Source organism: Corylus avellana, chromosome 3 (genome assembly GCF_965113065.1).
Source record: "Corylus avellana chromosome 3, dhCorAvel1.hap1.2, whole genome shotgun sequence".
Classification (NCBI taxonomy): domain Eukaryota; kingdom Viridiplantae; phylum Streptophyta; class Magnoliopsida; order Fagales; family Betulaceae; genus Corylus; species Corylus avellana.
In genome coordinates this window covers 11,310,505-11,371,452 of record NC_142492.1, presented here as the reverse complement: position 1 = coordinate 11,371,452, position 60,948 = coordinate 11,310,505, and the positions used below count along the sequence as shown (strand labels likewise).

General features: G+C 36.2%; 6 protein-coding genes across 12 annotated transcripts in view; 4 read left to right on the top strand and 2 right to left on the bottom strand.

Annotated features, from left to right (window-relative positions):
• The first annotated feature begins 3,280 nt into the window (after positions 1 to 3,280).
• On the top strand, positions 3,281 to 7,537 carry LOC132175597 (BTB/POZ domain-containing protein). 4 transcript variants are annotated; one of them, XR_009439449.2, is made up of 3 exons: positions 3,281 to 4,580; positions 5,168 to 6,394; positions 7,253 to 7,536. XR_009439449.2 is itself a non-coding variant. In XM_059587585.2 (3 exons), exons 1-2 carry the CDS (start codon positions 3,588 to 3,590, stop codon positions 6,104 to 6,106), a joined length of 1,932 nt encoding a protein of 643 aa, XP_059443568.2. In that variant the 5' UTR covers positions 3,281 to 3,587; the 3' UTR covers positions 6,107 to 6,134; positions 7,253 to 7,537. The 4 variants fall into 4 exon arrangements, 3 of the variants coding, with proteins under 3 accessions (XP_059443568.2, XP_059443567.2, XP_059443566.2); XM_059587585.2 differs by having other exon boundaries at positions 5,168 to 6,134; positions 7,253 to 7,537; XM_059587584.2 differs by lacking the exon at positions 7,253 to 7,536 and having other exon boundaries at positions 5,168 to 6,134; positions 6,255 to 6,464.
• A 5,764-nt stretch (positions 7,538 to 13,301) lies between these two features.
• Positions 13,302 to 19,996, top strand: LOC132173473 (uncharacterized). 2 transcript variants are annotated; one of them, XM_088514645.1, is made up of 5 exons: positions 13,302 to 13,693; positions 14,967 to 15,037; positions 15,186 to 15,509; positions 15,628 to 18,290; positions 18,391 to 19,996. In XM_088514645.1, exons 2-5 carry the CDS (start codon positions 15,035 to 15,037, stop codon positions 19,664 to 19,666), a joined length of 4,266 nt encoding a protein of 1,421 aa, XP_088370771.1. In that variant the 5' UTR covers positions 13,302 to 13,693; positions 14,967 to 15,034; the 3' UTR covers positions 19,667 to 19,996. The 2 variants fall into 2 exon arrangements, with proteins under 2 accessions (XP_088370771.1, XP_088370770.1); XM_088514644.1 differs by lacking the exons at positions 13,302 to 13,693; positions 14,967 to 15,037 and having other exon boundaries at positions 15,061 to 15,509.
• A 1,395-nt stretch (positions 19,997 to 21,391) lies between these two features.
• Positions 21,392 to 24,028, bottom strand: LOC132175405 (phosphoglycerate mutase-like protein AT74H). 2 transcript variants are annotated; one of them, XM_059587354.2, is made up of 5 exons: positions 23,489 to 24,028; positions 22,913 to 23,032; positions 22,338 to 22,551; positions 21,858 to 21,938; positions 21,392 to 21,742 (listed from the first exon to the last, which is right to left on the bottom strand). In XM_059587354.2, exons 1-5 carry the CDS (start codon positions 23,979 to 23,981, stop codon positions 21,595 to 21,597), a joined length of 1,056 nt encoding a protein of 351 aa, XP_059443337.1. In that variant the 5' UTR covers positions 23,982 to 24,028; the 3' UTR covers positions 21,392 to 21,594. The 2 variants fall into 2 exon arrangements, with proteins under 2 accessions (XP_059443337.1, XP_088370986.1); XM_088514860.1 differs by lacking the exon at positions 21,392 to 21,742 and having other exon boundaries at positions 21,854 to 21,938.
• A 14,581-nt stretch (positions 24,029 to 38,609) lies between these two features.
• BEL1 (POX (plant homeobox) family protein) lies at positions 38,610 to 42,382 on the top strand. 2 transcript variants are annotated; one of them, XM_059588672.2, is made up of 5 exons: positions 38,610 to 38,894; positions 39,051 to 40,015; positions 40,349 to 40,731; positions 41,105 to 41,165; positions 41,478 to 42,382. In XM_059588672.2, exons 2-5 carry the CDS (start codon positions 39,092 to 39,094, stop codon positions 42,147 to 42,149), a joined length of 2,040 nt encoding a protein of 679 aa, XP_059444655.2. In that variant the 5' UTR covers positions 38,610 to 38,894; positions 39,051 to 39,091; the 3' UTR covers positions 42,150 to 42,382. The 2 variants fall into 2 exon arrangements, with proteins under 2 accessions (XP_059444655.2, XP_059444656.2); XM_059588673.2 differs by having other exon boundaries at positions 39,025 to 40,015.
• Positions 42,383 to 46,070: 3,688 nt separating this feature from the next.
• On the top strand, positions 46,071 to 53,046 carry LOC132175006 (mitochondrial import inner membrane translocase subunit TIM44-2). Its single transcript, XM_059586796.2, has 14 exons — positions 46,071 to 46,367; positions 46,553 to 46,659; positions 47,594 to 47,677; positions 47,917 to 47,992; positions 48,416 to 48,460; positions 48,614 to 49,027; positions 49,147 to 49,215; positions 50,206 to 50,270; positions 50,396 to 50,464; positions 50,564 to 50,636; positions 50,787 to 50,891; positions 51,061 to 51,132; positions 51,237 to 51,299; positions 52,746 to 53,046. The coding sequence occupies exons 1-14, from the start codon at positions 46,152 to 46,154 to the stop codon at positions 52,875 to 52,877; spliced, it is 1,590 nt and encodes a 529-aa protein (XP_059442779.1). The 5' UTR covers positions 46,071 to 46,151; the 3' UTR covers positions 52,878 to 53,046.
• Positions 53,047 to 58,951: 5,905 nt separating this feature from the next.
• Positions 58,952 to 60,948, bottom strand: part of LOC132175498 (uncharacterized) — a 3,443-nt gene continuing 1,446 nt past the window's right edge. The window contains exons 2-3 of the mRNA XM_059587471.2: positions 59,651 to 60,193; positions 58,952 to 59,319 (exon numbers count right to left, since the gene is read on the bottom strand). Of these exons, the coding sequence (XP_059443454.1) occupies positions 59,218 to 59,319; positions 59,651 to 60,193 (645 nt within the window). The 3' untranslated portion in view covers positions 58,952 to 59,217. The remainder of the gene's footprint in view (positions 59,320 to 59,650; positions 60,194 to 60,948) is intronic.

The following is a 60,948-nucleotide window of genomic DNA, read 5'->3' as shown; positions in this document are numbered from 1 at the left end:
ATTTTTTAACTTAAACTTTTGAAATAAGTGGTAATTTAATATGGTAATAGAGTCGAGGTCTTGAGTTTAAACTCTACCTCCATCATTTAGGGTCCGTTTGGGAGTGCGTTTTTTAAAAAAATAATTTACGTTTTTAAATCAAATCGCAATTTTGAAGTTTTTGGGATTGTGATTTCAAAAACGCAAATTTTAAAATCGTGAAAAATTCTGAGATTTCTATAAGCTGACTAGAGGTGCTTATTTGAAATAGTGCAAATTTAAACAAAAATCACAATTTCACTTAAAACAATATTATGCGATTTTAAAAAGTAACGATTTAAAAAACACAATTTTTAAAATCGTACTTATTGAAATTGCACTCCCAAACGGGCCCTTAAAGAGAGTTTGAGCCCACACGTAAATATAAATGTTAAAATATTGATTAAATTAACTTATTCTTATCGGCTTAAGCTTTTGAACTAAAAATAATGCTACATGCAAGACCTTTATTCATCATTTTATTCTTTAAAATTGACTTGACTTCTAAAATAAAAAATTAAATGCCTAAAAATACAAGTAACATTTCTCATAAACCTATAGTACTTCCCCTTACAATATTGTAGTGTCTAAAGAAAGTATTCGAAGAAGCTACCGCTGAATTCTGTAATTGGGCTTTGTGTCGGGGGGTTGTCCTCGTACACCTACTAACTGACTAGAATAAATGTTCCAACCAACAAAGTGTCTATGTGGCCCAATTCAGCTGTCACCAAATCTATTCAAATGTGCACCATACTAAAAAATTTCTGTTTTGAGTTTTCTTTGCTCCATTTATTTTAAGATGATTAGAATATTTCGATAATTTTTCTTGTTCTCGGTAACGTATTCAGACAGTTTAAACACTTACTCAGACAGATGAGCTCCATCGAGAGCGTCTCATAATCTCTTACAATCTTTTGCACTTCAAACAAGAGATTGTAGGGAATTTGATCCTTTTAGGATACCTTCCAAGATTTCTGATAATATATGATATAATATGTGTTGTAATTTTGACGGCTCTCGACAGGAAATTTATAAATGCAATAGTAAAGGGCAAGAGATAATGCACATAGATGAAAGGATCTCATTGGATAAGCCACATATTGACCATTTTATGACCCACCCACCCTGCTTGAGATGCTTTTTCTAAATTAAACCCAGAAGAAAGGGACATATGGAGAGAGAGCACATGATGCCCAAAAATGCCAAGGTATCAAAATAAAGTGCAAGGGAAGCAAAACATCACAGCCTGTAATGAAAAAGAGATTAGTCTAAGACCCACTTTGTCCTCCTCCATTAAGTCCAACAAATCGATTTATAGGGTGATTTGAGTGCTCTAACTTTCGCTTTCACTTATGGCACTCCCGGCCCTAATGGTGTTGAGTGCCCTAACTTTCACTTTTACTTAAGGCACTCCTTATCTTTAGGAACATGGTTCTTTCTATTTCAAGTAAAATGAAGAAAAATCATCTCGTAATTCAGATTAGATTTTACAGTATTTAATAGTGTTCATAATGTTCACGTTATTTTAAGCTTTAAATAATATTACTACATAAATAATTTTATACGCCGTTAAATACCGTAAAATTTATTCTCTAACTCCATTTCTCTTTGAACAAGAGAGGACCCTCCTCTGCTTTTAGCAGGGAGACTGAACACATTTACTCATGTCTTAGGCACAAAGAATACCACATGGAAGGGTGCCCATCATGGTGAGATCCTGTCAGTAGCCTACAACATATCAATCAAACATAATGATGATAAGGTCATACCAATCCTTTCAAAGTAGTTTCTTTTAGTTGTGTTCTGTTAAAAAGAATGGTCAACTGGGCTACATGTGAACCTTACAGTAAAACATGTAATATATAATTATGTCGGTGCCCGGTTGGTTTAACGGTTTTAAAACTCATTATTCTAGAAAAAAAAAAAAATTAAAACGCAATTAATAAAAATGTGGGTTTCAAAAATAGAGTTAAACATTTAGTAAAATACGCATATTGAAAAAATAGTGCCCAAAAATGTGAATTTTTTCATATGTTTAAACGGTTATATTTTCACATTTGTAAATGGATCATCTTCTTAAATTTTGTTTAAAAACGCACCAAGCCAAACGCACTCTTGGTAAGAAGCATGATATTCTAGAGATAATGAATAATTTTCCACTGCCCGTATAATTGCTCATTAGACATGGAAAGTAAGCCCCATGATGTTGTAAGATTCAGATCTCTAGTAATTTGGACAATAAATGTAAGATAGTTTTTATGAGGTCTATTAGTTCAAACAATTGAGCGGGTTGTCCGAGACTTGCTTGGACAGATAAACCTCATAAGGATTCTCTCACATTTACTGTCTGAATTACTAGCAATCCAGACAACAAAATTATAAAATTCTCTATTCAATGTCGCATAAGTTTTATCAAACTTGTTATTTCTGCAACAAGTAATATTACTCTTCACACACGTTAGGACAAATCAGTTAAAATATGTTACGACAACAGCAGTAGAATAGGTGCTAAGAGTATCATTTCTCTTATGCAATATGTGTAAACAAAATTAATTGTTGCTTATAGAAGGGGTGAACCAATAGCAATGAGTAAAACCACAGGTAAGGTGGAGTGTTTTGAGGGTTGACACCCAATATTTAGCGTTAACAAGTTCAATCAATCATGGTGCTTGACAAGGAACAATTATAGTTTACAATAGTTGTCAACCAAGTCCAATCAATAGACTACATTGACCCAGGAGGGTGCCAAATGCCAAATGGCTGTCAAAGAGCATGAAAACAAATGTCTCAATTTTTACATTAGATTTAGATTTGAATGATGACAAATAATCCATATTTTTACCAATTAAAACCACCCCATTTGATCATCCAAGAGTCCCTCCTAATCACATGCCTAAAAAGATCCAAAATTCAATAATACATACATACATAAACACACCACAATCCCCACTCATTATGCAGCCAAAAACAAAGAAACCAAACAAGCGCACACTGTGCACTTGTGGGTCTATGCATGAGGGTCACTTAGGTCCCCCCTTCCTATAATTTTTATAGGGACCATCTATCTCAACAAATATGTGAATTGTTCGAAATTTATTAGAGTAGGTAAATCATAAAAGAACGAACACAAATAGGTAAATTGTTCAAAACTTATTAGAGTATGTAAATCATAGAAGAACTCTCTTATATTTACTGTCTACATTATTAATAATTCCAACAACAAAATTAATGAAGTGTCGACCCACCTACTCTTGCCCTTTTCCTATAAGGCTATAAGACAAATACAGAGGCTCACCTAGCAAAGTCACCAAAAGTAAAAGCCAACACACACGGCCACACCTCCTCATCTACACAAGCGAAACAGAGTAAAAGCAGATACTTAGGAGTCATCCCTCACATTGAATGCTTCCTCAGACGCTGTTTGTTGTTCTCGTGTCTTTTTCTTTTCAAATCCAACGCACCCCGTCTCGTTTCCACCGCCATTTTTAATAATCTCTCCCTCTCTGCCACTCTCTGATACCAATGCCATAAACAAAAGGACAACTACACAAAAACAACACCTACATTTCATGGCAGCAACAGCAACAACAACAGCGACAGCAAAAACCACAACAGCGTCAGCTACTGCTCAGCTCAAAGCGCAAACCCACCAACCCACCAAGCCCAAACGCCGCAGGTATCGGGAAACCACCATCTCCTCCTCCGCCGCAGCCACCACAGACTCTCCTGGATATCACCTGACCCGGAAACCGGACCCACCGGCCATTGTCTCGCCCGACCACCATCCCTGGTGCTGCCCAGCATCGAAGACGCCTCCGCCTCCACCTCCTCCACCGTCTCCTCCACATACACGAGGTACCCATAACCGGAGCACGGAACCCAGTAACTCGTCGCCGTCCAATTCGCCGTCGAGCTTCAGGATCCGATTCTCTCCGGGCAGTCAGTCGCCGGTCATGGACTTCACGTCCACTTCGACCACGATGATCAACGGTCACGATTCATTCCCATCGAGCTTCACGAAGTTCAACTCGGCCCTCACTGCCGGGCTGTTGAACCCGATGTCGCCGCCACCCCCACCCGAAAAGTTGACCCGATCCAGCCCGACCCTTTTCGAAATGATGGCCAGCGAGCCCGAAATCCACCAACCCAGAACCCAGATCGCACCCCAAAACGCCGCCCCAATGGTCCCCAAACCACCCCCGGACGGGCAAGCCCTCACAATGCAGCGAATCTCCGAGATCCTATCTAGTTGGAGCCCGGGAAACCAGTTCAACGACCCCACCTCGAGCGACATCAAGCTCACACTGAGCTCCAAAGAGGGTCTCAGTGTGTCAATGAATCTCCACCGTCAGATTCTCGTGGCGCACAGCAGGTTCTTCTCAGTCAAGTTGTCTGAGCGGTGGGCGAAGACGCAGAGAGCAACGGGGTCGCCGTATATAGTGGAGATTGCGGACTGCGACGACGTGGAGGTGTACATCGAGACGTTGAGGTTGATGTATTGTAAGGATCTGAGGAAGAGGCTCATGAAAGAGGATGTTCCCAGAGTTCTTGGCATCTTAAAGGTATTGTTTTTTTTTTTTTTTTTTTTTTTCGAATGGTTTTATGCTATGTTTGATTTATGGGAAGATGTGGGAATAGACGGGTGTGTTAAGAAAATTTAGGAATTGATGCTTGGGACTTGGGAAAGTTAAATCTTTGTGCTTAATTTAGGTGGCTTACTCTTATGCTCTGTTTGATTACTGGGAAACTGTAGGAATAGACGTACGTGATATATATATATATATATATATATATATATATATATATATATATATGGGTTTTAGTAGTTGCTGCTTTGGGGAGTTGAGAAAGATATAATCTTTGCGCTTAATTTATGTGGTTTCCCCCCCAATATTTTTATGCTCTTTTTGATTGCTGAGAAGCTGTAGGAATAGACAGATATGTTAAAACTTAGTGGGTTTTAAGAATTGCTGCTTTTAGGAGTTGAGAAAGCTATAACCTTTGAGCTTATAATTTTAGGTGGGTTTTTCTATTTTTGGACTGGTAGTGAATGAAAAATAGATTCTGTAATTTGGGTACCAAATTTTGATTGAGGGATTATTGGGGTTGCGAGGGTATTGAAATGGTTCATGTTTGTGCTATTATTTAGGTATCAGCAGCGATTGGGTTTGATGCTGGAGTGTTATCTTGCTTGGAGTACTTAGAAGCTGCCCCTTGGGCTGAGGATGAGGAAGAAAAGGTGGCTTCATTGTTGTCTGAGCTCCGTCTTGAAGGTGTTGGGGCTGGGGAAGTTTTGAAAAGGGTTTCGGTTGAGGTTACTAATGGAACTGAGGATGGTAATGACAATGAAGGAGTGCTGCTTAAACTTTTACATGTAGTTCTTGAAGGCAAAGATGAGAAGGCGAGGCGGGAAATGAAGGGATTGGTGTCGAAGATGCTTCGTGAGAACTCGGAGCAGAGTGATCTCCGGAAGGATTCGTTGTACTCGGCTTGTGATGGGTGTTTGCAGTTGCTTTGCCACCATTTTTTGAGGGTAGCAGGGTCGGACTTACAGGATGTGGGTCAGATTGCGCGACAAGCGGATAATTTGCATTGGATTTTGGATATTCTGATAGATAGGCAGATTGCTGAAGATTTTTTGAAAACATGGGCATCTCAATCTGAATTGTCCAGTGCACATTCTAAAGTGGCTGCAGTTCATAGGTTTGAGGTTAGCAGAGTTACTGCACGGCTATTTGTTGGGATTGGGAAGGGGCAACTATTGGCTTCTAAGGATGTGAGGTGCTTGCTATTACGGACATGGCTGGAGCCATTCTATGATGATTTTGGGTGGATGAGAAGGGCATCAAAAGGCCTTGATCGTCACCTAATTGAAGATGGTCTTAGTAACACAATTCTCACTCTGCCTCTAGCTTGGCAGCAGGAAATTTTGCTAGCTTGGTTTAATCGTTTCTTGAACTCTGGAGAAGATTGTCCAAACATACAAAGAGGTTTTGAAGTTTGGTGGAGGAGGGCTTTTTGGAGACGAAATGGCGAGCAGGAAAGGCAACGACCATTAAGAATTACAACTGCCACTGTTGAGAACTAGAAGTCTATAGTTGCACAATGTAGGAAAGGTTGGTGCTCTAACGGCTCTGTTGTCTCCCAATTCCCCTATGTAATGACTTTGGTTATGATCCTTCATTGACGGTTGTATTTTTTCTTTGGCTTCTTCCTTTCTAAACCGGGATGGGCAGTTGTTCATCGAGGAGTTAACTTCCATAGAGGTGTATCCTGTATTTACCTTGACTGGAAGTAGCTGGGTTTAGCCTGGAAGAAGATAAAGACCTCTTGGTGCAAAGTCCTTATCACGTTGAGAAGTAAACTGAGTAAACTGGTGATTTGATGCTTAAAATCTACTTTCTTTTTTCTCTCCCTTACTATTTTATCTGAATTTGTGTTTCCTATCGTCTAGTAGTTTTCATCTTATACATAATCTTATCTCCAATTTGATGATTTCTCTAATTGGAGGATTAACTCTCACAAAGAAAAGAACAAATATATTAGTGAACTCGGAATCAGTTGTTGAATGACACGTGTGGGCTAGCTATTCTTTCACGAGGTAGGTAAGTTATCCTCAAAAGTAGATTGGCTAGGCATGCAATTTGGCTTAGGTCTTGTCCACTCTTCAAGGTTCAAGTAGCCATTTCTCTCCTCGCCAGCACTGAAGAAAGTTTGGAATTATCGGATTGAGTAGATCATATGTACAATGACAGTTTGATTTGATTCATTTAGACATTTGATTTCAATAAAGGCAAATGGTCAAATCATTACATAGTTGCTCACTATTGAAGTCATAATGCAAGAGTATGCATCTTTGAATAATGCAAACCACATCCGTCGACTCATATGATAATGTCCATGCATGTCCAATTTTTGTATGATATATGTTAGCTAATGATCCAAATGCTCTTGTCCCATATGCTTCATTTAGAAAGTTGGTTTACCTTGAGTTCTCAGTTTTTTCTTGTAGAATTACTTTTTATCAAGGTGAATTTTTTTTAACCAAGCATAGTCCTTGTAGTTTGTCTCGTTCTGTATGCCGACATATCTTATACATGTTGAGCTTTTGATTTGTGACATTTGGGCATATTTGATGCCACAATTACTTTTTGTTGCTTGTTATAAGAGTGTTTGGAGTTTAATGTAGTTGGCAGGACTAAGATCTCAACCTATCATTGATTATCTTTTGCAGTTTCAGAGAGATAAAAGATGGGCTTTAGGATGTTGGACGTTACATGCTAAGATGATCACTATGCAAGTATTACTGTTCAGAACAGCATAGATAATTGGTACTTTTGTGGCCTGATAATATTAAATTTAGATGATTGTTCTTTTTATTTAATTTTTTTGACCTAAGTATTCTTAGGAATAACTTATGCAAGGGTTTTCCTGTGGGAATAACTTGCTTCTTCATTGATCTTTGATTCTGTGAACTTAATATGCTAGAGGAGGCTGGGGGATTCCCATTCTACCAAAAAAGTTGATCCTTCTTTTAGCTCTTTAAGCAATACACAACTTGGTGCATTATTTTTCTGTGAGAAGTGGATGCCTTGGGAGATAACTTTGTTGTGGTTCTTATTGCTTTATAAATCCTTTTCTATAAAGCCCAAGCTACACTCTACAGGCATGGGGAAAAATGTTTAGCAAGCCTCTCCACCAACCACTCATAGAAAAGATTTGGAGTCGATTTTAGGGTTTGCAGCTGAAGACAGACCATAAGTCCCTATCTAAAAGTAATAAAAGAAACAAAAGGAATTTTTGGGTGGCCTCTTACTAAGAAATTCTGTGGGACGGGGATTCAAAACGATTACTTGTCGAAATTGCTAGTAATTTGTGCAGCTAAAATGAAAGAGCTTATATAAGACTCATGTCCAAATAAATTTTAGGTTATTCGGCCGTCTATCCGAACATTTAGATTTCATATAGACTCTCACAATAACTACCATGGCAATATGGGCAGCTAATTGTTGTTGATTCCTATGCCTGAACTGGGTCTACATTGCACATGCACAATACATTTAGGGTACCATGTTTAGGTCAACAATGTCTGCTCATTGGTGAAAACTTCCACCGCACAATTAACTTTGTTACTAGATCAGAGGCTATAGATCTCTAAACACCTTTTAAAAGCAGAAGCTTATGGAGAATTGGCTTTACTAAAGATAATTAAGTCATTAGCAAAAAGGAGGTGAGAAATGGAGAATAAATGTTCTCTTGAGGACACCTATGCTCTTAACTTTTAGAAAGAGTCTAGAAAAGATTTACTCTTTTATTATAAAGGGGAAAACGCAAAAAGTGGATCACCTTGACGAATGCCTCTACTAGAAGAAAATTTCTCATAAGGATAGCCATTTAATAAAATCAAAAATGAAGGGAAAGAGATGCATTGCAATATCCACCCTATCATTTAAGGATGGAAGTCAAGCTTCTTGAGAATTCAAAGAAGAAAAGATCATTCCATCTTGTTAAAGGCTCAAGTTTAGCTTCTTTAAGCTTATGTCCCTGTGTTGCTAATACACAAACCCATCTCAAAAAGAGGCTTTTATGAAAATAAAGAAAAGGGTTAACTACATTTATCCCCTTCAAACTGCTATTATTTTTGCAATGTCTTTAATAGGTTGCAATATCCCCCCTCACTTTGTGAGCTAAAACGATGAGGTTCCTCTTTATGCTTATGAATAAGAGAAAAATAAGCACACAAAAAAGCGTTGTAGAGAAGCTATTATTCTTTTGAAAAAAAGCAAAAATAAAAAATGGGGGAAATGAGATACAAAGGAGATCTTTTCCACTTCTAATTCTTAAAAAGAAAAGAACGGATGGATGATTGGGAATGCTTCCAAACACGAAATTTAATGTGGCCCATTTTAATATGATTTGTACATCTTGATATCTTTAATGCAGTTTAATTATGGAAGGAGAGTACCACCTAAAAGAATGGATCATGCTCTTGGCTGATTTTACTAGTGCTTAAATTTCATTTACTAGCTAACTAACAGATCATGATTCCCTGTTATTAGGGATCTCTATTATTATTCCTACTTTTTGTTATTAGGCAAAAGGTAGTGAAAGTGAATCTTCTGCCCGAATAGAGGGTTCACCCAAGTAATGCTACAAGTTACTCTTATGTTACTTTTGTATCCCTACAAGAATAATGTGGTTCTTAAAATCACTATTAAGCTTGTGATTGATCATTATTGGATTTTGATCAAATTGTTATTTTAAAAGCCACCTCATTTTTAGAGGGACACAAGAAGGACTTGTAGAATTACTCGGTTTACCCGCCTAAACAAGTTGCTTAGATAAGAACTTTTTTTACGAGTAATGCTACATAGGGCTGTCAATTTTAACATGACTTGCGAACCCGACACGAACATGATACGAAGTTAACAGATATTGGGTTTGGGCTTATCAGGTTCGGGTCTTAATCAGGTCTATCCAATTAAGACACGATTAAATTTGTGTCTGGCGGGTCGACCCGACAGGTCCATGGGTCGATCCGCTAGACACGTTTAATAAATGGGTCTGGCGGGTCAGTTGGGTTTGGCGGGTCAATCGGGTCTGGCGGGTCAACCGGGTCTGGCAGGTTAGCCGAGTCTCGAGTGACCCGCCAGACCCATTTAATTTTTTTTTTTTTTTTTTTAAAAAAAAAAACTATGTCTAAGTTCTAACTAAGTTAACCCTAACACTTCTTGACTCACTCACGTCTTCACTTCACTGGCCTATTTCTTGTTTTTCCGTTACTTTTTCTAAGTGGGTTTATATATTAAAACATTCTCTTTTAAAACTTTTTACTTTTCTTGGACGGTTAGGATAAATTTGACTAATCCTTTGGCCCAAGAGATCCCTTTATTAAATTATTTTTTTCAAATTTTGATTAATGGTTTTTTTTTTTTTAATGGGTCGGGTCTACCCGATATAACCCGATTATGCTAAACGGGTTAAGCGGGTCGTGTCGGGTTACCCTGATATTTTTCGTGTTATAATCGTGTCAGACCTGCTAACCCGTTTAGCTAAATGGGTTGTGTTCGTGTCTCGGGTAATTGGGTCGCGGGTCTTAACGGGTCCTAATCGTGTCTACATGGCTATTCGTTTTGCCAGCCCTAAATTGCTACAAGTCATTATTGTGTTCCTCCAAGAATGATGTGACTCGTAAAATCACCATTGAACTTGTAATTGATCATTATTAGATTTTGATCAAATAATAATTTTAAAAGCTACCTCATTTTTTAGAGTGACGCAAGAGAGATTTTTAGAATTACTCTCATTCCCTACGATTGTTCTTATCCTCACTTTTTTTAGCAAGAGATTATAAAAATTTTGCCTCTCTCTTTTCGGGGTTAGAAAACCTTTTAGCCTCAATTGGGGCCCAAAAGGTTTGTGTAAGCAGCCAAATTGGAAATTGGGTTATGAAGGTGACCTTATTTAATGTACGCATATGAGGTGCTTCCTAGGTAGAATAGGAATATGTCAAATTGTGTGATTAGCGTGTAAGGGGGGGTATGAACATATCTTTACATAATAAAAATAAGATGTGGTACGAATCAGAAAACATTGATCCCTTGAGGATTTCACAATAAAATTGACCCCTCCCTCATGATATGAGATTTCACCAACTTCCTCAAGGTTGGTAATGAAAATGCTGACTTTTCTTTTCTTTTTTTTTTCTTTTTTTTTAAAAAAATTAAGTGATAATAATTTTATTTTTTTGATAGATTCAACCAAAAAAAGGAACTAACTTTATTTGGAATATTGTATACTTATTTTGTTATTTTATTTTTGTAGGCTCTCTCCCTCTCTCTCTCTCTCTCTATATATAAAGTACAAAAAGAGAGAAGGGGGCCCAACAAACTCCCCATTAAATTCAATGTAGCACTAAAAAGAAAATCTAGCAGTGCAAGTGACCAAATTACCAAATATGAATAGTTATTGCATTTTATATTCTTTTATTTTTAGTGATAAATATTTTTTTTAATAGAATAATCATTCTGCGTGCTAAATGAGCTCTAAAAAAAATTGAATGAGTTAAAGAATTGACTCGGTCCAATATCTTATTAGCCCAAAGGCCAAGAAAGAGCGGCCAGACCGATGAGTTTTGAAGCATTCAAGAAATGAGCGGTTTGAAGGGTCATTTCCAATGGCAGCAAAAGGATCTTGTATGCCGCGACAAGAAAGATTGTATTGAGATCGACTTGACTGGAAATATATATATAAAAGATACGGTTAGTTGATAACCTAAAATTCAAAATTCAAAGAACTTGAAATCATGGGTAATATATTACCAAACAATATATATAAATATGGAATTCTATTTTATTTATTTATTTATTTATTTTTAGAGTCTAGGGTTTACGTTGTTGTGTTCCCCCAAAACCATAAAAGTTTGAAATTTATTTGTGAGGCCAAACAATCATTATATTAACCAATCTAACCCCCCAATGTCAAAGTCAAATTCCTCGGCAAAATAAGCATATAATCTTTGACCCCTGTCAATGTCACAAACAACCCCCAAATAGGTTCTAAAATTTCTACGTTTTCTTCTTCAAAATTAGGTCTTATTACTTGTCATAGGAAGAGATTGAATAGTTTCAAAGCAAGAAGATCGCCTTGTAACAAGCTAAAAGCTTTGTTAATTTAGAACTTTTCCAAATAAAAACACATGACCAAAATACATACAACAATACTAATCTCATGTTTGTTAACTACTTTGTTTTTTGTATGTTGTTTTTGTTTTGCTTTGTTTTGTTTTTTTTTTCTTTTTTTTTTGTTGAAACAAATCGATATGTTGTTTTTGTTGTTCTCAAGTCAAAGACACGATATTAGAAAAAAAAAAAAAAAATTAGAAAAAAAGTCAAAGACACGATAACACTAATTTCATATTGGTTGATGCATGTACTGGCTTAATGGAAAGCCGCTTAAAACAAAATATGTGGAGTTAGTCAGTGTGAAGAGCTAGTAACATTACTCTAATAACATTAACAAATAACTCAAATTATAAAACACAAAACAATCTTTAAAACACGAAAATAGTTTTCACATTTATCTCACAGATAAAACAACAAGCATACCTTTAAATCTCTATCTTATTACTTGTCACCATGTCACTATCTACATAATTTGTCAAAATAATACAATTGCATGGGAATTTTCCAAATCTGTCTTATTAGCAAAAAGATCAATAGTTTCAAAGCAAGAAAAATCAACAAAATGTTACGATTTTAGGTAGAATTTTATTAGTTTTAATTTTAAAAATTCAACAGAAGCATAGGAAGTTTACATCAACAAGGAGAGTGGGGAGTGGCAAAACTCTTAGAATAAGAGATAAGTTCCTCAATAAAATTTTAAAATAAGCGGTGAGAAATAATAAAAATTATTTTTTCAACTATTTTTCAATCATTTTCATATAGTGAATGAATGAATTTACCTTTAAATTTGTATATAATCCATATGCATGCGTGGTTGAAAGATGATTGAGATAATAATGTGTAACATGCATGTGTCTCCGTAGTAGCAGCCAGGGACGGAGGGAGGGGGCATGGTCCCCCCCAATTCCTAAGAACAAAAAAATTTTAAGGTAAAATATATATATATATATATATATATATATATATATATATATATATATATAAGTTATTGGCTCCTAGCAATAAAATTTTTTGGCCTTTGACCCTTGACAATAATAGTTTATGGCTCCGTTCCTAGTAGTAGCAATATCTATAGTAGAAACCTAATGTAATTCGAACTTACTTTAACTTCTTTACACAAAAATTTCACACTCATAGGTAATTTTTAAAACCACCATCAAATATGAGATAGATATTTATTAAATTTTAATCCAATGATAATTTTAAAAACCATCTATGAATGTGAAAAAAATAAAAGTAAAGAAGTGGGAGTAAATGTAGCTTTACTCATGTAATTCATCTACTCTGTTCTTATCGAATTATCCTCCAATTTTCTCACAAGCCTCTTTTTTTTTTTTTCCTAAAAACACAATTAATGCTATTTTTATTTGAATAAAAGAATGGTCCTATCTGCTACGTATATTTTAAATTTGGTTAAATCTGAGCCATTAAATTTCATAGAAATTTAGAGAATCCCGATAGGGTATGGTCAATGAAACACAAATTGAGAAAGGGGGTAATATCGGAGGATTGGGCAAAAAAAGGGAGGGCGATATGGGGATTAAAAAAAGCATAAATACGTGGTGAAGGGGCACTCCACCTTTGCGTTGGTTCATATAACATTATACACGAGAAGAAGAAGAAGAAGAAGAAGAGGGAAGAAGAAAGAAAGAAAGAAAGAAAGGGATTGGGGGAAAGGAAAGGAAAGGAATCAAAAAGAAGGCGCAAGAGGGAAAGGAAAGCCAACTTCCGCGCGGCGTTGGCGTATTGGAAAAGGAAGATATTGTGTGGAAGGAAACAGCAGAGGAAAGATCGCGAAGAAGCGCACAAGGTTTTGGATTCCAAAGAGGGAGAGGAAAGGAGGGGAAAAGAATCGCTGAAAACGATTGTAAGAGAAAGGGTTTTGAGTGCCTTGCTCTCTCTCTCTCTCTCTCTCTCGTTCTCTCATTGTTTTGCGTTTTGGTTTTTGCGAACGAAGGAATCGGCGAAGAGATCTGTGGATTTCAGCGGAGGTAACCGAAACCCTCTATATTGTTCAATTTATTGTGTGTCTTGTGTGTTTTTGTCCTTGTTTCTTGTTTGGATTCTGGGAAAAGTATGGGCTGGAAAACCCTAGCGATTGCGAGGGATGGCGGCGCTCCTGCCGCAGGATCTACCGGGCTAGAGGAAGATGTGGATTGCGAGGTTGGAACAGGTCGAAGATTTGAAGCCGCTCATTGGGGGTTTAGGGTTTGCGTGTAGATCTGTTTTAGGGATTTTTTTGTGGAGTGGACTCTCGCTCGGTGGTTCAACGCAATCGTTTCGTCTCTCGTGCTTTGTTGAAAGCCTTTTTTTCTCCCAAGACTCTGATTGCAAGGAGTAGTTTGTTCCTCTTCTCTTGGTGGAGTCTGATTCGCTGGATTTATATGCGGTCTGGTTGGGAACGATGAGAATCGACGATGATTTGTTGATTGGAGTAGTTTATAGGTATTGTGGGGGTCTGATTGGATCCCATTGATCTGATTAGATCTGTGGCTCAACACGTTGTCTCTGCCGATTACCTTCGATTGCTTTTCATGAAATTTATGTCAACTTGGTTAGCAAGTTTTGATATATCGAGGCCGCGATCCAGGGTTGCTTGATCAAAAGATGGGAGTTTCGGTTTTGGTCCCCTGGATGGTCGGCAAAATTCTATGGGGGGTTTGGATGGAGGTGGCTTTGCTATCTTCTTGAAGCCGTAGTGTTTTGTTTTTCTTTTTCAATTCGTCTAGAAATTTGCGAATTGATGTTAAGAGAGAGCTTTTTGTGTTCGTCACAATGTTCGGCTCTGTCTCCATCTTGTTGGTTGTGAAGGAACTTCTCTTCTAAATTATATGTTCTATCTGAAGCCGTACTATGTCTCTATGTTGCCTGCCTGCTCTTTCTCAAATTCAGCACTTTATGAGGCTTTTTCCGGCCATGTAGTATTGTTGAGGTGTTGCTGCAGGTGAATGGTGATGTACATTCATGGTGTTTGCCTTGCATCTGTGTTAACTGAAATTGTGTATGGTCTTTTCATTGTTCATTCTTTGAACCCTTTGTTCCGAATTGCAAGTGTTGGCTGTGCTCAAAGCCAAATTTTGTATTGAGTGTCTTCTGGCCCTGAAGTCAGCTGTTAAAGGCCAGCCATATAGTGGAGCCTTCTCATCAGTTTATGTACTCATTAGAGAAGCTTTTTATTGGGCTGTTTAAGTATTTTTAATATAAATTTCTACCGTATTTTGGTGCTGGCGCGTGGTGCTGATCTAAGCCTTGGATGTTTCACAGGCTGGTAGTCTGAGAAGCTTCTGGACTTTCTCCATCTCTGATTAGTCAACAATGAGAGGTCCCTTATAATGGTGGGCATTGAGGATTATTTTCGTCATTGCATCATGACACATTGTGGTTCAGATATAAATAGAGAAAATTTATATCGCTATACAATGATTGTGGATGTGTTTAAATGTTATCAACGTACATATGGATGAATCTTGTTTTGATTTGCAGATTTGCTTCTGTTCCTGCACTGGGGTGTCGGCCTCAACTCTTGAGATAAGCAGAAAACAAACCGCAACGGCATGCTGTAAGACCTGTGGTGGAAAGCCTTTGGTTAATGGGAGGGGGTCATCATCCAGTAGCATGCCGGGTGCCGTAGGTCTGGAACTTACCAGTTTTATCAACTCTGATTTGACTTGGACAAAGATTAAGAAAGGTAGTAGGAGTTCATCAAGGCGGGCTAGGAAATCACTGCCAAGAAGCTTGAAAAATATTGCAGAACTGGTCAATAAGGATCCCAAAGCTGTGGACATGCCTGTTTCTGAATCTGAGAAGGTACCTTACATGCTAATTTTTTTCTTTCTCTCTCTCTCTTTTCTTTTAGCAATTTCTTATCAGCAAAAATATCCATGCTATAAGACATGACACTATCTTATCCTGTTCTATTTGGCAGCTCGGAGTGAGTGTTCTTGGGTGCCGCTTCAGTGAAAAGGCAGAACATGTACCAATCAAGAAGAGGAGATTTTTGTTTAGGTCACCATCTCCGCCACCTGCAGTCCCTTCTCCGTCTCCTGAGAAGACTGGATTGCTTTTCAAGTTTAAAAATGATTTGCATCAGGAGTTTCGTACCGAATCATTGGCCAAATCTCAACCTGGCGCAATTAAAGCTGCTGCTTCTACGAACGATTTGGGTCAAATCCTAGATTCTAATCTTCATATTGATGTGAAGAACCTGGTTAGGGAAAATGATAAACTTGATGAAACTGAAGACTTCTCTGGTATCTCAATACTTGCTGCTGCCGCCTGCAGTAACTGTTCTGGAGGAGATGATGGTCATGCTGAGGAGGGTTCGGGAATGGAAGAATCTTTTGTGCATGAGGTTGCTTTTGAGGGTTCAATGAATAATGAATCATGTTCGTTGTTGAAGGGAATTTCCAAGGAAGACCGGAGTTCTGCTGAAATTTCTAAAGGAGGAGCTGGATCATGTATTTCCATCATGCCTGTAGAAGTTGCTGCCTCTTCAAGAACTGCTAATTCCTCAAACTGCCTATCTCATAAAAATACGACGGAGGGTACATGCACACAGGATCTTTCTATGACTACATCAAAGGATCTTTCAAGCAAGAAGGATGAGGGAACAGATAGACTGCAGGAGTCCTCTTCACGTGATGATAGGTTGCACTGGGATTTAAATACAGTAATGGATGCATGGGGGCAACCTTTTGAGCAGTGTTCCGATTCTCAGACCAATGTTGCAGTTGGCATCTCTGAATACGGGAACAGTATTTATAGTGATAGGATGGGGAGCTCAGAAGATCATGAGTTACACAAGCAAATTGAAAGCATTGAAGGTAATGCTGAAAAGGAAACACTATCTAGTTATTCTAGAGATATGGTACATAAGACGCAACAATCAAGCGTAGAAGAACATAAATTGGATGCTTGCACTGATACTGATAGGTCTGTTTGCTTGCAAAAAGGGTTACTTTCTTCTGAGATTGATTATGCTCCAAGTATGGATTCAGTTCAAGGAACAAAATCCTTTCACAGTCAAGAGGGTATTAGCCCTAATTCTGGATCTGTTGACTTGGTTCCAGCAGATAATGCACTTGGACCTCAAAGTTCTGCTAATGTGGATAGAAATGCTTCAGCCCAGTTTGGAACGTCTGGATCTACAGGGAGCAATGAAAGTTCATCCATGCATCAAGCTGGCATCTCGGATATATGTTCAAAGTTCACTCGTCCTAGACCAAACCATGGTACAAGCACATGTGTATCTGAAGGAAACAGCAATGCAGCTTCCGTTGGTGTTACTAGTGTGAAGAGAGTAGATGATTACACTGCTGGTGTTCCAACAGGTGAAGTTATATCCCCTTGTACTCAGGTTGAGAAGCATGAGATTGCTCTTTCTCCCATAGCTTTTTGTAGTAAGGCTGCCTGTGAGAATGGGGATGTTGCAGACGACAATGCTGAGGGTGCTGAAGGAGCTTCCTTTCTTGATAATGGGATTGCCCCTACAAATACAGTTGGCTTGGAGACCAGTCAACCACAAGAATTTGGGCCTTATGATAATGTTGTAAAAAACTCTGCTTGTAAGTTGGATGAAGTGGGTCCTCAAACTTCTCCCATGTGTATAGAGACGCCCACCTCTGGTGTACTGGTTGGAGGTCAACCTGCAGTTGTTGTGGGTATGGCCACGCAGCAAGGCAAAGTTTCTGTTCAAGATAATGCTGAAAGTGGTTCTCAAATGCTGCTCGATGGTGAGGAACCCAAGCCCTTGGAAAAGTGCGTGGCATTGTTTCACTCACCCTCTTGTGATGCATGCCCAGGTTCTTCTGATGAGCTTGTTAATATTTCTGATAAGGTGGCTCCAGAAGAACCTTTGGGAAACAATTATGGCTCTGATATATGTCATGATGATGGCCATTTAGTTGGAATTGAAGATGCGAGTGAACTTGAGATGGATTATGATTCTCAGTATGAAGATGGGGAAGTCAGGGAATCCATTGTGCATACTTGGGAAGATTATCATGGTGAGGATGTAGAGAGTGAACATGTGGATTATGGATCTGACAATACTATCACATTAGGCTGTGAAGGTGATCAAATGATAAAGAATACCCAGGAATCTAGCTTCCAACCTCATCCAAGTGGCTCATTATTGACAGAAGTTATTGTGGCAGGATCTGGAATGGAAAGTGCATTCAGAGGACTCTTAACAGGGAAAGATGCAAACAATGTGGTTGGGACAAGTGATAATGTTGACAATAAACCGAGCGTGGGTACTGGCAAGGTGACCAGAAATAATGAGATTGATGCCAGGGGCGATGATGCGAGGAAAGCAATCCAATCAGCTAGTTTAGATATGAAAATGACTGCATGGGATCAGTTGCTGGAGTGCCAAAAAAATCCTTCAGATATAGAGACTGGAGTCAGAGATGGCATCAGCTGGAAGAAAACTGATGGAGACTGTGTAGGTGAGTTGGATGCAGAGGATACTGAGGCAAGGATTGCTGAGTCGGGAGTGTTTAAGAGGGATTTGCGGTCGCGTATTGAAGGCCGAGCATCACGCAACATACTTTTTGGAAAGGATAAGGTATCTGTGCAGGGAAGCAGGTATTCATCCGTGACTTGTTATTTTCTTATGCGATTGGTACTCAAATTAGATACATAACTGGTATTGATTGATTTTTTGCTAATTATTTTTACTTTTCAGATACAGTGATACTGATGATTCAAATCCTAGATTTGAAAGGGAGTCGGGGTCTTTTCAATCCTTTGGTAGGGGTAGATATTCTCGGCAAAATCACACTAGAGGTCGGGGAGGTGATCGTTGGGTGGATTCTTCAGAAAACCATAGGGGCTTTAAGCGTCACCATTCTCCTAGTTATCATGGTCCAATGACTCTTCGTCACCTTGGGTCCGAAAATAATGCACATCGGTCTTTTAGAAGAAGTGGATCACCGGTTGGAAGGGATGAGGTTTTTGGTGTGCGTGTGGGTGTGGGTGTCGGACCAACTAGAGAGATGAGCCCGTATAGGCGTTTGAATCTTGGCAGGGGAAGGCCCATAAGATATGGTCCTCAAGTTGACGGGAGAGGAACTAGGGGGAGATATCAAGGACCACCGCGTGGCAATTTCCGTGAATCTTCCTTTAACCATTCGCATCCTTCAGCCAGGAGAGAGAGAAGCTTCTCTCCTACAGAAAGAAGAGTGAATACTCATGCGCATCAATCCTGCACAAAATCTCCATCAAGATCTAGAACTCGTTCTCCCATTTGTGGTACTTCAGGTTTCAGACACAGAAGTAAGTCTCCTAATTTCAGATCTGAGGCCGGGATGCAGAGTCTGCGGTCACCTCACCAGCGGCCTGGCTTTTTGGGTGATCATATGGTAGGTTTTAGGCCAATGCGAAGAGTTCGTGATTCCCCACCACCTCATGACCCAAGATGGATTGGAGATAGGAGGGATGAAGTCAGTCATTTCAGGGAGCATGGATACAATCAACGTACTTCAGTTCTAGACAAGAGATTACCTGGGAGATTTGGCCCACGGGATGACAGGTTTGACTTGATGGATGGCCCTCGAAGCTACAGATCTTTGCATCCCGGAAGATTGTCGGAGATGGACGGAGTTGGTAGAGGCAGCCTAAGATATGATGATAGAAGGAAAGATGTTTATAAATACCGATCAAGTAATCTTGTAACCCGTAATGATACAGATGGACCGATCAAGCGCTTTCGTTATGATGTTGAAGACGGTTTTGTGGCTGCACGGAACTCTCGTTATCAGGATGGTGCTGATTTCAATGGCCGATGGGAACCTAAGGATTACAACAGGGGCATTGACAGCCGAGTAGGTGACGTGGCTAGAAGATCTGGAGTAGGAGGCCCATATGAATTCCAACGAGATGGGAAATATGATGGTAAATCAAATTCGTCTGCAATGCGGGAAGTAGAAGAGGATTCATCTCCTAGGAAAAGACCTTCTTGATCTTTGTGCCCCAGAGCCCCCTTTTTGCCTTCACATTGGGTGCATCTGCAAGCGGACAGAAATATACTGACCCTGCTGATTTTTTTTTTCATCTTCAGCAGGAAAGCATCCAAACCCTGCAGTTCTCTTTATATGCCAGTGCTTGTTGGATTTGCATTCACTCTTTTTATTATCTTTTTGAATTGTAGATGAGGTCTAGTTGTTGCTTCTCATTTTTGACTTTCCATATTAAATATATATTGTTTTGTGGCCAATTCTGGGTGATATAGCCTCTTTGGTGGCCATTGAAATATATCATCAAATCAATGAAAAAAGTTCATTTATTTGTCAGTTCTGCCCAAAAGTGAATTTATTTTGAGTTTTCCATGTTAATCTAAGAAGAATCCGTTATGTTTACTATTATTAACATCAAGTCTTGTGCCCATGACCCCGTTGTTACGATGTAGCATCAAAGCTCCAAAGCGCCTGTCCATTTGGGAAGATCTGTGCATATACATTTCTGGTCATGATATTTTAGTGCCTTGTTTTCTCGGGAAAGAGGGATTGAGACTTGTAAATTGCTCATATGGTCGAAATTGTAGGCTGCATATGCTGGTAGTTGTCATTCTCTGGTTTTTGCAGGTTTGGTTGATTTCTGAGAATCTTATGTGAATGCAATTTTGTTGCACAACACTTCTAATAAGACAAAATGCTGGCTGGTGAAGCTATATATGGCAAAATATGGTGCTCCCCTTTCATTTATTGCATAATGAGGTCTTACTTACAGAGCAAGTGGACGATTTTCTTTTCCTTAACAATGTCTGGATAGGGGTTTTGGGGGGTGCCTTTTGTTTTTCCTTTGATATAAAGGTGTAATTCTATTTAGCTTCCTTTGGCAAGGGAAGGGCCAGCACTGTAGCTGGAACGGTACTGTTCCAGCTACAGTGCGAGGCTGACATTTTCAGCTTTTTCAATTTTTTTTTTTTTTTAAGCAAAATATTAAAAAAAAAAAAAAAAAAAAAAAAAAAAAAAAACAGAAAACAGAGGGGAAAGATGGGGTGGCCGGACCACCCCATTTTTGGCCAAGCCACCCCCTGGCCGATCTGGGGGTGGTCGAACCACCCCCGTGGCCAAGGGGGTGGTCCGGCCACCCCGACCACCCCCTTGGCCCAAAAAAAAAAAAAAAAAAAAAAGAATCGGTGCATTTGGGGGTGGCCGGACCACCCCCAAGGGGCTGGGAGTGGTTTCGGCCACCCCATACCGGCCGTATGGGGTGGCCGAAACCACCCCCAGCCCCTTGGGGGTGGTCCGGCCACCCCCAAATGCACCGATCCTTTTTTTTTTTTTTTTTTTTTTTTTGGGCCAAGGGGGTGGCCGGACCACCCCCTTGGCCACGGGGGTGGTTCGACCACCCCCAGATCGGCCAGGGGGTGGCTCCAGCCACCCCCTTGGCCAAAAATGGGGTGGTCCGGCCACCCCATTTTGGCCAAGGGGTGGCTGGAACCACCCCATCTTTCCCCTCTGTTTTCTGTTTTTTTTTTTAATATTTTGCTTAAAAAAAAAAAAAAAATTGAAAAAGCTGAAAATGTCAGCTCCGCACTGTTCCAGCTACAGTGCTGGCCCTCCCCTTGCCAAACGAAGCTTTTGTGTTTTGGTTTCTTTGTTATACTTATTTCATACCCAAAAAAGTCACTTAAAATAAGTCAGTCGATGTGAAAGGTGACATTACTCTTATTAAAATGCTAATCAAAGAAACGAGACCTTAAAATCTTCCGAATTTATTGATCTAACACACTGAATAAGGGGAAAAAGCTAAAAAAGAAAGAAAGAAAGAAGAAGCTAGTTTTGTGGTTTCCACACAAAACCATATTGCAGATTCCCCCCAATTTAGTGATTCAACTGAACACCTAATTGGGCATGTTGATGTAGTTTGTGTGGTAATGATGCTGTTAACCATAATTAGGCTCTTGGCTTGCACTTTCTGGTGCAATTTGTTGATGATCCACATCCTGGCTGCCCTCTTCATCGAAGTGTGTGAAGAAGGAATTCATCATTGGGCAATCGTAGTTTAATTCTCCTGGTTTTGCAAATTTTTGCCTTATCAATACAAAAGCCAACAAACACCAAGGTTAGCCTCAACAGATAAAAAAATAAAACTTGATTTTACCCCCACCCAGGAATTTGGGAATGTAAAAGTAAAAATAGTTTTTACCATTCCTGATCCATCAGCATTTCATCTGTTAATCCAAACCCTCTTAGCTCTTCTTCAGTGTGATGCACTAATAAGCTGTACCTGTAGATAATATAGGACAATTTTTTTCTTCAAATTGTATTAGAAGAAGTTTGTCTAACTTAGTTTATTAAATTGATATCTATCCAAAATGCATGCGACATGTTTATGAGAATCACATCGCGAAAAATGTATCGTTTTGAGTTGGTTTTTAAAAAATTATAGTTTGAAAACGTAGAAAAATCTGCGTTTTCAAATCGCATGCAAATGAGTGCATTTTTGAAAACTAAACTACGATTTTTTTTTTTTTTTTAATTTGTTTTTTAAATATAGATCCTAAATTTGTAGTATGTAAATGTATTTTCAGGATTTTTACTATAATATGTTGTCATGCAGAGGAATTAATTGATTTGAACCTTGAAAAAAAGTTCCCATGGGATTAATGAGAGAAAAAAGGATTACCTTCCACCGTAACCTTTTTCCATAACAACCATTTTTCCATTGCCAAAGTTATTAAGCCTCTCAAACTGCTCCACTGTCCATTTGTACCATCTCATTAGAAACACTCGGAGGGTCAGGCCATGTGAGACTATCACCAAGTTCATGTTCGGGTTTCGTTGCCCCGGAGGCTGAAAGCGTCCGATATCAATATCCGATCTTAGTGTTTCTCTGAATCCTGTTGCATTGATACATATGGGGTTGAACATTTTGCTGTAATTTGAGAGAAAACGATACAAACTTTAGGTATAACTCATTCTTGAAAACCGTTTGCAAGGGAAGGATGCCTAAAACATTTAAAATAGTAACATACTACCACGCTTCCGAATTCGGCGTACACGGCAACCTTCTATATATTCTATAGGTTGTCACTTCCGTAACTCAAACCCGTGACGTAGTGTTTAATTTTGATACCAAATGATACGAACTCACAGGTAAAACTCACTCACCCTTAAAAACAAGGGAATGTGCCTAAAAGCTCAAGTGGAACATTTAAAATCGTAACAGAAAATGATTGCGCAGTAATAAAACTAAACTACCTGTTATTCTGTCATAAACATCAGCTGCAGATTCTCCATTGGGAAAGCGGTAAAAGAAACGACCATAAAGCATGCGCATGGCTTTCTCTAATCGCATCTTCTCTCTGTCCTGAAAATTCCCTTTTATGGAAAGTTGTAAATGAAACCCATTTAAGAGATTTATTCTTTTATGATGAAAACAATTTACAGTTAAATGGGTAAGTAATTATTTGCTTTAATAACCCATTTGGAAACTAAACAAAACTTGGGTGGGTTTTAAGCTAGAGATATGATACAATTGGAAAAGTGAACCTGTCAAACAGTTAATTTCCACTTTGGTGATTGCTTGCAACTGAATTTTTGGGTTTCAACATTTCTCAGTTTTTCGGATGGCCGGACTGGCGATGTCTGATGGGTCACTTGCAAAATAAAGGAAAAACTACAAGAGACCAACGGATTTCCGAAGACCATTTTCTCTATTTTGCAGGTGACCAATCGGCAGTCCGGTCGTCTAAATACCATCTTCAACACTTTTTGACTGTTTTTGTCAATCTCTTGTTTTCTTTTTTAGCAAGGTGGACTAAATGAAAGACCTACCAAAATCTTGTTCTCTTAGACGAGGCTCTTCTCTCATGCCAGCAATTCTTGGGCGCTCAAATGCACAAGCTAAGCTCTTTAATGTCTCCAGTGTTCTTCTATAGGGAGAAACATAGAAGTAGACCTTCCAATCCCCTGCTTTGTCCTGCTCAATCAGCTCCTTGATTTCTCTCCCACACTCCAGAGCTTCAGCCATTCCTTTCTCTGTCAGTCCAATCTTTGGATCAGCAACTCTTGTGTACACACTCTCATCAACATTTCCTTCACTCTGTCCATGTCTTACCAGGATTATCCGGCGTGGCCGAGGAGGCGGAACTTTGGCGGCCGAGCTGCTGAGAGCATTCTTTTCAGGAAAAGTAGCCAGCCCATTACTTGTTACCTTAACAGATTCCCTTGACTTCTCACAGCATTGGATGGAATTTGAAGCAAACAGTTTTGGTTGCAAGATTGGGAGAGCTGAGGCTGAGGATAGAGATGGAGAAAGAGTGGCCATAGCTTGAGAGCTATCCAAAAAGATAACCAAGTAGCAGCAAAAGTGAAAAGGTCTAATTGACTCATGTTAGTATGTGAACTTGACTGTGGTTGATCTAGTCTTTGATAGGCAAGTTTTAGTTCATTTCATTTCATGCCAAAAAGGAGTGGCCTACACACCTTCAAGCCATAGGAAACACTTTCCAATTTCCTTTATAGTTCTAGGGAATGCAGTTTGTAGTCTAGGACAGCAATTCGTGTTTGCGTCTTAAGTTTAAGTCATGTTGAGACATGGGAATAAGATGACCCATATAATTAAACAGGTCAGACCCTCCAACCCTAACCTGCTTATTTCGTGTTGGATTCATGTCAGATTCGTAGGTTGTGTAAAAATTGCCATATCCATATGTCGCTTGTCGAGGCATGAATATAAAACTATATAAGCCTTGATCCTAACTCGCTAATTTCGTATCGAATTTATTGGTTGTATGAAAAATTGATAGCCCTCATTTATACGTGCGAGTTGCTGGTGAACTTTATTTGATAGCGGTCGATGTGTGGTGGAAGTTGGAAGGGGACCATTTTAAGCTTTTGTGATGTTGGTGAATGCTTCACTCAAAACAAAAGGAATCCATATGGATCATGGAAATTGGAGTAGGGGACCAATGTTCTTCTCTAGGGTCCCAAATAATTTGTCCTCTAGGATGAGGAATCTCAAGTATGATTGCAATTGCCAATTGATGATAACAGAGTATTCTTTTGCAAACTTTTTTTACCAAAATAATCATCAGAAAATTGGGTAGTTAAACTTATCATAAAACACTGATTACCATAAGTTTTTCATAAGTTAATTGTGACGTGTGATTAGTGTTAAAAATTGTTGTGATTTTATAACTTTTAGTGACTTTTATAAATTCGATTTCCTTTATGCTAAGGGAAAGTGTGTGTTTTCTCAAATACTAGCCTTTATCATTATCAATTGAGTAATTTCACTTGACTGATGTGACAGTGTCTATTAGTCATTAGATCAGTCTTTATTAAAAAAATAAATACTACTAAAGGGCACTAATGACCACATCAACATAGAGTGTCGTATGTAGCATTACTTTAGCGAGTGAGTTCTTCCTCAATCTTGTAATATTAACCGTTTGTTTGAAGTTATTCAATCACTCAAGACAAGTCAAATCCTATGTTTATTGTCTTAAAAATTGGACCAATAAGGTTAATTGGGCCTGTTGTTGTGGTTTGCCTAATTAAACCTTTTCGTTGCGGTCCAAACGTTAATAAGACAGGCCATAGTTTGCGAATCCCAATTGCCAATATGAGGCTTAGGGTTGAGACTTGCAATATTTTTTTTAAAAAGGCCTGGCCCATACTTGTCTGATGAAACACAAAACTGAATTTGTCCCTCCTAGTCCTACGTGTCGCATGGACAGCCACATGATCGTTTACATTTTACTAGCCGACATGACAAGTGTCATATAGACTGTCATATAAATGTCATGTAAACTGCTAAGTTATACTCTATTTTTAAGTGGCTGACTTGTCAAATGTAACATGAACCGATTCGTTAGTTTGTAAAAAATTTATAGTAAAAATTATAGTAACTTTAGCAGCACTCTTGCTACAAAGTTAGACTTGCAAAGTCGTTTTCAGTGAAATTTAAATCTCTGGTTAGTTTTCTTGATGATCTGAATTTCCTAATGTAGTGTTTAATTTCTTGGTGCTTTATCGTCCACAAAAACTATTTCTCCACTCCACCCAGACATTACACTAAATTGTACATCACCTTCCACTCAAAATTCTTCATAGAAACTTGAAATATGTCCTGAAATTGAATATTTGTTAGTTGATAAAAATCATGTAATCTAGACTTAAATCTGTAACCACTCTGTGCAGCCTCTCGAGAAGATTTTGTTACTTGTTTAATTCATTTCCTACCCTTTGTATGTATTTTTGCATTATTTTAATTCATTTCAGGTCTGTTAATTGAGGAGCCCACCCCGTTTTTTCGTTTTAGGATCGTCCACTTTTTTTTTTGTCAAATCGGGAGTGTGAATGATTCTCTATTGTTAACCTTTCCTTTATGCAATTAGAACCAAAAAAAAAAAAAAAAAAAAAAAATCCTAAATTAATGCTACATGATATGGAAGTAATTCCCTTATATAATTCTTTCAATGATGCAACACAGAAACCTCGATTGACAATTTTTTTTCGAAAATACTAAGAAAGAGAGCAAGTATTGGTAGTCCGTAACATGGCAACAAAAAATAGATTATTTCTGTTTTTAAAAGTCACTTAAAACACACCACGTGTCTCTAAGAAGTAGCTCAATCAGTTAAGACCATGCTTAATGAAGCGGAGGTTACTAGTTCGAATCTTCATTCCCCCTCTTATGTGGACATGTCAAAAAAAAAAAAAAAAACATCAAGTCAATTAATATAAAATAAACATGATAAACAAGTGTAGCGTTATTCATTTTATAAAGGGAGCGGGAGGAAGCAACTATTCTTTGTTTTACCTCCAACTACAACTTGAACCTTATTTCCCCAACTTTTCCTTATATATATAAAACCAAGATCCCCAGTCAAGCAGCCCAACGACTAAAAAATTAGTGTTCATATATATATATATATATATATATATATATATATATATATATATAACAAAAGAGTACCTCTCACTAGATTTGTCTCTTATAGAAATGGGTTTTTCTTAATCATCCCAAAGAAAAATGCTGCCGGGTTCGCTAAGATACTTCTTGTAATTGACAACACAAAACATTATTCAATCCAACATACGTGCAAGATTAATTAACCTCTTATTTAAATCCATACAAATTTTCCTTCAAATTGGTTCACTCTATTAATTAAACTGATATCCATTCAAAATGTATGCAATAATTTACAATATTTTTAATTATCACGTATATATATATATTATAAGTAACACGTGTCATAATATGATTAGTATACGTTAACATGTTAAGTTAACGAATTTCGCTAGCTTCTCAAATAGTAGGGATCAATTTATTTCTCTGCTTACTCTAAAAAACGATTAATCACTTTTTAAACCCCGAAAAATTATTTGTCAAAACTTTGAACCATAAAAATCAAAATTTTATTTATTTATTTATTTTAATTTTTTTTTCCCAATTGTTGAAGAAACAAGAAAAAGAAATAATTCATTAGTTGTTGAAGAGACATGCCCCATATAAGACAAGAGGCATAGGCTTTTCTATTTTCTTTTAGTTATTGTCATTTGCATTGACTTTAGTCCTGTCGGTGACTCATCTTTCGTGCAAGCGAAGGAGAGAAGGAATTAATTAATAGAGGGAAGAGTGTAGTTTTGGAAATATTAATATTACTTAAATCTTTTATATAATTTGGATTGTTTGGTTAATTAATTGAATTTAATCACTATATTTATACCATTTTTAAAGTATCAATTCCTTCCACCAATGAAGCTGTCAAACACAAGTGTACTATAATACAAGAGACACACAGTTTTCTTCAAAGGACACTTGTTTTGTTAATTTTAATAAGCATGTATGTAAGAAGTATATGCTCTAAGATACGTATTCGTATCAATTTAACTAATTGAATTTGATGAATTTTTGTTCAATCTAATTTGAAAGAAAACTTAATCTTAAAACAGCTAAAGATGTAGAATTAACTTCATCTTGATTGTAGACTTTTGATTTTTCATCATAGTTTGTAATTTAGAAGGTGACAATTCGTGTTTGCTTTTAACGTGGTCCTCAAGGCTTGGAAAATTTGCCATTTGGTGATTTATTATTCTATTTTAAAGTTTGATTTCTGGGGTATGAGACTTTGGAAAAGTTCAGCGCATCCCCCCGGCATAGGACCCCTAATGGTGACACTTTTACCGACGACCACTCGAGAGTTCCACGAACCGACGGACCATTGACCGACGATTGCCTAAACATGACAGGAAAGCAATATCAGGAAAGGCATCCCTTCACTTACAGGGAATTTGCAACCGTCCATGAATGAGTCCCCTGCCTTTTGTGCTTACCATATCAGCCCTACTTGCGGGTTACAAACCCTAGTTTGACGTAGGACATTCATCTGACCCCTTTTATCTTATAATCTCTTACATTTTCAGAGATTATCTTAGTGACTTAATCCTTAGACTATTCACTGTCTGTTTTTGGAGATATTCTTGACCGAATTACCAAGATGCAAGTCAATTGTATGAACACATGCATGTGGACTATTAGAAATGGCCCAAAAGAAAAGTAAAATGTTCACACTTCAAAGTACACACAAACATACAAAACAAAAGACGAAATAGAAACTGCAATTTGTTTTAGGAATTACAACGTGAAAAGTATGTACTAATAATTTTCTAAGCCTTGTATTGTAGGGGCTCCATATTTTAACTTTTTGTGTTAAAAGTCCAGGCATGAGCCATGCATTTTGTTTGGGTGACTTCTCTCTGTCGTAGCCATCAGGTTCCGTATTGACTTATTTACATCAAAGGGTCCATTTGCTCGTGCTCTTGTCAAATTGCTGGTCTCTTGCACCCCTCAAAGTACACTACGTACCAATTGGTCAGAAGAAAATTTTAGGGTTTTCTTTTTTTTTTTTTTTTTTTTCAACATGAGATAAGCAAGGCGTGATACTGATGCGACAGATAACATAATGCTTATTATGTTTATTATAATTAAATTTAGAGGAGATTTTATAAAATTTTATTAAATTTTCATTCGTTTTGATACTTTCTTCCTATTACTTAAAAACTTTCAATTAAGGGTATCAAATTTTTAATTTCTGTCAATTACTCAATTTTATTAGGATTTTCTGTTAACTTTTGTCAAAATACCCACTTTTTTTAAGGAAAAAAAAAATTAAAAATTAAAAAAATTGCAAAGATGTTGCAAAGATTTTTTATTTATTTTTTATATAAAAAGAAAACTGACTCAATCTATACACTTTTTTTTTTTATATATAACAAAAAAGAAGAAAGTATTTTGATAAGATTTAATAGAAAATTCTAATGGAAGAAGGTAAATGAAAAAAAAAATTGAAAGTTTGATACCCTTAATTGAAAGTTTTTAAACCTTTGAGGTACTTTCAAAATGCGTGAAAATTTATGAAAGTTTTGCAAAGTCTCCCCTTAAATTTAATTAATCATTTTTTAATTAACGTGACAAACTTATAAATTGACTTGAGTGTCTATGTTAGTTTACAAAAAAAATTGTAGTAAAAATTATAGTATTCTTTATAGCACTCATTCGTTTAAGAGGAGTACTTAAAATTTTGTGCACTTATAAGTAGGTTTAAATAAAATAAAATGTTACTTTGATTCATTGGCCTTATAAAGAATGGTGGCTTTCTCACTTTAATTCACTTTAACTTACTTGAAATTAATCATTATATTTAAAATTATGTAGGCATTTATCAACCATGATATAAAACAGACGTCAGTTTAATAAATCATATAAAATTTAGGACTTCTTTTCTAATTTAGTCTACTTAAATTGTTTTTAATTTTTACATATATTTTGAATACATGTCAATTTAATAAATTAGATTTTTTTTTTTATAAAAAAAATCTCAATATAATTGTATCTTATTATTATGTTGATTATCTTGATGATGAGGGAATTTAAGGGGGTTGGTTGCCGAAGGATTAGATATTAATTATGAGGAATTATTGGTGGGTCAAGAGCCTTAGAAAAATCTTTAAAAAAAAATGTGCAAATAAAAGGTGAACCAGGACCACCCAATTGGCCATGACTCCTGGAAGCCCCTCAGTGGAGGATTGGAGGACTTTTTCTCCAATGGGTTTCTCCAAGCCGCCTGACCAAACATCCTCCGATGTAGGTCCAAAGTGCAGTATTGCTGGTGCGCATGTTAAAAAAGAAGCTAATCTTTTGGGGGAAAAAAGAAAAAGAAAAAAAGTATATGATAAGGAAGAGTAATAATCCTTAGAATTTTTTTTTAACGGAAATATGAGGATTTCATTGATTAAAGATTACGAGCATAAAGCTTTAATAGAGCAGAGCAAAAAGATCTTATAGCACAAACTAAGCATAAAGTTTTGCAAAAATCATAACCACATGCTATGATGTTACAAAATCATATATATAAATAAAAATTCTTACAATCATGTACTATTTATGATTTCAATATTTTGCTAATCCATGCACAAATACAGTTAAAGAGCAGATCTGTTTCGAGCAAATTAGATTTAAGACATGAATAGTCAAATTTTCTAACAAAATTTATTTAAACTGGTCGTGAGGGATAACCCCTCACACCAGCTGCTTTTTTTTAAAAAAAAAAAAATGGAAAAGGGTTACGAGCAATTAAAACACTAAAAAATAATACGCTCATGGTTTATTAGAGGAAACAAGTAGCTTTAAAAAAGAGGGTAAATTTGCCTCATGACTGTATATAATAAGAGTATTGTTATAAACTGATGTGTCGGTTTATAATTAGTAGAATGATTGAATAAAAACCTTGACTTGTCAATTTAAGTGGCTAATGACTAACTTGTTAACCATATACTCTTAATTATTTTATTAATTATGAATTGTCAAATCAGTTTATAAAGAGGTTATAGTAGTTAAATAACTACTTATCCAAAATTTTTCAAGAGGTAGCTCAATCGGCTGGGATCACGCCTAATAAAGTGGAGGTCATTAGTTCGAATTCGTATCCCCCTCTTGTGCGAACATGTCAAAAAAAAAAAAAAAAAAAAAACTACTTATCCAAAAAGCTTAATATGATGGAAAATAATGAATTTAATCATTTAATTAATATTCTAACACTTCCATTTACGCTAAGTAAAGTCCAACACATAATAATAATATTTAATAAAGTGAGTTAAATAACAGAAACAATGTTACCTCTACTAGTCTAATACAATATACAAACAATAATAGAAAAAAAAAAAAAAAAAAAAAAAAATTTATCAAAAAAAAAAAAAAAAAAAAAAACAATAATAAAATTAATATGGAGAACCCGTAATATTTTTCCATATGTTAATTCACATGTTATGATTGGACCTTAATGTAGATAAATAAAGACTCAAAGGATTAGATATAGACTCTTGAGGATGCTAAGAAAAATAAAAGAATTGAAAGAGAAAGTTGTGGGGGAGCCAGGGTAGGTGTGCATGCCCCCAAGGATATAGGATCATTTAACTTTGTTGATCAAATGCATGTGAATGATGCAACAATAGATTTTTTTTTTTTTTTTTTTTTAATGTGTTATAAATTTTATATAAAGGTAAAACTAATTTTTGATGTTTTGGACTGTTTATTAATATTTTTTTTTTAGAGAATAAAATTTTAACAAACGAAGCAAATAACTTGCAAGGGAATGGACTTGCAAGGCAATGGATGGAGTGCAACTCATGTAAAATCTTTTGGACAATGCCCTCCATGATTCTTCATCATAAATCCTCTACAAACTTTTTGCATAATTCATATATATTCTTTGATCAATTAATTAATTGATTTTGCTTAGGGAAAGCATCCAAGAAGCCCACAAATTGGATAGTCATGATTATATATATGGCCATATTTATTACTCTATTGACATTCCAAATTTCTGAATATGACCAGTACTGGTTATTGGATTATCACATCATTGTTGTCAACGTGTAACATTTGTGGTGATATATATATATATATATATATATATATATAGTAAGTGGATTGTTCCTAATAATAAGTGATATTAATGGAGTTGAAAGGTATCTGGGTATGCTGAATATTGAAAGTGCCATTTTTAATCCCTCTTATAGCACCGATTTTTATCCAATTCAACCTACCTTTTTGGCTTTTCTGGGTTGGCAAAATTTCAAAGTTTGTGGGTCCTAATTTACCCACTGCTTCTCAATTTTGGACATGACTAGAACTTTCCCCTCCCCTGACCAAAAAAAAAAACAAAACTGTATCGATTGGTTAGAATGCAAAAAAAAAAAACTGTAATTTAAGCGCTAGATTAAGGTCACGTCCTAGATCTAATGATATGATAACTCGTAGAAGAAGGAACCAGAGCATTTGGGGAGGAATTTGTGGAGGACTTTTACAATCGAGGTAGATAAACTTATGTGAAACTACAATATTGTAATTTTCAAGCACGTCTACTTTAATATAAAATGTGCATTTTTTAACTGTCATGAAATGCTTTAATTTGCTATTTAATGTTGTGAACCCTAAATTGTGAGTAAAGATAATGAAATTATTTGCAAAATAAATTATTGAGTAACTCATATATACATGTATGGTTAATTTAATGAAATTAATTGTATGACACAATCACCATGGGAAAAAGAAGCGAAGGATCTTGGACATATGCATGTATACCAATTTATGCGGATTTCACCTTATGGCCCAGTTGTGTGATGAGAGAGTTACCTTGGATTCGAGAGTTATTGTGACCGGCCGGCGTAATTACAATGGGTGGGGTCACCATGGTTCGGATTTCACTAGTTGGGTGGATCACCCGAGGTCCAACCCGGTCAAGCAACTAGTGGTAGCTCGCTATGTGCAATGTCGAGGCACCGGGGTTGTACCTGATGTTTTTGATCAAGACACATAATTAAATCTCATCGTAAGCAGATTAAGGGTACAAATAAGCGGTTCTGACTTGCATCAATATGACTGATTGGAAACCAATTGCATGATGATGTGTGTTATTCTCATTAATTGTTTTATAAATATTTAGTTCACTGCATATTGACGTGCTTCGTTGGAACAAAAGAAGGATCAAAGGAATGCAATTTTCCTTTAGTATTTTGTGTTTTAAACCTTTGTTTTACAGTTGAAAACTTGACCTCGTTCGAATGAACTATAGCCATATTCGAACGAACACGTGGCTCATTCGAACGAACTTCCTCAAATCTTAATCTCAGCCGTTCGTTTTCTCCTTCATGTGCATTGGAATGCCATGTAGAGTTCCCTTTCGTTTGAACAAACTCTAATTTTGTTTGAAAGAATTTCACAGATTTAAATATTTTTGTCAAATTTTAATACCTTATTGATCAATAACCTAAGGCATAATTCCTGACTTTGTCAAACCATGGTAAATTGTGATCATTGCGAAACTATAATTAAGACATATATATTGTTGCAATTGAAATTTTAGGATTTAATTTCAACTCTAGAGTTGTTGTATAATGTCTCCAAAAATGTGTTATATATATATATATATATAAGGCATCCACGGTTGTCATTGTCACACCTAACATTTCCAAATTTATGAAAGCTTGGACCAAGACCCTTTTGAATTTGAAAGAAAAAAGGAAAAAAGGAAAAAAGAAAAAGAATAAATAAATATTATATATACCTTACTATTTTTGGTCCTCTACCTTCAATATTTTTAGATAAAAAAATCCCTCGACCATTCTAACATATAATTAGTTCTAAAAGATGAATATTACCAGAAAACAACATTAAATCAATTCAATCAATTCTTTCACTTTCACCTACATTTTTAAACAAGGGCTAAGCCTCTCCTTTTGTCCCTTAACTGCCCCTCAAGATTTGTAGGCTTGATTGATAATTGCTTAACTATTTTGATCTAGCCGTTGGTTTGATGGATGACTTCTGGGATTGGATACTTGATCAGAAAGCATATATATGATCATGACAGTCCATTCAAGAACAAAAATGGGTGAGGATTTTGATGTATATTGCTAAAAGAGACTACTAATTTTAACGGCTATGGAGACAATAAGGGCCTTTTTTTTTTAATTCATATCATGGTGTGTTAAAGTAATTCATATATAGCCCGCCAGAACAAAATTGCTTTTTGGGTACGTCTTTTACTCTTCACATTGATTCATCACACAAATTTTATATTGACTGACGTGACATGTTTTAAATAGTTTCTCATGTCAGTCATTTAAAACATAATATGTCAGCCGATGTAAAATAGGTGCAAAGCATGTTTTGCTTATGGCATATCACCAGCTTTCCACAAAGACTCAAAGGGGAAGATAAAAAGAAAAAGAGTGGGATTAGGTTAGTAGTGAAAGCATGGAATTAGAAGTATTATATATACTTCACCTCAGAAGTTGACAACATGGACCAGAAGAGTGGGCAAAGAGGAGGACTCATGATTTAGTAAAATATATACTTGTGAATAGGGCTAATAGGGACAATTAATAATATGTTAATTATTTACCATAATTTGTGCAATTGTCCTCACCTTTGTAGGGCTACTGATGAAGAGGGAATATCATGGAATTTCATGCAGCCGCCATTATTGTGAAGGAATTAACTAGGAAAAGATAGGGACAAGAGGGAAAACTTTGAAACATCAATGATAGATGTATAGGATGGCATGGCATTAAGGCCAAAACAATAATAATATTTTTAGCCAATTAAATGGTAGAATGTTGATGCTCTAAGTCTTCCTTGGCCAGGCTTTATTCCACCAAAACCAAATGGTAATGACATACTTTTCTTGGCATGAAAGCCTATTTCAACGTGTGATGGACAAGTATATATTAAATGTAACAATCAAACAATGACACATTTAGAGGTCCCTCATCAAAAAATTTTCTTTCTTTCATCTAGAAATGACCTTTTGAGGTTGAAATATTGACTTGTACCCCTGATTTCAAATGTATGTATATATATATACACATCACTGCTAGTGATGTATAGCAAAAATGTGACAAGGGTCCTAACTTTCACATTTGTTACAATGAAACAAATAACGAAAACAACCTACAACACCAACCCGATTGGTATAATTTTCTTCTTCTTTAAATTGGGTTGAATGAATTTAATTTTTTCGATTCATTTTATTAAATTAATATATGTTTAAAATACATGTAAGTCTCATATATGTGTTTTTTTAAAATGAACATAAGAATCCTATGGGAGAATTAAAAATACATACAAAAATTACTATATATTTTATATAGGGGTGGCAATTAATGTTCGTGCATATGTCAGGTTCAGGTTGTATCGAGATATGCATGGGCATAAAATTATATAGATTAATCATAACCCGACCTATTTAATCAAATAGGTTATAGTAACTTCTTTCAACTCTAACTCGCTAGTTTCGTGTCGAATTTCTGTCGAGTTCGCAGATAATGTAAAAAATTGTCGGTCTCTCTATCGCTTGTTGAATTCGAGTCATAGTAAGGCATATATATAAAACTATATATGTTAATTTTAACTCGACCATTTTAATTAAATAAGTCAAATCTTTTAACTTTAATCTACTAATTTTATTTCGAATTCATAAGTCTTGTTAATCCTAATTTTAAACACATTTTAATTATAATAAACTAAATTGAATGAATTTATTTGAATCCAATTTAAAAGTAAAACTTTGTCCTCCTCGTAAAAGTAAAAAGCATATGGGTGTTGTATTTTAAACCCGTGACTATCTCAAGTAGTACAACACCATAATCAATGACAAAAACCAAAGGGTGAGATCATTTCTAGCTGCAGAGCACAAAAGGCTTTTTCACTTTTGCAGTTTCAAAGATATGTACGGAAGAAATCTCCCCATTAACTATTCAAACTAGCGTTGAATCTCATCATGAGTTATAAACTCCAGCTAAACCCTAATAATGTGGAAATGATTTTTGAAAAATATTTTTGTTTTTGTTTTTGTTTTTTTTTTTTTTTTAAGTGTTTGGCAAGTGCAACTTAAAATAATAGTTAACGAAAAATATTTTGAATATTTGATGTCGAATTCCAAAAATGAAAAGCATTTGAGATTATTTCCATACCACGGACTTAAGTATAGTGCTTTTCGATAGAGCTGAATTAGTGTATGATTCAATTGGCATGAGGAAGCGCACTTTTGGTCTCACCGTCTAGACCTTTTCTAACATTGGTTTTCAATGAACATGTACTACTATAATCATTCTCAAATTAATAAAGCAGTAACTCTAATCATCTCTCTTGCTTTTTTCCTAAAAAAAATAAAAATAAAATAAAATAATTCTACACAAACTATCAAATACACATTTTTTAACCTAGTAATAAAAATTACCATTAGATATTGAATAAATTACTAATTTTTTTTTTAAAAAAAATTTAATGCATCACTAATTAGTGTAAGAGTGAAATATATATATATATATATTATGCTTAACAAAGAAAATTTAAAAAAAAAAGCTTTATCCTTGTGGTCATATTTGAGCAGCAAATTAAGGAGTAAAAGAGGAAGAAGAGTCGTCCTGAATGAAAAGCAAGAAAGACTGATCCGTACAGAGTGAAGTACATAGCATTTTGAGTGGACCCCGGCAGCCATTAATGAGAGACCAATCGAAAGCTCCCAAACAATAATTTTACGCCATGCTTGGGAATTCCAAAGACTCCCACTTTCATCTCTTCTCTTTATCAAAAAGATGCACTGCACACATCATCATCACTACTCTACCCCTCCCTCTCTGCTCACTACTACTGCAACACATGCACTTCCTAGCTAGAATGGTCCATGCATGCATAAACAAATTAGTTTATGCATGACCAACAACAATAGCATATCAGGACCACGGACCACCCTATATATATATACACATATATATACCCTAATCTAATATCCATAGTTCCAAGTTTCAAGCTCTTTAATTCCTCTGTAAAAATTATACATTACTGCTGCTGTTAATATCTATCAATGGCCTTTCTCTTTCACTCTCCCCCCCGTCTTTTGTGGTGGGTGTTTATATATGGAAAGACATGTGTATGTATGTATGTATGTGTTGCTAATGTGCGAGGGGGGTGCGCAGTGTCTCTCCCACCTACCAAAGAGACTAGAGAGTACGTACAAGGAGGGAAAGCCAAAGAGGGAAATGTCGTCAGCATGGTGTAGGGCATAGGGTGAGAGAGAGAGAGAGAGAGAGAAGCAAATGGCAAGCGGCGGAGAAAGCTCCTGGTTTAGGACCACCTCCTTTAAAAGGACAAATTTTTAAGCCTCTAATGGGAGCCTTTGTATACCCCCACTCTCATGTTTTGGCGCGTGTGAACATGCTCTTAATTTCAATGTTAGATTTGGGTCGGAGCAGTAAATACGAGATAGTTCTTATAGATTGGACAAACTGTTCGACACCTGTTTAAACAAATAAATTTCATAGAAATTCTCTCATATTTTCTGTGTTGTTTGATTGATGGGGAGGGAAGAAAACCTTTTTGGTGTTTGTTTTTGAAAATGATGAAATGAAAGTGAATGAAAAAAAACGTGTGTGTAGGATGTTCTTCTCAGAAACAAATATTGTAAAAGGACTTACTCTTAAAGCTATGTATACATAATTAATGTGTATATATATACCATTATTTTTTTAGAATTATGACCTTTTAATTAGTGAAAATGGCTTGAAAAGGTACTGGAGTTATTATTCACATGTTGAATTGGAATTTATTTATGAAAATTATATTTGGAAAATGAGCCTTGCTTTGATTTCGACTTAGAAATTAGTTTCTTTTGTCTTTCTTTGTCATATATAAGAGATTCTTATGATATAAGTTATAGTGATTCACAAAACTTGAGTTTCTCAAATTGAATTGGACAATAACTGGTTCAGAAATGTTAGAATATTGTGTTTTTCTTTTTTAATTTTCGTCTAATTAGACGAAAATTAGTAACAGAAGGTCTAAATTGAAAAATTTTGAAATATTAGGGAGTACATTGCCAATTTTTAGAAATTGTGATTCAAATTAAAATACTCATAAAACTTCAAAGATAAAGTGAATTTAACTCTATATTTTTTAAGCGTTGAATAATTAATTAAATTAAAAATAAATAGGTGGTGATTTAACATCTTGCAACTTCAAAACCAAGTCCTCCATTGTTTGGAGTTTCTCAGCTTTGGCCATTTTCTATCAAATTTAAAACACATGGTGATAGTCTGATAGCTAGCAGGGTTTGTTTTTGTGTTATTGACTTATTGGCAATGACACCCCATATTCTGCGCGTGGAGTTGGCGTATTTTCATCATAATAAAAAGAATAGATGCGGTCCCATGCAATGGGGAGAGAGAGAGAGGCAGAGAGAGAGAGAGAGAGAGAGAGAGAGAGGGAGAGGGAGAAGATGGGTGGAGTGCTTTAAGACACCAATTAATGAGAATTAGATGGAGAAACATTGGACCACCTCATCTCATCCCACAGAGTCCTTATTTTGGGAACATTTGTGCACAACCCCAGGAGCATCTATTCTCTCTCATCCCTCATCTCTCTGTGTCTGAAAGACAATTTGAGAGGAAGCCTGAAATTGTTTGGTTCGGAAGAAAAAAAAAGAGTACACAAAAACTGGTAGCAGGCCCACCAGAAGGAAGCCTCACTAAAATCCCCCATCTGAAAAAGCCTGGAAACGACTCCTACTTAGGAATGGCTTCTTGGGATTCGTTTCCTACGAAGATCTCTGAAAACCCATCTCTTTTTTTAATGTTTTACTAGTTCTTGTTTTCTGGGTGTGTTTTTTTCGGTGGGATTTTCTGTTAGTGTGGGGAGGTTATGAAAAATAATCATTAAAAAAAAAAAACAGAACATGTCCTGTGGCGGCTAAGGTTGTAGTTTTTGTACCAGAACAACATTACTCTCTGTTGTTTCTGTTCCTCTCTACCAGTTTACTGAGTTTTAGTATTTATTTATATTTTTAATTTTTAAGTTTTGATTTGATTATAATAATCATTTACTTTTTTAATTATTGGCTATGAAATAATTGAGGGGCTTATTTGGTTTTCTTTCTAAGAAGTCTATTTTGGATGTATTTATGTCATGCTGCATTGACCCACTTGAGCTAGAGAGAGAGAGAGAGAGAGAGAGAAGAGCATATATCAAATGATGAACATGGCTTGGAAGTCATCATCACCCTTATCTGATCTTCTATTTCTGAGGAGATTTTTCTGATCTTTCTTCCGAGGTTGGCTTTCACGGTATACCATGTTGCCTTACTAGAAGAACAAGTCTAAGAGAAAGAAGCTGGTAAGAAACCAAAACAAGAAGTTTTTTCCGTTTCCTTTTTCTTTTTCCTGTATCTGATTAATCACAAAGGTACTTTTTTGGTTTGATCCTTTGAAATTGCTCGATGCCCTCCAACTGTGGATTAATGAAGTTTTCTTGGTCTTGATGGGATTGCAGTTGCAGAATCAACATCCATTTCAGTATCAGATTTTTGTTTCATGGCTCAAGAACAACACTGTGAAGATAAATCCGGGAACATGGTTTCTTCAGGTGGGTTTTGTTACTCAGATGTTTCATCAAGTAACCCGACCATTCATCTGGTGAACCAGATCCAAGGTTTTGAGTCCAACAACCAAGAAATCTTGATCAACTTGACGACAGGGATGGAGATGATAGGGTTTTCAAAGAATCCACAGCAGCAGAGTGATCAGAGTAACTCAGCTGTCATGTGGAGAAATCTTCAACATGGTTCATCTTCTTCAAAGATGATCAACGAGTCCTCCACTAATGATTTCTATCAACATGTGTTCAATAAGCCTGATTTCTCAGCTGGGATTTCTGAAACAATAGTGGGAGCTCAGGACTCTGCTGCAGCAGGAGGATGGCAAGAGAATAGATTGCTTGTTGATGGTAATTCTTCTTTGAGGTGTGTTTTCCCTTGTGAAGGAAATGAAAGGCCTAGTCAAGGGCTTTCTCTCTCTCTTTGTCCAAGCAATCCTTCAAGTATAGGGCTACAATCTTTTGAACTAAGGCACACTAATCATCATCACCATCAAGACCACCAAGAAGATGATCATATGAGGTTTGTTGCTTCGAGTTCTAGAGATGGGTTTTATGGGAAATCATCAAATATCCAAGAGCAACAAATTATGCAAGATGGGCTTTTGGGAAAAGCTGAAAATTTTCAGTTCCAGCTCAGGAACTCTAAGTTCTTAGTCCCTGCACAGGAGCTTCTGAACGAGTTCTGCAGCCTTGGAACAAAGCAAACTGATCATCCTCCCAAGCAAAAATCCCACAAGGCCAAACAGTGGGAAGAGGATAATAATGGCAGTACTAGTTCTTCCAGAAAGCAGGCTCTTTTCTCCCTCGAATACATGGAATTGCAGAAAAGAAAAACAAAACTGCTTTCAATGCTGGAAGAGGTACATATATTATATATGTCTCAGATCTTGTTTCATCACTCCATTAAAGTTCCTTCCTTTTTGCCATTTTCCCCACCACTTTTCATTCATTCCTCAAAATATGGAAATAAATGTAAAAATAAAATAAAATAAAATTTTATCAAACACAATTGTAACTTTTTACTCGGTGGATGATGGATTGGGGCCTTTTCATTAATGCTCACCTCAGGACAATTCCTTTGCCTTTTCATGTCATCTTGTTTTTCTTTTTCATTTTTTTTTTTCATCTTACTCTTACTACATATTTTATGCTGCAATTCTCATGGCTCTTCTATAATCGATCTTCTTCTTAAGGTGGACAGAAGGTACAGGCACTATTGTAATCAAATGAAGGCGGTGGTGGCGTCCTTCGAAGCGGTGGCCGGCCACGGAGCTGCCACGGTCTACTCCGCGCTGGCTTCAAAGGCCATGTCAAGGCATTTCAAATGCTTGAGAGATGGGATTGTCGGTCAGATTCAGGCCACCAAGAGAGCCATGGGTGAGAAAGATCCCGTTGCACCCGGGGCAAGCAGAGGAGAAACACCAAGGCTTAGGATTCTTGATCAAACACTCAGGCAACAGAGAGCTTTTCAGCAAATGAGCATGATGGAGAGCCATCCATGGAGACCCCAACGCGGACTCCCCGAGCGATCCGTTTCCGTTCTCCGAGCATGGCTTTTCGAGCATTTTCTCCACCCGTAAATCTCTCTATATTTTCTCTTTCCGTTCTACAACGACTGTATTACTACTGTCAAACAACTGAAATGACATAGCAGATATCGTTGTTGCGTATGCATATTCGCACGTCCTCATGTTAGTAAACTACAAATTTGATTTCACAAGAGAATCAATGTCTTTTCACCAAAGAAGTAAAAGAAACACAATACACTTGTGGTTGTTTTAGTACCATGAGATCGAGTTTCTCCCATTCTTCGTAAAGTCTAATGTTTTGGTTGTTTCTACCCAACAACATTAAGATTCCAATTTCATTCTTGTCATATTATCGAGTTTCTCTCTATTACTTTTGTGTGGATCTAATGCTTTTGATCATCTCATGGAAAACTTTTGCAGGTACCCAAGCGATGTTGATAAACATATCTTAGCCCGCCAAACTGGTCTCTCAAGAAGCCAAGTACGTCTACATCTTTCTAACCTTTTTTTAACTTCTCATGAATTAGTATATAGTATAAATAGGGCATATCTTCTTAGGATCCATACTTTTTTTTTTTTTTTCTTTTTCTTTTTTTTTTTTTGTTTTTGGCAAGCAATTCTGTTGGGATCCATACTTTAATATAAACAAATTAACATATATACAAACTGACAAATGCATTATATATATATATATATATATATATATATATATATATATATATATATATATATATATATATATAATAATCTAATGTATGCCTTTTTGCTGTTGTTGTTACATATGCTTCAACAGGTGTCCAATTGGTTCATTAACGCAAGGGTGAGGCTGTGGAAGCCTATGGTGGAAGAAATGTACGTAGAAGAGACAAAAGAGCAAGACAACATGGACATGACTTCCCCAGATGGGATTATTGCAGATCTTGACGCCATCAATGGCCGGCAAAATCAAAACCCACCTCCATTAACACGCCTTGAGGATGATCAAAAACCTACACAAGGCCAACTCGTCCGAATTGACTCAGATTGCCTCTCATCCATCATCACAAACCCAGAAAAAAAGGACCCAAAAACCACCAAAACCCCCCTCCAAAACCACCAGATCATGCACCAACACCAACACCAACCCCAACAACAACAACAACATGGGTTTGGTCGGATTGAGACATTTGGGAACATGGAGCTGGACTTTTCATCTTATGCTAATGATCACAGCACTAGTACTGTTCATCAGAACTTCAATGGAGGTGGCGTGTCTTTGACGTTAGGGTTGCAGCAGCATGGTGGGAGTGGTGTGAGCCTAGCCTTCTCACCTGCCTCTCAGAGCTCTTTGTTTTATGGTAGCAGAGACCACATTGAAGAATGCCAGCCAGTTCATCAGTACTCCCTTCTGGACAGCGAAGGACAGAATCTGCCATACAGAAATTTGATGGGTGCTCAGTTGCTCCATGACTTGGCTGGATCATAGACAAGTAAAAGGCTTGATCATGGTGATGGATGGATGGATGGTAGATAAATTGTTTTAGGTACATGCAGATAAATACTTTCCATACATATACATAAAGCTATACTTGGGTAGGTAGTAGTATGAAAATGATGATCATGGTATAATTTTTTTGGAAACTTTTCTTGATTGTAAGAACATGCTTATATTACCCTTTAGGTTAATTTGAAGTTGCTGGTGATGCATATCTTTCCTTCCCTCTTTTGGTAATTAAGAATCTGTATTTCTCATGATTGAGTAATTAATACTATTTTGTAGACAATTATGTAATTAATCTGATGATGTGGCAGTGGAAATCGGCCATTGGATCAGACTATATATAAGTAGTTGGTCATTTCTCTGTCCTTTTGGGATTGGTGATGAAACCAAGTAGTTGAATCATATATATGTGGTTCTTGTTTAATTTGACATTTCATGATATATATCTCTTGGGAATCAAGAAGATCTTTTCTTTATCTTTTAATTTGTATAAATGCAATTAAATAAAGCAGCAGAATTTGGTTGGTTCCCTTGTTTTGGAGATTAAGACAATTCCTCTAGAAATTACAAAATATCTTGATCATTTGAGGGTTGTGGTCCCTAATTCGACCCTCATGAAGATGATATATCCCATGCCAATAAGAATTGCAATTGCTTTATGATTCGTCAACTTTGGGGGTGGTTTATGCTGCTGCTTTTGCCAATTGAAAAGGTGCCTTTCATTAACTGCCTTTTTAGTTAGTGTGAAAGGCATTAGGGTTTATATGGACTAGTGGTTCCTTACAAGGTGCAACTTGTTAAAGCTTCAAGAGATGCCCACCAACGTATACGACTTCTTCATTGCATTAAAGAGATTTCCAAGTTATATATATATATATAATTGATTGGTTAAACAAAAGAAAATTAATCCACACTCGATCGATCCGTTTAAAAACCCCAAAGCTCGTTCATATACATCCTATATATTTGGGAGAATCTTTGGCATGAAATATTAAAAGGTCGTCATTTGTTCAATAAGAAATACTTTGCAATGCAAGATGATCCGCGTGAACAAAATATGTAAGTGAACGATTCTAGTTCAAGGATATTAGAATTCTCGATCTTACGAGCATTAAAGCTGATGATCATTGTTAGTACAACAACCGCACGTCATTCACCAAAGAGCGAATCTGTAAGGAAGAAAAGAGGTTAAAGGGATTCGCTGGTTTGGATCCAGCGAAACCACTCCAACGCTCAATTCAATTAGCGTATATGAAATAAAATTTTAGCCGAGTTTTGTACGTTAAGGTAATTAAATAGGGCTACGATCTTATGAACTTTTCAATGGGTGGCCAAATGAGAAACCGTCGGTAACCGATTTACTCCACCCACCATTATATAAATTCCCCAGCAGAAGATGACTGTGCATATGACTGTATATGGATGTGCCATGCATATATGCATGCATACATAATGTGATAAAATGTATGTTGAAATAGGCTATACCTTTAGAAATGGGAGCCTTAGAGGGCGACATATCGAAGACGTACGCATTGGGGTTTGCATGCATGCTTGGCTAGGATCATATATATATAATATAACGTAAGTCTTTATAAGAGAAAAGTATTACTCGCTGTTACTGTTTTCATGAGTTTTCTTTCCTTGTCCCTTTCACATTTCATAACCATTTCCTACATCGATCTCAATTTTCTTATTTCATATATACCAAGGGAATCATGCAAAGAGATTTGCTAATCTCTAATTAGAGAAAATATATATATTAGATTTACATAATAAACAAATGTGATATCGATTCAGTTGTTCTGGGTGGCGGCTGGTCTGTGCGCTTATTTTTTTATCATGTTGCTGGAAGAGAGTAGATTTTGTAGTAATCTAGTGTTTTGCTAACATTTAATTTTCTTGTTCGATCTGTATCTATTGCTTATTGGAGGGCACAAAATGCTTGATTTGTGCCTAAATCTTATAAAAATTGTTATCATCTTATCTTTGTAGAAAGCCGACATAACACTTTGCGCAAGTATTAGAGTTGACTGCAAACATCAAATGCTCGGGAGGTGACCTATAAGAAAAGCAAATTAAAGGGTTAGAGTGACTCGCTTAGGATGATAGCGGAACCACCTCATATGCTTAAGTTAGTGAAAGTGAGATGAAGGAAAATAATAGACATAATGTATATATATATATATATATATATATATATAAGGTTCAAGAAAGAGCCTACTTGTATTAGAGATTTCTCTACCTTTATAGAGTTGTTATTCCCATCTCCAATTGGTAAGGATAGTTGATATGTTAAATGCTAAAGATCAATATGGAAATAAGGGGGCCCCCAATAAATTGCCTTCCTCCTTCTGTGATATGTTCCTTGACTGTAAATATATAATTAAGCAAGTTAAAAATGATAGATTTCTTACCTTGTACGACCACGACTATTAACACATATAGCTCTTGATTTAAATGAATTTTTAAGTAAACGTATTAACATATATTAAAGAGGTACGCATGGTTCAGTACTTAAAGAACCAGTTTAGTCACTAAAAATATATGAGTGTATGCCACGTGTCGCAATTCTAAGACACTCTAAGGAAGAATTCCGCTTATATATATGTGTGTGTGTGTGTGTGTGTGATGGGATACCTCTTGTAGCTTTAACAGTTTTTTCCCAAGAAGTCCAAGAGCAAATACCTATTGGTGGAGATGCTCTAAGATAGAAAAAAAAAAAAAAAAAAAGGTTTTGGTTAGTTTTTTTTTTTTTTTTTTTATAGAAAAATGGCTAAGGAATACCATGTCATATGCAGAAAAGAGACCAATCGCTGGACCACTAGAAACCAAATTTAGAGAGAAAAAAAAAAAAAAAAAAGAAGTTTAAATTTGTGGTCATTAATTTTAGACAAAGTGATATTAAAGAGCTCAATTGTAATATGATTAATTTATTCTTAGATATGAAGAAATCCTTGCCATTATCTACCATTGACTTTGAAACATATTTTCCCTGCCTACATAAGTAGCTAGCTCATGTGACATAGTTAGATCCATGTGTAAGAGAACGGGGGGGGGGGGGGGGTGGTCACCAAAGAAATAATTAGCATTACTAATTAATATAGCATTACCATATAGTTTGATAAAAACAAGCATAATTAATTTGTATTGCCATATATGTTTTTCAAAAATAAAAAGAAAAAAAAATAAAGAAACATTTTTTTTTTCCTTCCCATTGAATACTCATTAGGCCTTTAGATTACACACCAAGAGGTACTAATCCCCTCCTTTCTTTTAAATGCTTTTTTTTTTTTTTTTTTTTTTGACATATCTACAAAAGAGGAGGAAAAGTTTAGAAGGTGATTCAAAAAAAAAAGTTGAGAAGGTAATTCGAATTAGTGACCGTTGTTCCATGAGGCATAGCCGCCAGCTAATTAAATGCTTTCTTAGATGTACGCAGAATTCGATTTTAAGTCTCTTATATGTCGATGACAACTTTTATCAATTGATCAATTAATTAACACCCCCGAAATGCTTTTCACTTTTTTATGTTTTTAGGATAAATACACGGGGTAGCTAGGCCAGTAGGGGATTTTGTATTTTTAATTTTGTATTGCCATCTCCGTCGTCAACCCACCACCCAGAAAGCACCGTCTTCTCCGATTGCCACCGAGCCACCACCTTGCGGCCACACCAATCCATCGACCCATTGAGCCGCGCAACCTTGATTTGGGGTTGAGAGGTTTATTCTAAAATGTGCTAGGCCCGGTATGTACCCAATTGAGAAGTGAAGATATGGATCTATGATTACATCTTGTAAACAAAAGTATGGGCCATAAATCGGCCCATTACTTCTTTTTGTCGTGCAGGCCCGGTTCAGTTCCCATAGGATTTCTTGCTCACCAATCTGTTCCATTGTCTGATTAGGGTTTTTCATACCCAAATCTCTCTCTCTCTCTCTGAACAAATTTCACAGCGGATAATGCGACAATCCTCCAAGTAGAAAAAATGGCGTATTGGGGACGAATTCACCAATCGAAGCTCAAGCACTTGTCGTATCAATGGAAGAGATGCTATTTTCAAAACCATTATGCGTCTTCGTTCATTTCCACTGCTTCTCGTGCGAGTCCGCGTCTTTTAAAAAACCCCAGTTGTGTTAAACAAAACAGTAACAGACCCTCTGATTTTTGCAATAACATGAGGGTTTTTGGTGCTTCAGCTCAGGTATTTTTTGTGGGCATAGTTTGTTGGTTCTTTTATAATTTTTCTTTTTGTTTATCTTTTTTTAAATTTGATGAATTTGTATTTGTTTGCTTTTGTTTCAAACTTGGAGAACTGGGGGTTTTGTATTAAGGGTTTTTGTTTTCGTGATTTTTTTTTATTTTTTTTTTTTATTAATGATGTGGCAGTCTTCAAGTTCGAGTTTACGATTGCTTTCTGCTAATGGGTGTGCCGGGAATCGCCGTTTCAGTGTCTTCAATGAGTTTTCAGAAAAAATGAAAGGCGAAGCTAACAGGTGTTTTTTGTATTGTTTGTTCAGTTCCTTTTAAGCTTGCTCTCTGTACAGTTATGGATAACCAATGTTATATTGTAAGGTTTATGCTTTGTTTGGTCGCTGATCATTGTTTTAGGGGGGTAATATGTATGTGCTAATAAGTAGACGATGACTTTTTAACCGGGTCTCTATTGGGTTGCCTCTTCTTGTTCATCATTTATGCTTGTCCCTGAGTTTTCTTTTGTATGTATGTTTGCTTTATTTCGCTGCATGAAAAATGATATTGGAAACAGAAATAAAGTATAACTTTGATATCTAGATTTTTTTAGTTGTTTAAGAATGGATGAACAATGAAGTCTGACTGAGCCTGGCATGACTTTTTTGTTTATTTCATCTGAACATAAAATCTTTTCTATTGCTTTGATTGAGTAATGACCAACAAGGGATTCTGTTGTTGGAATAGGCAGAGAGATATCTTAGGCTAGGTAATAATGTTAATATGCGTAGAATGTTACTACTTTTGCAGTTATGTTGAAATTTAGGTTTTGGAGATATAAGTATTTGTTGAGTTTCTGAATGACAGTGGCTCAAGTTCCCATTCTGATTTTGAAGCTGAAGCGAACAAGTTTTTACTTATATCAACACTTTATCATTCATGTCTTCTTTAAACTCTGTTTGTGATATTTAGTGTGGGACTTTATATATGTCTTAGGTTAGGTAATAGTGTTATAAGCTTAGAATGTTACTTCTTTTGTAGTTAAGTTGAAATTTAGGATTTGGAGATATAAGTATTTGTTGAGATTCTGGATGACAGTGGCTCAAGTCCCCATTCTGATTTTGAAGCTGAAGCAAACAAGTTTTTACTTATATCAACACTTTATCTTTCATGTCTTCTTTAAACTCCGTTTGTGATCTTCAGTGCGGGACTTTATACTTGTCACTCTGTTGGATGCAGAAATCCAGAATTCCAACAGTCACTCAAGGAGCTGAAAGAGAAAGCAGAAGAGCTAAAAGGGGTCAAAGAAGATCTGAAAAATAGGTAATATTGTAATTACCTAATGACTTGTGTAATGAGCTAAAAGGGGTCAACAATTACTCTCTTGTATACTTCATGTGTACATGGGTTGCGCCCCTCTATTGGTTGTTTGAATATACATTATTTATCAACAAAAAAAAAAAAAATAGCTTTATTAGTTATTCGGCTGAGACATACTTTTGTATGTCAAGGCTTAGTGACACTTCAATGGTGGGATTGAGATGGTGAAATGGCGAATGCAGAACAAAGCAGACAACTGAGCAACTGTACAAGCATGTGGATGGTGTGTGGACGGAGGCTGAAGCAACGGCTAAAAAGGTTTGATTTAAATATATTATATTGCAGAAAGAAAGAAAGAATTTACAGATAACAGCGCACACTTCTGAATACATTCTATTAGTTGTATCATATAAATTTTCCTGATGCTTCCATCTGATGTTCTGCAACACATGGTTCTGGTCTCCAGTGAATTTGTTTGTGTGCTTTTGCTTGCATTTGTAATTTCATCATCAGCGGTGTCTTCAAATATGTGTAGAGGTTGTGTTTAGCTTGTATGGTGGGTCTTAGGATCCATCTTGGAAAAATTATAGGTGTATCTTTGGTACTCGTCTTCCAAGATCTGCAGCAGTTGTTGCTGCCAATACTTTGCTGAGGGTCCTTAACAAGGCCCTTGTTAAGCATCAAAAGTGACTTTCATCTATATTAGTGAAGTATTATTCATGATATTGTTGTTGTTTTTAGGTTTCTGCCAACATGAAAGAGAAGATTTCAGCTGCAACAGAGGAGGTGTGCTTTCTGTCTATAATTTCAGTTCATCAGTGATGTACTGCTCTACATATTTTTCATTGATGAGTGATGATAGTACTTTTTTTTTTTTTTTTTTTTTTTTTGTGTTGAATGATGATAATATACTAGTTATTTACTGTCTTATGCGATTAGGTCAAAGAAACTTTGGGGGTTGGTAAGCAAGAGTCTTCTGAATTTAGTGGTACTTCAGCCAATGATGGCTCCAATGTGAAAGATGGAAGCAAGGCCTCATCTGGAGAAGAGAATTATCAGCAGTCTGCATCTGGTGAAACTGCAGAAACTTTGTTTAGCAAATTTAAGTCCAGTCTTCCTTCCCAGAAGGTTTCTTTGGCATTCCAGAAATTAAAGGAAGCAAAGATCACTGACTTAGCAAAGAAGGGATATGATATTGTAAGAGATGAATTAAGTGGTACGACAAGTAAGAAAAAACACCTGCAACATAATCCTTCCACATCAACAGGTGAAAGAAGTACAAAAACTGATATCGTCATTGTACCCACAAAGCAGTCCCCATGGAGTAAAAAGTGGGAGGCATTCAAAGAGAAGGTAAATTTATCCTTGTTGCCAACTCTACTTCGAAGATCATAGAAGTTCTATCTATTTTATATATAATTTCTTGTCTCTCATCTGAAATAGATTTTTTCTTTTCTTTTTTCTCCCCTAAGCTTCATGGTAATCCTACATTCAAGCGTATCAGCGGGTTTAGCGAACCTGTTGTCACAAAGAGTCAGGAGGTATTTTTCAATATAATATTGTTTCATTTCATTTGCCAGTTTGTCTAGTTGAAATGCTAACCCGTTCTGCTTGGTTTTCTTGTTTCTACTGCAACTTTTTTTTTCTTGAAATAGCTCTAGTCATTAAATGCCATGTATGCCCATGCTTAGGGTTTGAACAAAAATCAGATGCCACTTAGTGGCAAGACAAGTCTGATGTGTTCTAAATAAGAATGGGGTTGAAATGGGGGTCTCTATCTCCCTTTTCTGTTGCACTGCTGATTTCAATTGATGAACTCTTTTGTGAAGGGATGAGGGTGTTTGGTTAGTGGGCTTTGCGTTGGTGTGTTTGTTTGAGGGTTTTTGGGTGGTTTTTTGGTTTTTCTGGGTGGGTGTGCTGGGGTTTTTCTTTGGGTTCGCTTTGGCCCCCTTTGTATACGCTGTGTGTAATTAGGGACGCCTCTCGCTTTTCTCCTTCTTTAATAAAACTTCTTATTACTTATCAAAAAAAAAAAACAAAAAAGAATGCCTAACTACAATATATTGACATCTTGTACAGAAGTAAACATGTACCTGGTTATTTTTTGAAGCTAGTATTTAAATTTTCAGAGACCTTACAAAGAAGGAAAATTTAATCTATAAAATGCAATCTTCAATTATGGTTTTCTCAGTGCCAATGCCATATGCTTACCCTGTTTTCTTGTTTATTGCTTTTTGTTGCTTAGTGTCTACTGTAACTGACAATAATTGCTTATCTTTTATTCCAATTTTTTTTTTTTCTTGGTATTTAAATTTATTCAAATTGGTCTAACCATAAGGGAAGGGTTGAAGTACTATATCCTTCTTGAATTTGTAATGTTATGCATTTTAAATTCTAATTGACATTTAATAATTTAATCACTGACAATGACATGTTATTCAGTTTTAATATTCCTTATAATTGATGTTAGCTTTCTTAATACTCAACCGCTTGCAATGTGCTGTAAATTTTGTCTGGGTTGGAATTGGCAGATTGCAGAAGATGTGCGGGAAAGATGGGAGACAAGTGATAACCCCATTGTTCACAAAATTCAGGAGTATGCTTTTCTGCCTTGATATTTTTCCCCTTGTTCTACTAATGATTTATAAATTGTAAGGGTACGTAAAAGAGTTATTTCATGTGGTATTCTTAGTGCTAATTTGACCGTCTTCTGTTCGACAGTCTCAATGAAAGTATCTTTCAAGAAACAGATGCTGCAATATCAGTCAAGGAAATACGGCAACGAGATCCGTATGTTCATGTTTCTGCTGGTTTTTGTCTCAGAATTTGAATTTCCTATTTTAACAACTTTTAACTTTTTTCACTTTCTATAATATTTGTGTGGATTAGATCTTTCTCCTTACCAGAGTTTGTGGCAGAAGTTCAGGAAGCGACCAGGCCAGTCCTCCATGCTTACATGAAGGTGAGGTGCTGAGCTTCTTTAGGAAATTTGGAATGGCGTTGCCCTTCTATTCTGTCCTTTTCTATCACATTTCTTTCCAAGATATGTGGTTCATGTGAGTGCATTGGAGTTTCTTGTATGTATCAAATTATCAATGGTTTATGTTTACAGGCAGATGTCGAAACTCTTCAGAAGTATTGTGGCCCTGAAGTGATAGAGCGGTGTAAAGCTGAGTATAAGGCTTATCAAAGCAATGGCATCTTTTTTGATAACAAGGTAAGAAATTTCACTTTCCTCAAGTCTATCACGCTGTTTCTTAGCTTTTGTTCAAGTTTAATGCATAAACAAAGGTCTATGACTGTTTCTGCCCAAATTGGGTTGCATTGTGTTATAATATGCAAAAAATATAAGAGAAATGGGGATGAATCTGCTTTTCTTAATGCAGATTCTACATATATCAGATGTTGAAGTTAAAGAGACCAAAATGATGGGAAATTCTCCCATTATAATCTTTGTGGTATGCATTTCCTTTTTCTTTGAACTTGATAGCAAGCATCTTTAGCACTTCTCTTGTGCACACAATTGCTGACATTGATGATCTCTTCTGTGGAATCGTCACAGTTCCAAACACAGCAGGTCTATTGTGTACGTGATAGACATGGTTCAATAATAGAAGGGGGCCAGGTAAAACATGTTTTTTTTTTCCCAAGCATTATGTTGGCCAAAAGTGCAACTTCAAACTTAAAAGCGATATTCATGGTTCCCTTAGCATTGGTATTATTATCTACCATTATATAGGTGTAAAATTTATGTCTAATAATGACCAGAACAACTTGAACTTCAAAAAGTAGCTTATGTTGATTCTTCAGCTTGAATTTTTTTTGAAAAATGTTTGTTTGTCTAGATTTTACGAACTTAAAATTTTAATATTATGATGTACATCGGGATCTTGTGCCCGTTATTCAGTGGAGGAACATTATATTGTTGTCCAATGCCCACTTCAAAAACTGAAAAAAAAAAAAAAAAAAAAAAAAAAAAACCACTTAAGCGCATCCAACAATCAAAGGAATAATGCAAGGTCATAACTCATAAGTCTATGCGGTAGCTCAATCATTTGAGATCGGTCTTTGATTTGAAAGTATTTTTGAAGTTTTACATGTCTGTTTCTTGTATCTTGGCTGAGTTTTTTCTTCTTTTTTTGTCAATATTAAAACTTTGAACCTTGCTGTTCATTTGTGATGAATATATAACATATTGAATCGTTTTACGAGATTGTTGTGCAAGCTGGAAAAGTGACAGACAAACTGAACTTGTGTGATCATAATAGTTAACATCAATAAAGTGGATATCCGTTTAAGAAATCATGGTTTCGGGTATGTCTATTGAGTTCTGGTCAATGTCCATGGCTTCAGTATGGCTTTTGAGTTCTATTACATGTTTAAGAGCCTCATTGATATGTTTTCCATGGATTTGCACCATTTGGAGTGTCGAGTAGCAATCCATGTCTCCTTGTGTTAACATGAGCATGTTAAGAGGTGGCAATTCGTATTCGCATCATGTTCGAATTGTGTCGAGGCATGAATATAAAACTATATAAGTCAACTCTAACCTGACCATTTAATTATACGTGCAAGTCCCTTCAACCCTAACCCGCTTATTTCGTATTAGATTCACAGATTGTGTCAAAAATTGTCAGTCGTAAATATTGTGTGTTGGATTCGGGTCTTGTTGAAATATGGGTATAAGACTATATAAGTCAACTTTAACCTAACCCATTTAATTAAAACATATCAGACTTCTCAACTTTAGCACATTAATTTTGTGTTGGGTTTGCGGGTCGTATCAGTCCTAAGCATGTTTGGGTGAATTGAGGAGTGCAAGTTGGTATGTAATTCATGTGGAATATCAAACTCTGGAAACTAATAGAAAGCAACACTAGTCGTATCCTTCAACATATGTACCATGTTATTGTGTAGAAATTAGCTTAGCTATGCTTATATGATCATATAGACGCATCTCTAAGCATTGCATTCAAGGAATTATAACATCTTATTATTATACCGCGATGGCCATGCCCGTAAGAAATTTCAATGCTACTAAACATCCTGTCATATTTTGTGATATTTCTAGGATACAATCCACACTGTATACTATGCTTGGGCAATGCAACTAGTAGATGCAGAAGAACTTGGAGATGGTGCTCTCTACCCAATATGGAGGCTAAGAGAAATGCAACAATTTGGAGTCCTAGCCCTAATCTAGTTGTAGTCTCATTTTGTTGATGCATGTTGTACTCCCCCCTTATTTTTGGGGTACAAATTGGCCTGGGTTTTGTTTCATTCCAGGGAAACACTTGTTAGTAGGTATTTCTTATTTATTTTTTACTGAATAAAGAAAAGAGGTACAATGCACTGTTCATTCATTTGAGAGAGATTTGTTTGTCAATCTCAGAAATATTTAATTTGTAATAGATGAAATATGTACCACCAAATAGAAGGTTAACCTATACAAAACTGAAATGGACACAGTTTAACACATCCTTCTTTTTTCTTTATTATTTTTTCTGAGGCATACAAATTTAAAGCATAAAAAGCTTTTTATTAAAACTGGAACCATATCGATCCTTTGTCTCGGCCGTTGTAGCATGTGTTGCAACTAAATGCAAATGCAAGGATTTTGCTCGTTGCATGATTTGACCCGACACTTCATAACACGAGCTAATGATAGCCATGCATTATTTTGTGTTCGCGTCTCCGAAAACACCCCTCTCAACCCATGATAATTTAATGCACTTGGGAGGCAGCTGATCTTGAAGTATGAATCATTCCAGGCACATTAAGATGACCTAATTCTCCTCTTGGAAAGGGGGGTCGTCGCACATAATTATTTGTACTGCTACTTGAGGTGGAGTATGGCGGTGTAATAATGAAGCATTAGCGGTCCTCTGGTGAAGCAATGGGCAAAATATGGACCACGGACCAGGAGCGTGGAGCCCACGGCATTACACCTCGAGAAACGAGAGGAACCTTCATTTCCGGCCTCCGGGTGGGTCCTAATTGAAACAATCTGCTGCTAAATGGAGCCCACTTGTCTCACCCACTTTGAAGAAAATGTTCAAAAACCAACGCCACTTTTTTCAATGGACACAGTCATGCCACTAAATCATTGGACTAGTACAATACATGGGCGGGGCCTCTATGAACTACCAAGTGTGAGATCTGATTTCATGAACTACTGTTGTGTGTCCCACCTAATGTTCAAAAACCAACGCCACTTTTTTCAATGGACACAAGCATGCCACTAAATCATTGGACTAGTACAATACTTTTGGTTGGACTAGTACAATACTTTTGGGGGGGGGGGGGGGGGGGGTGGTCTATGAACTACTAACCGTGAGATTGTGTTCAAATTTTTTTTTTTTTTATCAATTAAAGGCTCATTTCGTGAGTTAAAAGTCGTTAATTCAGATGATTTATCTGTCATTTTGTCCTTATAAATATAATTTATTGTTACTTTATTCCTATGAACTACAATGCATTATCACTTTACTCTCATGAATTACAATGCATTATTACTTTGCCTCCATGAACTACAACGCATTGTCACGTTGACCGTCTGAATTAACGTATTTAACTGACGAAAGGGGCCTTTAATTGACAGAAAGATGGTTTTGGGCACAAAATGGTAGTTCATGGGGTCGGGTCTCACAGTTAGTAATTCATAAGGTCAAAGTGAAAATGTGTTGTAGTTCATGAGACAGAAATGTAGTTTTCCTATACTTTAGGCAAAGAGATATAATTCGTGTTCGCATATTGAGTTTTGATTATTTTAAAGCATAGAGTGAAAAGCTTTTTAAACTCAACATGCGATTATTTTAAAGCATTGATTATGTAAAATTTATGATTAATATCTTTAAATATCGCATGTCGAGTTTAAATTGTATCAAAATATAAATATAAAATTATATAAGCCAATTTTAATAAGCTCGCGGCAGACTTCGCAATATAAATTTATTTTAACCCTATTTAAGAGTAATAAATGGATGGATTGGATACCCATATCACTGCTATGAGTGTCCTTTCTGTGACCTCAACATTGTCTATACTCTATACACCGACACTTTTCGTTGCCCTTTTTCTTATTATTATTATTGTCATTTACTGTTCTTTTGGTCGATCTTATCCATGAATTTGCAGAAGGTAGAAGGTACATAGATGCACAAGATTCATACAGATTTCCTCGTATGCTGTTTTAAAAGGTCAAAAAATGCCACAAAAATGAAGTGAATTCCCCTTGGTGGGGTGGGGTGGGCCGGTGGGGTGTTATATCATGGACTACTGTGTATTAAATTATGACCGTTGACGTTTACCTTGAAATGAAATCTGGGCCTCTACTTTATGTCTCTGAGTGATAGATGTGACTTTGGTCGGATTCTGTTCATGCATTTCTTCTTTCAAATGTTTCTCCACATCTTCAGAAAAATCCCTACTTTTTGCAAGTAATTTTTGTGATATGAAAATGTCATGAGAGTTTTATTTGATGCGCAAAAATAACAAATAGGTTAATTTATTAATTTTTTATCTAATTTTTTAGCAAAGAACGTCAAATAATTAGTAACGTGTTATAATTTAATTAACGTTGATGTAGCATTTGATGATTTCTATTAAAAAAAAAAAGCAAAAATTTGGTGCGGGATTCTATTTGTTATTTGTGCGTACGATAGAGAGCTCTCATAATATTTTTATATCACTTGTAATTTATTACAAATTGGTATAATTGTTAGGTTAACTTCTCAAAACTTTTTTTTTTTAGCACCACCACCTTCTAATGAAGATTAACCAAGGCCTCAATTCCATCCATTGCTATACATATTTTTATAACATAAGGATAATGAAGATTAGTTTAAGGCATGCAATCTAATAGGTACCTAACTCCAAAAGCTTCATAATGTGAAAAGTCAAGTCTTTGAATCTATTACATATTAAGCTTGGCCCGATTTGGCGTTTTTACCCTAAATTGGATCATATCACGATCATAACGATCTGCCACACACTTTCGTATTGACATCTACAATGCCCCGCTTTATAGCAAGGTTTCACTTGGGCTACAATGACCCTTTTCACAAGTAAACTTTTTAATAAGTTGTTTTCTCGAGATTCAAACACATAACGTGGCGCCCGCTCTCGTACTAATTTGACCCGATTACCTTAAATTGAGCCCCACTAACATTATATCACAATCCCAAAACCAAAATTAAAGAGAAGGGGACAGGACATCACTGGACGTTGAAGCTGACATGAATTTAGAACTAATTAATGGTCTTCCATATATTGGCCATTGAATATTTTATTTTAGTGTCTTAGATTACATTATTTTATCTGGGTTTCTCAAAAACATTCACGCACCCACAGTAATATATATATATTATTAAAAAAAAAAATGAACATGAAATGAGACGAGGTTCTTGTTAATGCTAATCTAATAATCACGGGTTTTCAAATTGAAGTACAATAATCCCAACACAATCCAACAAACCCTAGATGCACCTGTCCAGAAGAAGGCAACCTTTTCAAATAAACAAATAATGTTAAATCATTGATTGTCTTAAAAGTTATATATATATATATATATATATATATATATATATATATATATAAATTTAATTATTTAATTAATATTTTAATACTCTTTTTTAATAAGCGAGGACCATAAAAATTGAATGACAAAAAAAAAATTCAAAAAAATCGAACCCAGAGTATTTTCTTTAGTAAATATATTCTTCATTAATGAATAAAAAGATCAACCAATGGCAGTTTGCTCACTGATTACAAAACCATATATACAATTTAGAATTTTCTCAAGCCAAACACTATCTATGACACACTTAATGGTTTCTCTATTCAAACCGTGAGCTGCTAAATTTGCGTCTCTTTTAACATGTTCAATCTTGCATGATCTCAATAAATATATACATTTTTTAATACCATCTACTGAGCATTTATTCTAATACCATGATAAATAACTGACTGTCCCAAAAAAATAGCTGATTTTATATATGTGAGTGTGCAATGAATAGGTGAAGTTTAGGTCTCATGTTAAGTGAGACATCATTGTCATCTTGCTTGGGTGTCAAAATCATCCAAGGATTTAAAGCTATTTTATGTTGTTTTCTTTTAGTGAAGACCTAGTTCATCATCAATAAGTCAAGGGACCATTATTAGAAAATCTAAGCCCTCATCAGGTTGCCTCTGAAGCAGGGCCAGCCAGACCCCTTGGACTCTATAGAGCAGATTTTTATTTAGAGCAAGAAATTAGGGATGCCTTTGGACCCACTTTGGCACACTTATTCAATTCAAGTAATGTTAAATATTAGACTCTTATCTCACTTTTATTTGATTGGATTGATATTGCAGCATTTATCAGTCGTTGGATCAGTTTTGTTTTACAAAAATAAATTAATTAATTAAGAGCTGATGAGTATTGTCACATTAGCATAGTGAGATGGGGTGTAATATGTAGCATTTCTCTTCGACTAAATATTAAAATTTGAGTAATGCTATACACCACATTTTTATTTCTATTTCTGATGTAACATTGCCAATTAACCCTTATTTAAAAAAATAAATAAAAAATAAAAATTTAAGAATACCACATCAATAAAATGGGGTGAAAGTATAATTAAAATATGATTTATAACATTTCTCATAAAGTTTTGCCAAAAAGTAGCATGGTTTTGACCTTGCTGAGGATGATATTTGACACTGTTAAAATTGGCCAGGGCCAGCTAACTTGGTGAGAAATAAGAGGTGAAAAAACAATAGAAAGAAGTACAACTAATTCCTTTTCTTTTTCCTTTTTTTTTAAAAATTTTTTTTATTGGCTTTAAAAATGTTGTTTGATACTATTTAAGAAGTATAACTATTTAGGCAATGACTCTATTAGTTAATGTGTTTTGAAAGGGTAATTTTTCTTTTTAAAAAAAAAATACAAAAAGTTAAAATCTTTTTTATATTTTTTTTAAGAGGGGCAAGTTTTTTCCTTTACCTGTCCACTTTTATATATATATATATATATATATATATATATAGATAAAAGTTGGCATAAAATTACTCTTGTATAAGTAAATACTCATAAATGTTTTGTGTTTGAGTTGGTTGTCAATATTTTTATTTACAAAAGACAAATAAAAATACATAGTTTAAATTTGAAATCATCGGCCGGCTAGGAGGAGCGGCACCTTGTACCATTTATCTTGTATTTTGTTCCATTTCACCCCTTTTATCCTCCCCACCTCTTCTCTCTCAATTCCTACTTCTTGTCCCACCACACTCTTAGAGGTTGGCAAATTAATTGTCTATTGCCTATCAACTGCCATTGATTTGTCACGGACCGGCAACTAACTTTGGACGCAGTATAATTTTTTCGTCAATTAACCAATTTTTCAAACGAAATTTGAATTTTATCTGATAAGCTTCCTTTTTTTTTTTTTTTTTGGTCTTACTGATTTTTAATTGTCCTTTTGGTCTACGTTCTATTAATTTACTTTTTCTTTTCATTTATAAAACATAGACTTTACTAATTATATTATAGTTGCAAAAGAGTTGATAAATGAAAATATAAAAACTTGTAACCAACAATTAACCAACCGCATTAACTGACTAACTGATTAATCAAAAAAATAAAAAATATTCCTTGTCGGTATGAAGTCGGCCATAGTTCAATAGCCAAAAATACTCTTACCAACACCAACCAATACCCACCCCACTCCCTCCCCCCTCTCACAATCCTATTCCCTCCTTTCACCCCCTTTTGCCGCTACTCTCCACCTCCTCTCCATCTTGCTTCTCCTTCCCTCCCCTAGATCTAGCCCTCTTTCATGTCTCATTGTCCTCCTCCCTTACACTATGGGATCTTTTTGATAAAAAACTGCCTTCTTTATGAATGGTGGGAAATAAAGTGAATATATATATATATATATATATATATATATATATATATATATATATATATATATATTCCTTTCTTTTCCTTTTGCTCAGATCCATTGCAATAAACTAGTTCATTTTGCTCACCCCCGCAGTAGCCATTTTTGTCTCCAACAGTCCAATGGCGAGCCCCCCCTCTAACAGCGGTGCTACCGCTTTCAGCATCAAATGACCATCAAATCTCTCGCCGGCCGGCTGCCCTTCTATTCGACTAATCCATTGGCCTATTTTCAGTTGATTATGTTCTCTACCAACATTATTTTTGCTAGTATGATGTTATAATAAGGATTTGTGCCTTATTGTACTTGGATCTTTAAGAAGGTTATTTGCTAAAAACTGGAAAAAAATAAATAAATCGTCAACATGGTTTGACAAGAGTCTATTTCTTTTATGTCCCGCCCAGGTCACACCTCAAGACTCCCATTTAGAAGCCAACAAGTACAAAATTCTCAATTGCTCAGCCTTCTACAAAATGTATGAACTACAATTTTTGTACAATAAAAATTTTGGAGGAGCGTGGAGAACAATTAAAGAAATAGACTAAGAATTAGAGAAGAGGATGAAGAAGAAAACCAAGATGAGAAGAAGCTCCCAGCCTGAAGATTGAACAATTATGGCTATACTTCATTGATTTCACCTTCCCTGCATACACCCACACCTATCACCATGGTGCCTTTCTTCTGTGATTTCATGACTCTGCAACAGTTTCTTCGTGGAGACTGCCAGAAACCAAGCAAAAGGAAACCACATTAAACATTTTTCCTTCATATTTTCCCTCTTAATTCCTGAATTTTTCCAACAGGGTCTGTTTAGTTATGAAATAACATGATCATCCTATGTGACAAGGACTTGTTGCACCCAAATCAACTGATAGGCCTCAGAAATTGGGGTGAAATTGAAACAAACTTCAAACATTTTAATGCAAAAATCAGAACTCAAATGAACAAATTGAAAACTAAGTGAAACTTGGAGGTAGTGTGTATATGGGTAATTTACCCTCAGTAATGGCAGTCTGAAAACAAAGGAAGAGAGATTGAAGAAACCACTTACTCTATCCCATAGATATGGGTCGGGCTTCTTATAGACCTCCACTCTGTCAACACTAGCAGGATCAGCCATCTTCCACCTGCACGAGGGGTGAGAGACGCGATGCCAAAGATATTCACTCACTGTCTGGTTTATTGAAGAATCTAATCTTGCCTTTGACAAGTAAAATACAAAAGGCTTTTGGCAGGGGTTTCGGCTAACTGGACGGGTGTTGAATGCGTAGGCAGTATAATCTGCCTTTCTGTACCAATTCAAGAATGTCCTTGAAGGCATTTCTATCTCACGGGGTGAAAAGACTCCCCGGTATATTTGAACAGCAAAGCCCCATGAAACCGAAATAGTCCAACTCCTGGATTTGTCGTAGCAAATAGATTGCTGCATGAGCCCTGCAGAGTCCAACTTCATAGGCACGGTAAGCCGCTGGAGGGCTTGAACCCGAGTCACATTGGGGAAGATGGGCTCAACCACATCGAGGTGATGCAACGACACCAAGGGCGTCACTGGATGCGCCGCAAGAAGCCCAAACAAGTTCCCGTAAACATCATACTGTTGTCATTGACCACAAACAGAAAGTGTTAGAACCAGTGCTGTTGATCTTTCACAACAATGCACTACAAATTGCTTTGGTAATTGGGAGCACTCAATCAATCAATAAAATCAGACACACAATGTAGAAATGAAATTAGGGCAACACCATCCTCATCCCTCACCTGCTTCCAAGGCCAGAAAGCTAACCCTAAAAAGGCAATGTTGTCTATTAGAACAGAAATCCTGAATTCGACCCGTGTCTCCATAATTACAATAGAGAGCACCCATTAAATTTTCTTCAATTACAAAGCCAAAAAATTTCCAGATTTGAAAAAGTGTTTCAAACTTCCTTATTCAATCTCATTGTTAAGTTCCCTTGCGTATTTAACCTTGTACTTGCCAACAAACTTAAACATATTCATTTAAAGCAGGCAGCCTAGGATTCCAATTTCCAAACAAATGGGCATTTGCAAATAAAGTATCTTTCGTTTAGAAGAATTCAAATTAAAATTGAGCCCAATGCTCTCTCTTGGACCTTCTTCTTCGAGCTCTCTCTTGGACCTTCTTCTTCTTCTTCTTCTTCTGCTTTGTATGTGTATGTATGCTCAGAAAGTCTCCCTCCATGTACAGTATTCTATAAAAGGAAAATGATCTCAACGAACCACAAAATGCTCGTGGGTTTCAAATTGGAACATATGGGTCCCAACGCCTTTAAACACGTGGGTCCCAACGCGTCACCGACGAGCCAGGAAATGGACAAGATAGAGCTAACA

What these genes read in the sequence shown, in the direction of transcription:
- LOC132175597 (XM_059587585.2), top strand. Translation starts at nt 3,588, where the DNA reads ATGGCAGCAACAGCAACAACAACAGCGACAGCAAAAACCACAACAGCG. An exon ending in GAGTTCTTGGCATCTTAAAG is followed by an intron (nt 4,581 to 5,167) that starts GTATTGTTTTTT and finishes GCTATTATTTAG; the next exon opens with GTATCAGCAGCGATTGGGTT.
- LOC132173473 (XM_088514644.1), top strand. Translation starts at nt 15,132, where the DNA reads ATGTGTTTAAATGTTATCAACGTACATATGGATGAATCTTGTTTTGAT. An exon ending in CTGTTTCTGAATCTGAGAAG is followed by an intron (nt 15,510 to 15,627) that starts GTACCTTACATG and finishes TCTATTTGGCAG; the next exon opens with CTCGGAGTGAGTGTTCTTGG. An exon ending in GTATCTGTGCAGGGAAGCAG is followed by an intron (nt 18,291 to 18,390) that starts GTATTCATCCGT and finishes TTTACTTTTCAG; the next exon opens with ATACAGTGATACTGATGATT.
- LOC132175405 (XM_059587354.2), bottom strand. Translation starts at nt 23,981, where the DNA reads ATGGCCACTCTTTCTCCATCTCTATCCTCAGCCTCAGCTCTCCCAATC. An exon ending in GAAAAAGGTTACGGTGGAAG is followed by an intron (nt 21,939 to 22,337) that starts GTAATCCTTTTT and finishes TATTATCTACAG; the next exon opens with GTACAGCTTATTAGTGCATC. An exon ending in ATGCTGATGGATCAGGAATG is followed by an intron (nt 21,743 to 21,857) that starts GTAAAAACTATT and finishes TGTATTGATAAG; the next exon opens with GCAAAAATTTGCAAAACCAG.
- BEL1 (XM_059588672.2), top strand. Translation starts at nt 39,092, where the DNA reads ATGGCTCAAGAACAACACTGTGAAGATAAATCCGGGAACATGGTTTCT. An exon ending in TGCTTTCAATGCTGGAAGAG is followed by an intron (nt 40,016 to 40,348) that starts GTACATATATTA and finishes CTTCTTCTTAAG; the next exon opens with GTGGACAGAAGGTACAGGCA. An exon ending in TTCGAGCATTTTCTCCACCC is followed by an intron (nt 40,732 to 41,104) that starts GTAAATCTCTCT and finishes AAACTTTTGCAG; the next exon opens with GTACCCAAGCGATGTTGATA.
- LOC132175006 (XM_059586796.2), top strand. Translation starts at nt 46,152, where the DNA reads ATGGCGTATTGGGGACGAATTCACCAATCGAAGCTCAAGCACTTGTCG. An exon ending in ATTGTTCACAAAATTCAGGA is followed by an intron (nt 50,271 to 50,395) that starts GTATGCTTTTCT and finishes TCTGTTCGACAG; the next exon opens with TCTCAATGAAAGTATCTTTC. An exon ending in TCCTCCATGCTTACATGAAG is followed by an intron (nt 50,637 to 50,786) that starts GTGAGGTGCTGA and finishes TTATGTTTACAG; the next exon opens with GCAGATGTCGAAACTCTTCA.